Here is a 72,089-nt window from a genome sequence, read left to right as displayed (position 1 = left end):
CATTTAATGAAGAAAATTTATAATTTTATTGTAGAAATGCTTTAGTTAATCATTAAACATATGAATACCAAAGTAGGTACCTACCTATTAATAACTAGTATTAATGATACCATATTATATAAAATATATCTCTACTATTATAATACATTGGATGCATTGTACCTACCTACTTACTAAATTTATTTATTTTTATTTAAATGTAAATACAATTGATAAATATTTCAAATAATCGTATTCTGTGTTTTGTTAAAATCTTTTCACATGTCTTGAATCTACAATACAATAGTATTCCTATATCGATTGTGCCAATACATAATTAAATACAGCTGATATGAACTGATTACTTTTAGAACTAAAACAAAATAAGTATCTCTGAATAAGTGTGTGTATAATTTATATTATATTATGTTACTGTGTTCTACACTCTGTTAGATATAATTGATAAGATTCATTTTTGTTTATTATTTATTAACAGTACTTTCAAAGATACATTTTCTTTGGGTCTTTTTATTTTCGAACATAATTTTAATTAGCTATGTATATATAATGATAAATTGGTTAAAACCCTTTTGAAAAAACCCAATGATTAATATTTTTTAAATAACTATAAAAAAAATTAGGTACTAAAATGATTAGAAACAAAAAAGTAATTTTAAGACTTAACCTATCTAAGTGAACTTGAATTCATCGCTATCTATTTTAAATACTGTTGTTCATTTATTGGTGTAAAATCCAAACGGTTATCGCTTAAATCGTTATGATATCAATGACCAAACGTATATTACGATTAACGACTTTATTTTAGACTTAAGTAAGTTGTTTATATGCAGCAGTACAACACAATACAACATGGATATAACTATATAAGTACTGGATTGAGCCACAAAGACTATTTTGAACAACTTAATATACCCACCCATATTATTTTATTTAAAATTTAATTTAATTTTTTCATTTCATATTAGGTAATTATTAGTTTTAACCAAACCAAAAAATCATTTTTGGAGGATAGTGATAGTCGCCTTCTTTGTTTTCCTCTGGTAATGGTAAACTCCTATCATAAAAAAAATATATCTGGGGGCAATTTACTACATAGACCGGCAATGTATTGAGTGTAATTTACTATTAATATGTATAAATTTGTACCTGGAATGTATTGGGTACAATTTTTTCCTTTCGTTGGGTGCAATTTATGTCTGTCCAAAAAAATGGGTAGACAAAAAAAAATTGTGTCCAGCACAAAAACATTGTATGTATGTTAAAAAGTAATTTTAATTCACAATATATTGTAAGATTATTCTATAATAATAACATTAAAAAAAAATTATACCCCTTTTTGAAAAATATTCAAATATTTATTTATTTATATTTTAAAATTAACTAAATGGACAAAATATAATAACTCTTAGCTTTAAGTAAATATTTAATTTTTTACTAAACCAAAGGTGTGTAACTGTGTAAGTTCTACCTATACTTACATATTTTGTGTTAATAAGAGTAAATATACGCTATATAACGTGTACAATGTACATAATACTATTACGGTGGCAATTCTTTAAACAGTTAACACTTATTATCTAGAAAATTATTAACGTATTTAATAATACTTTACATTTAAACATAAATATTTGAAAAATAATGATATTTTTACTATTATTATTATTGTTTTTATTTTTGAGTTCTAACTTTTTTTAATAAATTGATAACATGCATTCTTAATTTTATATTCCTAAACAGAATAATTAACTATCCGATCAAAATTTGATTTTTCTTCATTAACATTTTCAGAAAAATATTCTGGTTCAGAATATGAAATACAATACGGTCTCCATTCAAAACATTTTTATTTTATTTGTTGTACATAAACAGGTTTGCACCCAAGTAAATATGGTACATAATAAAATATAGATCATAACATAATATACAATTTAACAATTAACAATATAACCGTATTCAAACAACAAGTAAGAGCTAAAAGGAATTTATATAGTAAGAAAAGGTGGGTTCTCATTTGCTAGTTTAAATAATCGATCAATTTTTTCATTGAACATATAATTGGAGATAGGGTAGGAGTGAATAAGAAACCTAAGTCATGTATACTGTCAACTGATAAGATTCCAAATTAATTTACTACGTAGGTGATAGCTATTTGAGACAGACTGAATGGTGCGAAGGGCATTGAACGACATATATAAATATTGAGTACCAACCCAACCACAAGTGTTTCACTCCACCTGACAAATTTATCAAGATCGCTTTGAAGAAGAATGCAGTCTTCTAATCCCTGAGGAGTTAATTTTTATGAACTATTTAATGTCATCTGCAAAACATATAGTAGGCGACTGCGTTGGAGCACAGACTTTGCACCATTAACAAAAAAGGAAAAAAAGCAAAGGTGAAAGATTATTTTTTTGTGTAACTCAAAAACTAATAATATATTTTTTTTTCTAAAATTCTCTTATAAACTTGCTTCGAGTTATATTTAAAATTATATTTTTAATAATTTATAACATGTAGATAATGACTAATGAGTGTTACTATTAAAAAGCCCCTTGTTCCTATGTAGTTGAATGTAGTAGGTAGGACGTATTAGTACTGTAATATTGTATACACGTTTTAGTGTATTTTTTTTCTACAAATAATAAACAAGTGTAATTAATAATCAAGGAAAACGCATTTTATTTAGTTATCCATTCTATAAGTGACATTTTTTGTTATATAATTTTCACATTCAATAATCACATTTCTTACATGCTATTTAGGTGAGGTTAACTAGGTCTACTGACAGTTAATGTTTCAGGCTTGTACGCCTACTTTGTAACTTTTTAATGTACTTTATTGATTGAAAAAAAAATTGAAAAGATAATTAAAGCAATACTTCAATTTTTGACGGGAAAACGTATTTTTTTTTTAATGACTGAGATTAGCTGATACTGGATATAACATTTAATATAATATTATTTTACTTTCTCGCTCAATTAATACATTTATTACAAATGCATAGCCTTATTACACGTATATATTACACATTAGCTTATTCAAAGTTGCATATACAATCACTAAACATTAAAATTTAATTTACCCAGGGGGTCGATATAGACCACTTTGGGAACCTCTGCGTTAAATCAATCAATAGTGAGCTCATTTAACTGAATCGATATCTGTATACAACTTGACATTTTTATATTGTAATTATTTTAATTAATTTTATTTATTTAAATAATATATACCTAATATATATTTTATAATATGATTTAAAAAAGAGAAAAATTATAAAATATTATTTACCATTATCAGAGCTTTACATAGGAATTATGTGACTAATTTTTTGGTGGGGCCTCTTAACTTAAAATATAAATTCATTTTTTTCTTCTATTCCTTTTCTGAGCGGAGCGAAATAATATGTATTGGTTTTACAATGATGTGTGTTTTTTTTTCTGTCTGTCAGCAACATTTTGGATTTTGAGATAAGCATAATTTCTGATAGAAAAGTGAACATAGTTGGTACTTTTTGTAGGTCAAAATTGAAAATTCCAAGTAGTTTTAGAAAGCGTCGAGAAAAACTACCGACAAATTACAAAAACCCGCTCAAATAGAATTTTAATTTCTAACGATTTGTCGATCACCATTATAGCAGCCAATAAAAAATAATAATATTTTAAGGACTACACTAACCGATCAGAATCGTTTTTCGTATACAATGGTTTATCAATGTATTCAAATATAACACATCCATTACAACTACTGTACAGCAGAGCGGTAGCCACTTATCCACCTTTTTTTTTATTCAATTTATATTGTAAGATTATTAATAAATTATACCATAAGTGATAAGTCTATAAAATATAAATAAAAGTATTTTAATGTTGATTGATATAAAGAAATCATATATGACTGTATTACAGTAATATGTACATATAGGGACCCTAATTATAATGGGGCTTGGAGGTTGCAGCCCCTTAGCCACCCCTTCTAAGTAGGACTTTCACCTTTATATTTTTTTTGTATTTATATTATGTACAGCACTGACAGTAAAGAAAAATACAATTCCGTTGTTTATTTAATTTTACTGAGAATGTTGAGATTATTGACTTACATTGTATAATATAACATTGCTAATAACCAAGTAAATAAGATTATAGGTAATAGACTGTCATATTATAATCACTTCTCATTACTATGAATTTCCTAATAACTATCATAGACTCAAGGGCGAATATTGCGCAGTTATATCGCATTATATAATTAACATGATTATTTAATCCAAATGTTTAGTTATTAGTTATTACTTATTAGTAATAACTTATTACTATTGGTCTGATCCTAATGTTCATATTTTGAAAGTAGCCGGAAACAAGCTTTTTCTAAATATCCCTGTAAAATACAATATTTTAACATTGAAAATTAAAATAAATGATTTAGCATTGGAACACTATGTATTATTATATATCTGCAATGTTGTTATTGTATAGTGCCTACTGAAATTAGTGGAATTAGTTTCTCGATTGCTTCCCCGCAAGTAGGTATTATCAAGCCCCGGATTAAGGGGGTGCAAGGGGGCATGGTCCCGGGGCCCATTGGATTCGGAGGCCCATCTTTATCTCTAAAATATATTTTTTAACGCGTCCAATACAGTATTCAAAAAAAAAAAATAATTCAAGTAGGTAGGTAGGTACCTATAGTAGGTAAATTATTATTAATAATTATAAAATTAAATTGTTCTCAATTTTATATCACGAAAAAATAATATAAATAATGAACTATAATTGCCAACAATTTTGTTTGTTTTTTTTTTTTTTTTGAGCATTTCAGATTACCGATTTAACTATTTAAGTATAACAAGTAGTTATAAGAAAAAATAATTTAGCTCTTGTAAATTAGATATTTTAGTTAAAAGTATTAATGCATATTATACTAAACTTTAGATAACCATAGTTAATAACCTAGTGAACCAAAATTGATCATTTGACTGTCATAAAGTTGATTTTATTATTGGTACAACTACGTGTTTAAAAATGTTATAGAAAAATTGTCTGTTAAAAATAAAGAAACACGTCTTTTTTGTTTTAATAAAAACCCATACAATCGTTCCATAATTGTTAAAAAAAACACCCTTGTACAGTGATATAAGATACACCCTGTATATTTTTTGTATTGTAAAAAATTATACAATAATGTAAAGTCATTAATATGTAATTATACAATTATTTTAAAGTTTTAGTTGAAAGGGGGCCCACTAAGTGTATGGTGTCCTGTGGCCCAATTCATCCTTAATCCGGGCTTGGTATTATACGTCTTACTGTCTTCGCAACTGTGATACCCGCATGCGTTGTCTCCGTCTTACAGGTGTGTAACATAGAAAATTCAGCATTCATCAGCACAACACGTGTAGCTCTTTTAGTTTAAAAATTAGACTGAATTGACTTCTAATACAACCTAAAGGTAAGAATATTATCTAGGCAACCTTAAGGGCTTTTTATTATGTTTTAATTTTAAATCAAGTTATGAGTATTTTAAAATTGTAAATTGTTTGTACAGATTAGAATACTCATAACTCACTTTAAAATTAAAATATAATAAAAATCACATTAGATTGCCTATAGATAATAATCTTACCTTTAGAGTTTATAAGAGGTCAATTCACTCTATTTTTTTAAATTAACGGAGCTACACGTGTTCTGCTGACCGTACAGTTTTCTATGTTACGCACTTGTAAGACGGAGACGTGTTCGAGTATCACGTCCTCTTTAGCCAGCCATTAATTGGCACCAAGCGAGAAAAAAAAATATTATATTATAATTAACTCTATAATTAAGATTTGATATCTTGTATGTACAGCTAAATACAGATTAAAATTATGAGGTAATACAATATGTCCATATGCACAAAAACATATCATATATATTGTATCTTACATGTTATAAATGCATATTATTAATACATGATAATAATTACTAGACATCAGCACCTACGTGTTTAAAAGTGTACAATATTCTACAATTTATGTTATGAAATAATGTTGGATGTGTTAGAACTCATTACTCCGTAATTATATTGGCATATTTTCTTGATCGTTATGCAATACATTAATAGGCAGGTACACAGAACCGTTCCAAAGTTTTTTGGGGTCAGGGAAAAATTAATGCGGGGGCCCCCCTCAATCATCATAATACGATGTGATAATAAAAAAATAGTCATTGAGATTTGCAAAATATTGGCATATTTTTCCAAAAAAGGTCATTAAAGTTTGATTTCTGTGTTAATGTAACTTAAAATCTTCGGTATTAAAGTAAATAAAACACTGGCAACTATAGATATTAGCCATAAAACACTAATTAGTTAACAGTAAAAAATGAAACATGCAAGCAGTAATGAAAATATTGAACATTAAATTATGGTCGATGGGTTAGAAGTACTAATAACCATGACAAAACTGATAGGTATCATCACAATAACGATAGTTTTTTTCAGTATGCGCACCACCTTCGTCTAATGTTGTAGTTCTCCACTTCTGATTGGTTGATTTTTTTCTATTTTCTATATGTATGTTATCCGTATATGATTAACAGCCAATAAGAAGTGGTGAACTACGATATAGGTGAAGTTAGGGGCGGAGGACGCTTATCAATGAACTGTGATGATACTTATTTATTTTGTCATGCTAATTAATAATAAAAAATATAACCAGTAAAATAATATAATCATCAACCAACATCGATATTTGCATTAACGGAATTCTACAAAGTAAATTGGATATTTTTATTGTTATTATTAGAGCACTTCGGAATGGCCAAATAATAAAACAAAACAAATTCATTATTATAGTTTAAGACAACCAAAAAAGTAGCCTATTTATAATATAATTAACATAATAATTACAATCCACACGAGACTATTTGTGTGTAAATATTATTAAAATTAAATTTAAAAAGTTAATTTTTTTAGAAATAATAGATAGGCCCTAATGAGTAATAGGTAGGTCGCCAAGTAATACTAATCATATGTACCTATAATTAATTGAGCGACATTAAATATAAAAAATAAGTGGATGTCGCTCTGCTATACAGTAGGTTAAGAGTGGGTCAATGTATAATGGATTGTATTAAACTTGAATTCAATGATATAATATCATTGTATAAGAAAAACGATTCTGAGTGGAGACGGTGTATCAGTCTGGATTTTTATATTGTTATTATTAATTATTATAGCCTGTTAGTTGAATTAATATTATAATATTACTATCATTTTTTATTCGTTGCTCTGGCGATAAACAAAGCATTAGAAATTAAAATCCATTTGAAAATTACAACATTTTAAATTTAGACTTCCCCAATGCACTAACTAAATTCACTTTCCCATCGGAATAAGATACTGACGTTGAAAATAGTCAAAACATTTGGAAAATATTATGGTGTATAGAAAATGCTAATATAAACATTCAGTCAAAATTTCATGTACCTGGTCATTTGTTTTAGAGTTGCACCAAAAACCAAAATCGATTTTCTTGAAAACAGATTTTGCGTAAAAATTCCCGTTTTTCCTTAATTTTTCTTTTGTTTTTTACGTCGCGTTTGAAAACTACTGAGAAATTTTTACTTTGGGTGCCCGAGCCTATTCTTTACAGTCTATAATATAGATAAATATTACTTCGATGCAGAGTCACCCGTCTCCTTAGCTCAGAATTGTTTTTCATAATAGTATAGGTATATTTTTATATAATTATCGAATTATCATCCATTACAGTGATCTACTAAAAATGACGAGGTACACTTGAAATCTAATAAACATTATAGTTGGAGGATAATAATAATATTATAAATCCTACCTATATTAATTATCAAAACATATTATTATTAGGCTCAAATTCTCAATAAGAGTAATTTTTGAACTGTAACAATTTTAATATAATAATTTTGTATTTTAAAGAAAATTAACATACTCGTACATACTAAATACACATGGTAATATATACCATGATCACCTTGAAGAAATACTTAAAAATAATTTAGGTACTGGGAATTGCGACAATTCATGAAATAAATATAGAACTTTTACCATACATACTTAAGCCATTTGAATACTTTGAATATATATTTGTTCTAAAGGGCTATTTGCTAGTCCCTACATTTAAGTAGGTTGGTACACAAAAAGTACATATTTTGAAGAAATATCAAATATCTTAACTAAGTTTAGTGGCTTATAATGCGTTCTTGGGTGACATAATTTGGTGTACTAACATTTCAAATTAAATTTGGCAACCGGAGATAATTAGAAACATATTATTTTACTATTTTATAAATTTAAATGCAAAACAATTTGTGATCGTATTTTTATATCTATTCTGGTGTATACTATTCACTGATTGATACTGCACAATCGAATAATTAATTACATATTTACTTAGCTTGTTTAATAATAATATAACACATTGTTATTACTATGTTTACTTTTAAAACCAACGTAATTACTAATTACAATAACTTATATATATTTACAAATAGACAAATTCAAAACAGAGACTTGTTGTTGAAGACTCACTTCAACTCAATATAGTGGCAAATTACTATTGTTATTATTAATTTAAAGCTTATAGAAAGTAGATCATTGCATTTGTAAAACTTTACTGAGCGGAATGCAACTGTTTTATACCAATGGTTGTAGTACTCGATGTGAAGTAATTACATTTTTAGGCATCAGATTTTATTTCCGTTTAGGGAAACTGTCGAGAAAAATGACCTCAACTAGACTCAATTTAAAAACCATTAGAATTTAAACCTATTGCTACATCCCATAGGTATGAAACTTTTTCCATTGCTATCAAATGTATCCACAGAATATGAAAAAAAAAATCATTGTAAAACCAGTGTATTATTCCTAAATTTGATTAAAATTGAAAATGGTGATTTTTTTTATTATAAACAAATTTATATATTTTACATTATTTTTATTATTGTATATTTCTTCATTGATACTTGAGAGACAGTCTGAGACAGACAGAAGAGATGAATAAATACATAATTATGTATTTAAATGTTGTAGAATTCATTTAAAATTCATATCAAGCCGAAAATAAATTATTGGACATGTTATAATTTTTACTGTATTAAAAATAATACTTAATAAATAAAAATAATATATTTTTGTATCTATTTTTGAAAATATTTATGTTTTTATTCCTTCCGTCATAATCATTTAAAACAATTTGGAATCGTAAAAACGTTAAGGCTTTCGAAATTGATAAACCACATTAAAAACTTGATGACATTGTTCGAACAGAAAATGTTGGTCACGTCTACGGTTTCGTAGACGCCTTTTGTCCTTCTGTTATCTATCAAATAAATAAATGAAAAAAACAACCAAAATCTTTATGTATTATAAACTAAAAACAATATAAGACACGTACAATACGGTTATTCTTTGAAAGCAAAAGAATTGACTTTGGTGAACAAACAAATGTTTGAAAATGCATGTCGACATCATAAGAAAAACTGTGCAAAACTTAATTGAATTTTAATTTAATATGGAAATTTATATGAGGTCATGCTTACTGCCAAATACATTATCTTCAAATAAAATATAAAATACTTATGTGGTATTTAATATCTTATACTATTATACACATAATGCACACACAGATTAACTATATTATGAGTAGGCCTCGTTTATTCAATTTTTTCAAATACAATATTAAGCATTATCTAAAATCTAAACAATTACCCAATGCATTGCATATGTGCCTAGCTATACCATATATTTAGAACTGTTTAGGTACATAGATACCTTTTACCAATAAACTACAACATAGTTTAGTGCTATAATTTGATAAATTAATATTTGATTTAATGCTGTTGACATAAATGTACCGTTCTTGTTTACTGTTATTATAATCGGTTTCGAGATTATCATTACGTCTCAAATTATTATATTATATCGCTTATATTAAAACAGTAACTGAACAGACAACAGTATAATAGTGCACTGATTGATAATGAACATAAACAAACTATTGTAGTATTTTCACGAATTTCCCACCGCACGCAAATTCGTAGATTCAAAAATAAGTTCAACCTAGTTATCCAAACAAGCAATAATATTGCCACATGACCATTTGATTTCGCGATACCTACGTTATGGTGTATATATCAGACCACCACTTTAAAAGTAAAAACAAGATTATCCACGAAATGAAGTGGCAATTCCAGTGAACAAATATTATAAAAAACAAACTCGGAGAAAAATACCAAACATCATTAGAGTGCTTGGTGTTTTCGAAATAAAAGCAACCAGCAAACAATATTCGGCAAACGAGACAGCAATCAACAATCTATACGCGTACCTATATCTATGTATATGGAACATACGCGTGCGCCTTAGATCGTTGGCATCTCAAAAACAACAGAAAATGTTCGGTACTTGGCACTTGCGGCGTAACAGCAATATTCTTTCGAAATGCTGATAATGCTCCGAATCAAGACAAAGATGTCGACTTGCCAACACATACGAGAGTTACAACACGATTGTCACAACATCGAATACGGCCGGTAAGTATAAAAGAAAAAAATTCCGCGGCAATTACATTGATTAGTGTTGCCACCAAATTTTTGTGTGAAATCTATAGAATATAAACCCACTGATTAGTTTGCCTCGTTAATAATTTATACAGTTAAAATAAACCAACAAAATATTCTAATACATATATTATATTATTATTTTTAGTTTAATTTGAGATAGGTACCAATATGTGAATAAATATTCAAAAATCTCTTAAAATATTTTAATTGCATTTAATTGTTTGGTTTTTTTAAAATGATACAAATAAGTATACTAAGTATAGGTACAATAAAAATCACCACACCCTTACTTATACGACGTGTTATGATCGATAAAAATCATATTTTTGCTGGATTATGTGTGTGCGTGTGTGCGTGAATGTGTGATACATTAAACTAGTACCTATGTAAATTACATCCTTATATATTATTGTACGTGTACATTATAGTTTGCAAAAACATTAAGTTAAATATATTTCACACCGGTAATTATGACTCAAAGTCATAAATAAAAATATACGTATACAACATACATTATACATGTAATATGTGTTTATGTACAAGGCACGTATACGAGTTGGTATACGTTAATTTTCTTTAAAATATACAATTAATAGATTAAACATGTTTTGGTTAAAAACGAAGGGTAGATCATTCTAAGGATCGTATACCTATTGTAATTATAAAATTATTTATTCGGTAGTATCAACTAATTTTGTACAAAAATATCAAATAGATACTATAATATTATATTATTAAAATATTAACTATATAATGTATTGTTGTTATTAAGGGGATTCCATACCGTGATTTTCTGTTTTTGTCTAACACACGCGCGACATAGGATTTTTGACGGATTCTTTGCCAAACATATCAATTGATCTAATGAAGTGATGAGAATTCTGAAAAAAGATTTGAATTTGTTGTCAAGTCTACTTGAAATCGACTTTCTCACAATTTTGATTGTTTGATTTTAGCTTCTCCAAAAATTGAAATACAAAAATGTTTAAATACTCTTTTTTAATATGACGTTTTCTGGAATTTGGGGTATAATATCAAAAATGTGGGAAAGTCGATTTCAAGTAGACTTGACGACGAATTCAAATCTGTTTTCAGAATTCTTATCGCTTCAATAGATCAGTTGGAATGTTTGGCAAAAAACACGTCTAAAATACTATGTCGCGCGTGTGTTAGACAAAAACAGAAAATCACGGTATCGAATCCCCTTAACTTGTAAGTTAATATACCGTATATGAATATACCGAAACCAAAATGCCATAGGATGGTGTGATTAGGTTCGTAGAATGAATAATTCAAATTGTTTTCTTTGTAATTATTCTAAGCAGTATTTTAACTTTAAATGCCAACAATAATGTTTTATTGTTTTGTATGTATCTACTTAAAATATTTTAGGATTGATAAAAGAATAATTTACAGGGAACTCGTATTAACTCACTTGTAGTACATTTTCAAGCTTAAAGTATTACAATTTAAGATTGAATAGATTTCTTACAACAAAATGCTAAAATTTCAAACATTTACAAAACTAATTTTTCCCATATATTTTATTTTTATTTTTTAGGCATCAACTGCATGGTTAATAGCTGGTTTTTACTGTGGAAGAGGGGGGTATGGTTGGTTTGGAACACATATTGTGTAAGGGGCGAAGATTTGTCACTAAAAACGCGGGTGGTCACCCATCCGAAAGCTAGCAACGCCGGCTGACGCTTGACCTTAGAAGACGTCAGTGACTGCAGCCAACCACCATGCTACACCAGCCCTCCCAAATATTTTAAACCTGTCATGAGGATCCTCGTATTATATTTTCAATATTTTTAACAGAAATCAAACATTTTATGAACATATTACATCAAAAAAAAAAAACGTAAAATATGACAATTTCATTATCAAGATATAAAAATACGTTTAGAATGAAGCAATAATTAATATTTTATTCGAGACCAGAAAATTATAATATTTTAATTTAGTGAACATTTCAGGTAGGTTAATATTATTCACAATTATTTGTTCTTCATCATTATTCTTCTCAAAAATTGGTGTAGTATGAATATTCCCGTATTTCTGCTATTTATTGTTAGCTTTTTCCAATTATTAAGAAAAGTACTGAGAACTTTACTCCCCCCTCCCCTAAATTAAGGTTAAGCATTAAACTTATAATTTTGTTAGAGACTGTAAAAAATGATTATTAAATGTTATTACTAATAAGCACTTTTTAATAACAGCATTTTTTGAACTATTATTTTGGTATCCATAAATAGAAAACAATTTATCCTACATTCTTATATAATACAATATACGCCTTAAAATATAATAATAAATACAATTATTTAAAATATATTGCATCCAATAACTAGTTATTTTAAAACCAATAGATTCATGTTATATAACACTGCCTAGATAGTTTAATAGTCAATAGATTGTGTAATTTTTGAATGTCAATGAAAGTCCCATTGAAGGATTACATGTTAGTCAAAATTTAATGAATAACTTATATAGGTACCTAGTAGATACTTATAGGCGTACTATTATAGGCCTACTATAGGTTATACTATTATAGTAGTAAAATATATAATTATGTTTAGATAGTGGATAGATTAGTTATGTATTTCGTAATGTTTATTATTTTTAAATAATTATCTTACTAGGTTACAATTAAATATAATAGATAAGGTCATGATTGTGTACTAAAATAAAATGTAATATTGTTATAATAATTAATATAATAATATATTATATGTTTAAAAACAAAATAGTATCAACAATTTGGTGGAAAAAATAATAATGTCATTGAGATATTACATTCCTAAAATTAATATATATTCCTATCAACTATCAAGTTCATATAAATATAACGATGTGCAGCTTGCAGCTGTTGAGTGTTGAGCATATTATTGTACGTATTATTTAAATTATACAAACAATTATAATACAATTATTGATATCACTATTAAAATTTGATATTTGAATATAGACCTGTAATGAACGAAGCATACTGGCATACACTGCAGATCAAAATTGTACAGCATGTACGCAGTAGTAAAATAAGTGAGAGTACCAAATCACTAATCAGTAATACACATAAACAATTATAAAAGATCAATTTATAAATTATTGTTACGTTGTTTCAATAATTAAATTTATTAAAACACAAAACTAATAAATAACGTTTGATTAACAAATAGTTTCACGCCAATTTTACTTGCTAACCGTTTGCTAAATTTCAAACACCAAATAAACACATAGGTACTAATGTGCATTTTACTATCATTCAAAATATATTATTAGCTAATCATTATAGCATAATATTAATATACCTTCGCTAATAGGTACAATAATCATAGTAGATTAAATAAATTACTTAATTCACACTTAATTAAGCTAAATTATTTCAATTATGAATTTATTAAATTGTTGTTATACTAACACAGTAAATTTGAATAAAAAAGGTATATGTATGTATAAATTATATTAATATAATGACCCAATTTAATACAAAACGAAATGATGAAACCCCCAATAAAATACACTATTATATAATACTATTACTAATACTATTTGAATGTGTAGGTACAATATATTATATACCAGTGAAAATCAATACTAATAATGTTATGTTATTCCACTAAAATTTCAAAATAAAATATACAGGTTGGTATATTGTATTTGCAGGAAAATAGTTCAAAAAGGTTGTTAGTAATTTTAACAAGATCAATTTACATTTTTTCTGTATAACATTTTGAACATATCGATTGAAATATAGCTTATAGGTATATACTATATAGTACCTACTACCTATATACTTCTGTAATTTGAAGAAAACGTAATAAGGATATAGTGTAAAATGATACTAATACGAATTCGATTTGCGCATTCTTTCTGCACACGCGTAACATTGACACGGGTTAGAATACTTTTTATAAGTATTTAGATTATTAATGTTTGTAATTCAATCCTGTTTCATAGAAATTGGTGTATAGGTACTATACAATCTGATATCCGTCATATAACGTTCATTTGGTGTGTAAAGCGTTTATACAATGAAACCATAATGTACGGTAAATATATATATATATATATAAATATATTTTCGTGGATAAATCGCCTTGTGTCGATATCACTACCCCCGACACTCCCAACCACAGCAAAACCTTTATAATTCGGCTGGGTGGCGGTGTCTTCAATAAAGTTTCCGGTCGGGACGAAATTTCGACCTAGCGCAAAATTATTAGCTTCGTTAAATGCGTTTGGTTCAGATCCAGCGCGTACAAAGTGTTCAATTCCCGAGCGAGAGAAAGGAAAAAGGTTCACCGTGGAACACCATTAATAAATGGCCAAAGGAAACCGAAGGAAATGAAACAGTTCGAGTGTTGCATCGATATGTTTTTGTTACGTTTCATAGATACTTGTTACTGTAAGAAGAATAAATTGGTTACTACTTTAGTGATAAACAACAATGGTCACACGTCAACAACGTATACTTGTATAATAAATCCAAGCACGTGAGCTGTTACGTCAGTTTAAGATTGTTTTAAGTGGATATTGTTGTACAGGTATATTGAGTACCTATTCAGGTATCAGTAATATTTCAAAATAAAATAACAAAAATATATAAAAACTTCATCAAAGTTACTAAGCATATAAATTGTTAACTTATTCAATTAATCTTTATCTCATACGAAATACAAATTTTTGATAAAACCATTTACCGTAAAGATGTTGTTTACGTATAAGTTATTGTATTAACTAAAATTAATCTATTTAAAAAAAAAAAGGAAAACATTTGTATGTTTATTACATATAATTTGTATTTGGGATATTTGTTTGTAGGTACCAAAAAAAAAATAAAAAAAATTTGGAAAATATTTTTTTACAATGATTTTTACCCAAAACTCTTCTGTTTCAAACACAAACATTAAATTAAATACTATACCTGTTATGTATGTTCATTATTTTAGTTACCTACTGTTAGAGATAACTAAAAATCAATTATATAAAAAAATTGATTGGTTACTTATACTAGGTGCGCATACATATATAATATTGATATTATGCTTTATCGATCGAACAGAATTAAGTTTATCACGTGCGTTCACACGAGGGCATGGTGCATGAAGATGTTAATAAAATATTCTCTACAATATTTAATTGACTTATAAATTTACAGAGGTCATCAAATTCGGACCACAAACAACTTCTTCGGGCCCAAATGATCGTTTAAGTAAAAACATTTTAACAAATGATTGTGTTAGATATAAATAGAATAAGATTAGAAGAAAATTCATAAAAATTTAGTTTTTTTAAATGTTCATTTGCACCCAGAATTCATACACACGCCGACATGTTAGAATCTTTAACTCAAGCAGAAACTTTAGTCGATAATGACCTTTTATTGTTTCCTCTTTATTTATAAGATGATAAAAAAAAACCTACATTTACGACAATAGTAGTATCGTTTTGGATGACCGCTTCTTACATGTCAGCGCATGTATACATGTAAACATTCAACTATAATGGTAGGTTGCAAAATCGTGAACTTTAAAAATTATATTTTATAAATATATATGAACTAAAAACAATAGTTATTGGTTCAAACCTCTTCCCTAAATAATTTTATGTCGGTAGTCAATGTAATTTAAAGATTATATTTTTTAACTTATTACAGCTAGGTATGAAGAAAAAAATTACTTACTTGATTGCCGATACATATTATTATATTTTTTATGATATCTATTGGAGTAATCAAAAATTGTAATAATGGATTTAAAGTGTTATTATAATTAAGTATAGTTGGGTAGGTACTAGGTAATTGTATATTTTCTATAGGTATAGATGACATTTTAATACATAATTTTAAATTGATTTTCCAAATTGTATTTAATAATTTAAATAAGTTTATAAATATGAGTTTAAAACATTCTGTCATTTTAAAATAAATAAAATATAAGTTTATTTGTTTATCATGCAGATTTGAATTGTAAAATGTTTATGAGTACTACCTATTAACCATTTTACGAAGTTCAACTAGAAGACAATTTCAGTAACTAATATTTAATATAATATTAACAACGCTAGTTCATGCTCATTCTCATAATTGTATTCATTCAAGTACAAATAATAGTAATTTTTTTAAGTAAAAAATAAAGTCTTAATAAAAATAAGAATATTAAATTAAAAATGTGTAAAACATGTATTTTTATTATACAGTGCAACAAAAAGAACTGACAAAAAAAAAAAATTGATTTTATACTTAAACGTATGACAAAAATTGATAAAATTATATGATTAGTAAATAGTTTAAAAAATATACCCATGTCAGCAAATTTCCTAAAATAATATTTTTAAAAAAGTTATTGTGTTCCAAATTAATTAAATAAAAAAAAAATTGATATTTAAAAAAATTCTAAAAAATAAACTACTTGACTTAGATAAATGTTTTTACCATCGAAATCGTTCTTACAATCAGATTCGCAAATTGGATATTTTTAATTTATTCAAAAAAATTTAAATTAAATTTAAAATTTCAATATTACAAAATAAAAATAATGTTTTTTTATTACACGTGTAACGCAAGTAGCTATAAAATAATATACATAAAAAAAAAAATTAAAAAAATATTGATTTGAACAAAAGTTATTCTAAAAGTCAGTTCTATCTGTTACACCCTGTATATGTATGGCGTTTGAAAAGCTTTAGGAATAAAATTGTATGCCAGAAAATTGTATTTTTACTTTCTAACAACTATAACAGAAGTTTCAGTGTAAATATATTTTATGTTATACATATATTGATATAACAACTGACAAGTGAGTTATTCAATTAATAAACTTTATATTAGATCATTTTTCTTCATTACCAATTCATTTTATAAGTTGATAACAAACGTTCAATTAAACAATATTTGAGAACATCATAAAATTGGTAGGTAGGTACGCCATAATGCTTATGAAAGTTTTTTGTAAAAAGCTCTTATAGTAATTTATTTATTACTTAATTAATTTATATCTCTTATATTAATATATTCTTAAATATTCAATCCATTAATGATTTATTAAGGTTTATAATAACATGCACGGTACTATAATATTATATGATACATAGTATAATATTACCCATAATTATAATAAATCGGTTACCAACTGAAAATTAAACATTGTGGTAGTTTGGTACCTAATGTAATTTAAATAACAAATGTTCAGACAGTTGCTTAAACTTCTATACATATTATACACATATTACAGTGTTATAAATTATAAATATAATTGATAATTTTAATAACTATTAATTTCTATAGTTAGGTGTATTACATATTGTTATTTAATGGGTGATCAATTGATTATTATGACATCAGATATTTACTAGTTAGCTAATAATATTTAGGTGTGTCTTATTAAAACTGAAAAATTACAAATAATATACTAAATTACCTAGTCGATTAAATTATATAAATTATATTTTCTAGATCATTATTATGGTAGGTATCTTAATTGTAAAAGAATTTCTCGATCATAACTTACTTCAGGTAATTGCATAAAATATTATTTTATTATGTATATTTTTTATTATTACTATTAAAGCGTTGACAGTAAGGGTCAATGGAATAACATATACCGGCTATGTATAGTTAATAAGATTCTATAAAATGCATACATTTATATTCTAGTTAATAATATAATGTACCATTCAACATGATAAAGAGATATCGATTTCTGTGGGTTTATCACATTACTGGGTTAGGTTATAATAATATTTATGGGAAAATAAACATTATGCACGAGTCTTATTAATTACGATACTATGTGTGATATTATTAATCTTTATATACCTATTATTTTTAACTTCATAATCGACCTAAGTATATTATATTATCATTAATACAATTTAATAGGTAGGTACCAACAATAATATCGGAACGAATTAACATTTATGATTGTAACATAACCTTAAAAGCTTGTTTTACACGATCATATAGTATATACCTACATAAAACGACTACATAAAGTAGAAACATATTTCATAACACATAATACGTTACCAATTTTAATTTACATGTTTTGAGTAAGTCTTACAATAGTCTAAAAATTCTAAAATGTTATCACGATAAAATAATAAAATTAAGAGAAAATTATTAAAGCCTAGGTATTATCAAAAGTCGCTTTTTTCATCGATTGGAGCCCCCTAAATGGTATAGGTGCAAATAGGAATCATATTTTTACGTAGAAAAGGTGGTGGGAAAAATATATTTTTAATATCACCATATAATTTTACGTCATTTATCTAATATATTTTTTGGGCTAAACGTTTTTTTAAGGTTTTATACCCCTCCCCACCCCTTATTTGTGCCCAAGTGGTAATGCAGGGTATAAATGCATCATAAGTAATTGTTTTGTTTTTATTTAAATTTGGCTATGCGATTGTTTCTACAAATTTCCATATACAACAAATGTTCAACATAAAATCCATACAAAATTAATTTATAGGTTTAAGTAATTGTTTTATTGTAGCTATAGTAAAATATAAAAGTTTAATATTAAAATTCGTTGATTAATAAAATAATTAAACTAAATTAAATGTTTAATAATAATAAAACATTAAATATATTTTAAAATCCAAAAACAAATAAAGAGTAAAATGAATTATTAGTTAAGAGTGAATTTTGTTTTCGATATTATCTTTCATCGTACAAATATTTTCCTTTACTTAATGCATTACAAACCATGCTTGTCCAAGCATAATATATTGATGAAGTTGTCACGGAATATATCTCGTATATCTATTATTTATTTTATCAAAAGGATCTCATTATAGACGCATTAATTAAAATCAAGTTCTTAAATGAAAAGAGCCAAGGCAAATGTACGATTTATAAATAATAAATTAATATGAATCTTTACAATGCGATCAAACACTACAAAACATAGTAATAATAATATAATATATAATACACATTGTACACAGTTTCATATTATATACTGATTTATTTTAAAATCTAATAATAGCTACCAAGATACATGTCATCTAAGTTTAATTATGTATTAGCAAGATTGAGTATAATATATTGACATATTGTTATATTAAAAAAATACAAGCAACAGCACGTGGAATGTTTTTAATAAAACAACTCGATTTTCTTAAATAGGTAATGAATTGATTTTATTTTTATTTACATGAAACTAAAAAAATAGTAGTTCTCATATTATAATAAAAATATATTTCAAGTATATTATTATTTATAAATATAATTAAAAAATAATCAGGTATATTTATTTAAGTTATTATAAATTTAATAATTATATCTTCACTGTAAAAAATTTTTGTAAATAAACGAAAATAATATCAAAACATGAATAAAATATCGGCTAAGTGGATGTCACTCTGTTGTGCAGTAGGTTACAAAGGGATCAATGTAATGGATGGTATTAAATTAGAATTCAATGATATAATATCAATGTATACGAAAAACGTTTCTGAAATGAGACGGTTTGTCAGTCTAGGATGTTTTATATTATATTTATATTGTTATTACTTTATATTATTAATACGGTATCCGGTAAGTTGAATTAATATTATAAAATTACAAAAAGATAAGTAAAATCGTTATTCTTGGTTATTTAATATGTAATTTCGTCCAAATTTTGACATAAAATAACTATAAAATACTGTGTTTACTTTTTAGATTTTTTGGTTACAGAATAACCTACTTACGTGAAACCTTCTTTAAATTTTTAACCCTTAGCTATAAAAGTTGAACATTTTATAAATATTTATCTACTAAATAGTTTGTAAATTTCCAATTTGATAAATTTCGTCAACATTTAAACTTTAAACGTTTATAAAAAAAAATTACGTGCCTATGTTTTTTTAATATTTTTCAACTGTTGTTGTAGCAACATATTATCAGGAGCCTTGTATTAGATTTTTGAGCTTTTTGACCCAAGGAATAAATTTGTTAACATTTATAGAATTTTTGTTTTTTTTTTTTTTATATGCTTTTTAGAGCAGTATAAATGCTTCAAAGTTAGAATTTAGACAAGATTCGTCCAAATCATGAAAATTTGGAAATTATTTTGAGTAAGATATTCATAAACATTTTTCTTTTTATACCTAAGATAAAAATGAAATTTTAAATTTCCCTTAAGTTTTTCTATCTTTATTTTAACATATCCACTACAGTGACCCATACAACACCTAATATACAGCAAAGTGGTACCCACTTGCCCACCATTTAACATATTTTAATATTTAATCGAATTATAATCAATTTTAGTTATACTGTTGTAATTTAAAACGTATTAATTCGTGGAAATTTAAATTTTTCCGTTTCTGTTTAATATTTTTTTCTATACACAATGAAATTTCTAAAGTATTTATATTCATTGTATGCTATTTTTACTACGATCCTATTAACACAGTATTGCACTACTGTACTTCGACAGTATTGATTTATAGGTTAAGTAACATTACGATATATGATATAATATTATAAATTATAATAATATAATATATGTTACCTATGTAGGTATTTGCTAAAAACTATTCTAATATCCTGAATTAATGAGATACCAATAGGCAATAATAATGTAATATATTATACATTTGAATATATTTCAAATATTCAATTAGGTACTTAATATTATCCATTATAGTGACTCAATGACGATATACACTCAAAACTTTCTATACAGCACAGTGAGTTTCCGGGTTTTTAAAATATACTTTTAGTTTGCCAATTTAAGAACCATCAAACCACGCTATTTCCCACAATTCACTGAAATGAGTACATTATAATAATGTATAACGAGGACACGAGGTTTATGAGTTATAATTTTATTAAGATTATCAGATCCCTTATATTTAAAAATGTATACATTAAAATGTTCAACTATGGTTATTTGAGTTATAGGCAGCACATATTGTAATCGACTTAGGATCACAAGGGGAAAATGGTTATTCTACATTTAGGTAGGTACATGTAAATATTAGTATTAAGACGTTGGAAAATTCTCTAAATCCTATACATGAACTTACAATGCACACATTTTTTTTTTTTTTTTTTTATTGAACTTAAGCCCGGCGACTATGGCCATTAGCTGTTGTAGGGATAATGAACTGTGGTAGGGGTAAGGTTGGTACGGTAGGTTGATTTTACGATTGTTTTAACGGTTGTTACGGTAGGTAGCAAACACGTGTATGTGTGGCAAGGTTTTTAACTACTATGAACCCGGGTGGTCACCCATCCGGGAGCTAGTAGCTGTGGCCGTTACTTACTTCCAGTCACATTCCGCGACTGGTAGCAGCCAACACGCCATGCCAAGCCATGTACACATTTTTATTTTTATGGAAAACCTTATTATTAAACGACCATGAAATTGTTATGTGAAAACTAGTTCTTCTATTACCCATATAATATTTTCGCTGACTTACAGCTTTTATATTTTATTATATTTTATTTACCACAAAAACGTACTAGTTTTATTTTCTTATATTTTTCAAACATTTTCTACATTCATACTTGTATTTTCCACTGTATAATTATTTATATTCATATGCATTTTAAACCGTTGTCGGTATCATTTTATAGCATTTTAAAGAAACTGTTGGGCACTGGTGGGTATTGGATACTTTTTCAACTGTTCACCTTATTTATGATCTTAAGAGTAAAATATGTATTCAATTTTCAACCCTGTATAAAGTAAAGGTTTTTCAGTTTTTTAACTACATGCATAAATAAGTGGTTCCTGGTAAAATAAAATTTACATCGTATAACCAATATTTTCATTGATATTGTATAAGAATCTAACATTTGAATAGTTTGTTAATTACAACTTAATTGGGAATATACAATTGTTTATCTTATCAGAATATTATTCGTAAAACAGTACGAACATTTCTAATGTAAATATAGTACATAATGATCAATTGCAAAACATAAATACAAATACAATGATTCAGACTAGTCAAATTGTGGGAAAAACAGTTTCATATATTTAATACCTATGGCCAAAACTATTTGACTACCATATCAACATTTAGTAAATATTGAGAGTCGTAGGTATATGATTCATATTGTGGTCGCATATCATATTTTGATAAATGTTTCTATTGAATGCGGTTACAGATACATTTAGTTTGGTGACTGAATTGTTAATCAATTTTATCTAGACCATGTACTGCAGTGCGTCGTTTGCACTCGTCGACTGAACCTCATTGAAGAAAACATATGGTTAGGAAAAAATTGCTGGCTAAAAAGCAATAACATCAAAATGATTAACAAATGTGAATAAAATAAAGAATAAAACAATCCTATTGCAATACAATTGCAGTATAATACTTCAATAGATACCTAAAACTTAGAAAAAGTTCACCATTTTTTATTGAATGTTTTGTCGTTTTGAAGAAAACGATTTTTAAAGATTATTATTATGTCTTAAAATTAAGTAATCAATTATGGGCAACTCATCAATCAGACAACTTTTTATATTGATATTTGTTATGAGAAAACGTTCAATCGGGCTGGTAATAGAAACCTAAATTGTGTTCATTAATAAAGTGTACAAAAATAAATTGGACAAATAATAAATAATGGTAAAAAACAAATACATTTTAATACGAATAAATAGTTAACTATTTTGCTAAATTAAATGATATAATTCTGACATTTTCAAAAAATGTATTAAATACTTTGTCGTTCACTTTTTGCCAGGTCCCAGGATGTCGGATAGTTTATTACCAAATTGTGTTGAGTTTATTATATCAAATGTATTTATTTTTTTATTTTATTTAATATCGGTAAAGATTACTAGGCCTCACTGAGTAAAACTCGTGTGGAGGCCTAGGAGTTATCTTATATACAACACATTTACATTTATCCTTTTCTCCTTAAATAGCTACTCAAATACACAGTAAAAAAGAAAAATAGTTTGTAAAAACGTTATATTACCTATCAACTGTTTATTATTTTTACTATCATAAAATATGATATAAGATACACCTAAAATGTGTGTGTTATCATGTTATGTGATACACAGATACACTGATTCAATTTGAAATCAATGCATTATTTATATATTGTTTTAGTGTTATGTCATACAAACTACAGTAAGGCGCATAAGTGAATAATTTAATTATTTATTTATGTATTTTGATATATTATCTTACAAAAAATTTAATTGTAATTTATAAGTCAGTTTTAAATTATAAATATTTTAGATTATTATTTTATTATTATATCTTAGTTATATCCATATACCATAGGCACAAACCTTGCTGGCCGGGACAGAATTTTCGGTTACACATATACACAATCCGTGGTAAATTATTATTGTATTTTTTTTTTTTATTAATCATAACTCAAGATAAGAGATTTCCTAATAATTTCAATATATATATTATATTTGGAGAGAAAAAATAACCCACATGAGGAGCAGCTGAGAGTACAACATGATGGTTATATCATAGGTAAGAGTAGTTAAATTTAAAAAAAATATGCTGAAACTAATAATTCCAAACTATTATATCTAAGTTGTATAAATTTACCATTAAGATAAGTTTTATAATCCTATATTTTTATGAATAATTGTAGGTACCTAACCTATGACTATTGTATATTAACTTTAAAATATATTTTGTACTAAAAACTTTTGACAAACTGTTAATTGATCAAAACAGGTATGTTACGAACAATCAATTTTACAATATAATTAATTAACTGCATAAACCAAACGGCAAACAGTATATACAAAAGCGAGAAAATTAACATAGATATATCTAAGAGTACTCATTTAATGTTTTAAATAGCGATATATTTTTTTTTTTATTCTTTTTTATTTTGATCTTAAGCTCGGCCATTAGCTGTATTGGTTTTGTACGTTTTAATGTCGATAGGGGGGGGGGGGGGGCACGTGTGTGTTGGGTTTGGCAGAGTTTTTGATTAGGCACCCGTAGGTATCTGCCATGCCCGGGTGGGGGAGGCGGCACTTGTTCTCCGGACACCGTGACTTTCCAGAAGAAAAATGCCACCCGTGACCAAGGAATCGAGCCGGCGTCGGCAAAAATAGCGATATTATGTCAGGTTTGTTATCAAAATAAATAAATATAATATAATATAATTCAGAATGAAAAAAAATAAACTGATTGTTGAACTCAGCCTTTCATTTATTTTATTTTATTTTATATAAGTTATTAAGAAAGTAAGATATAGCTACAACTTTTAAAGTTATCAATACAATAATATTTAGTGATTAATTATTATAAGTATTAGATATTGCGTAAATTGATGGTACCTAATAGACCATAGGTATGTAAATATTTAATGGAAATATTAATGGATATATTATATAAAGTTGGAATGTGAACTACAGAGCATCCAGAACAGGGGCAAATATAAATGTATATGCAAGTTCGCCCGCAGGATAAAATCCCACCCGGGGCAAGATAAAAATTATTTATAATCTAATATTGGTTATAGCGATATTGATATTAAAGTACATGCAGTTAAAAATTTCCAGGGGGGCAATGGCCCCCTTGGCCCCTCTTTACGGGTGCCCATGTGTATATGCCAAGATTTATATACGCCAAATAAGTATAATCGTAAAATATTATTAAAAAAATTATGCTACCTCCCTAATAAAAATAATCATTTGTTATGATGGCATAGTTTATTATCCGGAGCCCATAATAATATTTCCTACAAACCGGGCCTACCATATACTCCACAGCACCTCAGTCGCAGTCATAATATCAGTATTATTCACTCTAGATTTCTTCACGTTATTTTGAATATATGATTACTTTAAATGGGAGAACACCATACACTGGCTTTAAACAACAATGGTATTACAAAATTCTGATTTTCCATACACAAAACTGTAAATACACCATATATTAACAACGTTATTGTACGAAAAATAAACCCTATACTCCGCCCATCGCCCAAGTCAAGAAGCTAACAAGACGTGCATGACGTAGGAGGAGCCTATTTTAACACCATTGTATGCCTATATAATAAAAAAATGTTTATGTAGCTGTTTAAAAATGGTCAGCCATTAAAATGACTAATTTTATTACATAGGAGGCGGATCTGACTGAAGCGAATGCAAACACGTCGACAATTTTGTAAACTTGTTAACTTGGTCAGAGTACCTATATACTGTTGACATTTATATGTACCTGCAAGACAAACGCGGGTGACTGGTATATTGACGGTATTGTCGAACTCAACCGAAAAGAAACACAATACAACTACATTTGTATCAGAATCTGAACATTGCGAACGTTTATAAAATTAGCAATGTCATTTGTATTCAGAAAATGAGCGCAAGTAAGAGACCTTAGTCGTTTGACGTGTGTGACATGTCATTCACGGGCAGCTATTGTATGACAGAGTGTTCACTATCGGATGCACATGGACGTGAGACCGTATACCTATAATATGCTATGTATGCGACCAGAGGTTAACCGGTAATGACCAACTTACGATACAGTTTACACACATCGGAGAAGAAGAATCGTATCCGTGAGACATGGCATTCTCCCGAAGTGGCAGTCTGACACAGAAGGACGAAACTCGCGAACCGTAAGCCGACAATCATCTAAAAATTCCCGTATTTTCTCTATTTTTTTTTTTTTTGTTCATTGCTATTATTTTGACTTACCAAAATATCAACTAGATCCGATTTGCCACCACATTCCATCCCAAAGTTGAAGATCAGAATACTTTGATCTTCGTGTCTTCGTGAGCAAAAAATGAAAAAAAAGCCCGCCTGTCGTTGTAAATCGCTCCGTTCAAAATCTAAAAATATATCATAATAGACTAGGTCAAAATGTATTCAATTGAAAAATTCCAGTGATTCATTACTTTATGCTAATATTATGAGTAAATATTAGTCATATAATTATATTATTAAGAGTAAACTGTATAATATTATAATAAGGAAATATTTTAATATACAAATGTGAATATTTTTTGTACAATAAACTTCTCGACGTTTGACTTTTATATGTTTCCTATTGATAATATGTCTTTTCTTTTTGTTCTTTATTTTGTCAATACATGCTTTTTTGATAAAACGTAAGACGTTTTAAAAAGTTTCCACTACATATATCATATTACAGGCGCACGAAACATTTTCAATGTAAGTAGTTTTTAAGAAAATTACACAAAACAAAAAAAAAACAAATTTGCATAAATTTGCGAGCTATTTTATCTAAAAAAAAATATTAACTATTCTTTGGTAAGCCCGGGAGCATTCCGAATTATATTGCTTAATGGTACTCTTTGATAAAATACAATATTTTAATATACAGTTAGTTGGTATGACTAACCTTATTATTATTAATTATGAACATAAACCGATAATAAGAAATATTATACGTCCTGTTGTAACTCACCTGTTCATTTTTTCCCAAGAGAAATACCATAAATATTTATTAATCCCTTTTTCCATTTGTCACAAAGCAGCTGAGGTTAGAATAAAGCTCCAACCATACTATGTCGATCCTTTTAGTGTACTCTCTATTCACTTTTTTTACTTTTTCCATTTGTATTAACCAGAACGACTTAAAATAATATAACTCAATACCAATTTAATCTAATTTGAATAATTTTTTTCGTATAAAATCCCAGCTTAATTCTTCCTGTTTTTATTTATGTTGATTCTATATAGGTACCTGTAACTGCCATCAATTTAAATTATTTTTCATACATTTTCTTTTGAACTAAGACAATTGGAATTCAGATATAGTAATAATTTCTAAAATTACATATCAATAGATAATTAGATATTGGATACATAAGGTACATAGGGTACCTATATTGGGTCGATGCTTAACTCTTTTATACATTATAAAATCCAACCTTTATAATATAAATAAAAAAAAAACTTTTCGTATTAATGACATTTCCTCTTGACAATATTGTCGGTAACTATAAAGCAAACTTGCGTGATATAATATAATAATATCATAAAACTAAAATATATAAAAGGAACGATTTAATTTCTTAATAGTTGCATAGGCCTTAATATAGATATCTAACAATATCCCTATATTACATTTAAAACAATAAATAAATTATTAAGCAGCAACAATTAATATTCATATTTGACTATTTCATCACACTATTTTTACCGTGTTAATTTTGATACATTTTTAGGAAAATCTAAGTATAATTTAATAATTTACAAAGAAACTTATACAGAATGAAACTGATTTACATTTATTAATATTGTATATTATAAATAATAATACTTAATTTTCAATAAATTCAGTATACTGTCTATGACTCTATAAATAACTAAATAATTCCTTTATAAATAAAAATAAATATATTATATAGGTCATTTCAATCAACTACATAAAGAAATACGTAAACGCTGGTATGTATTATTTAATCTACATAAATGTAGACATATTGGAACGATTATCTATAATACATGATTATTGTGTAAATGTTTATGTTCTTATTTCGCGTCAAAGCCACTGCAATAAAATTCCATTTTTTTTATTAAAAGAAAAAATGTAGAAAAATTAAAAGGGAAACCAATATTTTTCAAAGTTGTTCGTTGATATTGTTTATTTAATATTATTCCATAACTTTTTTTTCTGCTTTAGAGTGGAATTAATAGTTTGTTGACTATAGGAACTCTTTTTTTATGTGACTCACGCTGTGTTTAGTATGGTATTATGTTTAAAATACCTAATAAAAATTATCGATTGGCAATTAACAATAGACAGAAGGTAGGTACTGTTAGTTTTATTGAATTCTTACCAGTTGGCAATTACAATTCTTCATTTCTCTCTTAATCATCCATATAGATTTATATTTACTTTAAAGATACGTTGTAACTACACCACAACACACATCTTACACTATCCAAACTTTGTATTCCAAATATAAATTAACCAACACTCATTGTGCGAAAGTATACTTTATTCGCTAATTAGTAATTGCAATTACTTATGAATTTATGACACATAAATCAACAAACAGTCGTAAATATCATATTATTATAGTTTATCCTGCAGTAAACATACTACGATGTATTTAATTTAATTACGTACACAGTTATGCTAAAATATAAATTTATTTTAAATTGTAGATACATTTTGTGTAAAATTTTTAAACATATTTTGTCTTTGATGATAAAGAACACGATAAAAGTGGACTTATTGATAAAAAAATGTAACCTTTTTATATTATACATAGATAATTGCTTGATAGAATGATATATTTTATAACTAAAAATAAATATTTTGGATTATTGATAACTAAATCTCAATATAAACACTTGGATCATATATTATGGATGGGAGCCACAGCGTATTAAATCAATAGGAAAAAAATTTTGCCGATATATCAGCGACGGCCGACGAGTCTCCGAATGAGATGATCGATATGTGCATGCGCGACGCAACTTCTCACATATTTATCCACAGGGTACAGATAATTTGTTATCAAATCCCCATATTATGTTTTGAATATAATATAATATTATATTATATTGAAAAAATAGTGAAATACCTATTATAATAATATAATTAACCATATGAACTAAGATTTAGAATAATTTGATGATAGTTATCTATCGATAATTATGCGAGTAGTTGCATCGCGTATTATGCTATGGACTCTATCCCATCAACTGATTTAAAGACTCGTCGCTAATATCGGCTACAAAATATCACATTGTAGCTTCATCTGTAGTATAATATGATCTAAGCACAAACGTCATAAACCTGCATTTTATTATCAAGAACCCCAGATTTAATTTCCATGTTTATTTTTCTATTGCACAATAATATGTAATAATAATATCTAATATTAACGTTTGGCAATGAAATACAATTATGCTTAGGAACGAGGTAGTAATGATACCTACGTACTAATTTGACCTGCATTATTTTTTTATGTTACAAGACTGCAAAATACCTTTCTATTATTCAACCATGATATTATTTCACCACTTGCGCATTTTTCAGATATTAAGTTGTTATTGATAATAACAAATGATAAACCTAATTGTTTAATTGAATAACTAAACAAATGTAACGATATTATGTTGAATGAACAAATTGCATTTCAGTTAAAAAAATTATAAAATTATTAATAACTTGATGAATTATTAAATGGTTATACCAGTTATTGTATTAATTGATTTTTTGTTGACCGTAATTTTTTTTTAATTAATTTTTTTTGTAAAATGAATAATTTAAAAATGTATAATTTGCCACATTCAACATAGTAAATAAGTTTTACTACACCAATGCGTTAGAAGAATAACAAACAGTTTCCTTACTTTTTTTGATCAATGGTTTAATTTTTATTATTTAGGATTTTATTGCACTAATGTACGGAATACTCATTCATTTATTTTATAATAAAGAATAGTGCAATTAAAAAACAAACTAAATATAATATATAAACTAAGCACATTAAGTATGTTTATTTTGTTTCGTAGAGTATCTTCTAAACCTCGTTTAACATTCCATGTGGAGCAATGGATGTATTGGTTTTATGATGATGTGTTTCTTTTATATCTGAAGTTACCTTAAGGAGCCGTATAAATGTCACATTATTTTGAGGTTGGAATTAGATCAAGTTGGTACTTAGGATGATCATCAGTAAAAATTGTCCAGTGCTTTTCATTATAGGGGGCACACAAAAAAGAATTATCTTAATGTCAGTTTGAGCCAACTGACATTAAACTTAATATTTATTTAAATATTGAACACAATTTTGTTGCTCTTTAAAAAAGCTTCATACATAGTTCCTCATATGCTGATATAACTGAATTAAAAAATATGCTAGCAATTTTTTTTATAAAACAAACAAGTTAAGATTTTGATTAAATTGAATATTAATAAGCAGTATAATGGTTTTTATTAATTTCATATAGCCCAAAGAATATTGGTCGTAGTAACTATTCACCATGTTATTATTACCTATACAGTATACACATAACATTTTCAAAATATTTACATTAACTTTAAGCAACGTATAACCATTCCACACCATTTAACGGTCTATTTGTATTGATTTGTAAGTATTATATCATGCGGTTTTTGCAAGAACATGTGTACTACTATTACTACCTATTGAAATATCGAATTAAGATAAAAGTTATAGGTAATAATATAACATAAACTAATCTTATTTCTTAGATATAGATTCCGATCCACCCGTATCCTTCACTCAGAATTGTTTTTCGTATACAATGATTTATGATTGGCTTTAAATTGAACACATCCATTACATAGTGAACAACTAAAAGGCGAGTTATATTCGAATAAATGTATATGCAGTGCGGATCGAATTATATTCTACGGTTTATTCTTATTTATTATAATTTTAGCATACGGTTGCATTTATTAGTTATGCATATTATTTAGTATAGTATATATTAATTATTCTGAGATGTAAGTGCTTTGTTATGTGTATTTAAATACTTCCAGAAAAAAAAGTATTATGAATACGTATATCGTTTAATTTATTAAAACAAACATTTTAACTAAAAAGTATTTAAATATAAATGTAAATATTTTTATAAATACCTATATCAAATTTTCAAAATATACTTTCATTTTCATATACAAAATGTGTACAATTTTTAAGTTGAATACGCTTTAATAGGTTTTATTATGTAATAGGTACATAATACGAACAAATATTCTAAACAATACTAAATCCTACTCTTAACAACACATTTACTATATTTAACATTTTCTTCCAAATATTAACAATAATAAATACCTGAAATAATATTAAAAATCTTGGATAAGTTACTGAAAACAGCAAGTAGAAGACTTAATCAAATGAAAATGTATTATTTATGATAAAAATTAATGTTGGTATATATAGGTAGCCTGAAGGTAAATGACTGGATTTGTTCTTGATAATTTTGAATTTTTGAACATAAATGAAATAAAAGTTTCTATACTTACATAAAGTATTTAAAATACTTAAATATACTCGAATACTTAACGATACAGCTGTTTGATAAAAATATGTCTAGTAAACTCTTTTGACGTTGTCATTTTCAGTTTTTGTTGCTAATGGGATTTAGAAAAAAAAATTTTAATCTCCTTTGCAACTTTCATTCTGAAGATTTCAGTGATTACAATATAACATACATATTATACAAATCTAAAAATGTCTATTCGTAACGTATATTTGAAGTTTTTTCTTTAGATTAATAGGTATATTACAATATCTAATGTGCCATTACGACGCGCGGACGTGCCGTATGGATACATTTTAATATGATTTAAAAAATACGTATATAGCTTAAAAAAGACGTTTTTATTTTAATAGGTGGATATATAAAACAATTCAAATAAACTTAGACTACATACCTCTTGTTTTTTTTTTTTATCGAACACAGCCACACATGCGTTCTTCGTTATTTAACATTAAATACGTCTTATTCAGTATAGGCGTGAATCTACCTACTATAATTTATATTAATTTATATGATAACATTTTGTTCATTTAATTTGTATGTTGAATGAATATAATATTCCTACCTAATACTATATAAGTATACAACTATTCTTACACACGAATAAAGAATTTATTTTCTAATTGCCGTAATGAACTAATACTATCATAGAGTGTAAGTCATATTATCAAATGTCTTGTTATGTTTGTATAATAGCGTCGTATAATAATGTTTGTAAGCGACTATATAATATTATTATAATAATATGAATACTTAATGTACTTACTAGTTCATACATTTAAGACTTGTTTTGTTTTCTGTTATTTTTTTTATTTAAACTTTTATTGAAGACTTAGTTCCTAATTTCTAAGTCGTTGGTAAACCACAGTCAGTTATCGGTCAATAACAAAAAAATATTTGTTATTATCGTTCTATATTGTTTAGTATAGGTACTTAACGTTGGTACCCTACGAAAACCATTTTTTTTAAATATTAAAATAATTATATTAAGTACATTAATTGATGTTAATTCGAGTAACATAATATAAATTATAATAATAATAATATTGAAAGTACAAAAATGTGTGGTTTTAAATAATTATTTCTGCATTTCTGCGATATTTATTGACATTGACGGTGATCATTATTACGTATAACCACTGACCAGGTTCCCACTTTCTCTGAAAATTTTATAGGCTTATAAATTAACGGCCGACGACACGTAGCTGGTCATTCGATTATTCTCCTTCGATATCGTTAACGAGGAATAGCCATGTCGCTCCATAACGTGATAATCTGTGAGTAAATTACGAGTAACTCAATCGTACATTTAAATTCAAAAAATGTATGCACCCATATTACTCATGCGTTAACTCATTATATTTCTTTTTTTTTGTATTTTTAGTGGTTTCGTGTTTGTTAGCCTCAGCCACGGCTTTACAAAAACTCACAGAGTTATACAAATGGTCTTCGTTAGATTACACATTTGCTAGTGAAGAACACAAAAATTATGCTTTAGAACGAGGAGAATTCGTGCCGGAAAACAATTTACCAGTGGGAATCGAAGTATGGAAAAATAAATTGTTCGTTACTGTTCCAAGATGGAGTAATGGTAATATTTTTAAATGTTTATTTTAATTAAGAGCAGTTAAATTAAAAATACAATTCAAATAACTTAAGTACATATTATTATTATACACGTATACTGTCGGTGGCATCGATTTATCGTATTACAATGATATCCTTTGAATTATAGGAGTGTTCCAAAAATGTAATTAAGTTTAAAGTTTTATTTTTTCTTTATAACGTTTTAACTTACTTGATAGTTGATAATGAAATTACACATGTAATTTTCAACTATAATTTCATCTCCACGTATTATTATTCTGCGTAAATTGTTATTATATTTAAATGTCGTGTTTTACGGTCTTTATTTTAATAAAAAGGTAGGTACATTTCGTCAGATATTTCTAAAAAAAACTCGAAAACTTCTTTACAAGTTCTACTTTAAAGTACAACTGCTTTATTAAGTTATTTGACATTTATTAGCTGTCAATTATACCGACAAATATTAGTTATGATTATAGTTAATAAATTCTTTAAATGTTTAAATTACTTCTTTTAAAGAAATTTAAAATAAATTAAAAACATCGTTAATGTCTTAAATAGCTACAAATTATTCAACTATAATACACAGGAGGTGTTGATGATAAATAATCAATCATGTTGTCAGTACCTTTCATGTACATACCAGTATTGTATGATTTAATATGAAACATAAACAGTGTCGTTTCTTATAAAACGATTAACATTGATATATAAACATTAAAATATAATATAAATCAAAAATTGAATAAATCATAGGCGTCCGTTACTGGCTACTTCTTATGTCTGTCATTTGATTTTTATAGTTTCATATACGCCGCCGATTGTAAATTTATTCTTACATATTTTATGCTCGTATTATAGTCGTATATTTAAATAAGAAATAATTACATCTACACACTTAACTTTATTTAAAATTTTCTACTTGTTCAATAAAAAAAATTAAAAGCTATTTTCAATTAAATGTATTTTAAATAAAATTTTAAAAAAAAATGGAAAGAAATGGCACATTACTTGGTGGTTATGGTTTTGGGTTACAGAATCAACTATGGCCAAATGATATTTACTACTAAGTGAATTACTAGTATTGTGTTACATTTTAAAAAATTCTTTAAAAAACCAATTTTATAAAGTTAAAGATATTTGATCATAATCCTAAAATTGTGTTATGATTACCTAATATTTTTATTTTATTTTTTATAAAATATATTTTTTACATATTAAACAAAATTCTAAAATCGAAAATGTCTCAAAGTTGGTTGTAAAACACGTCTTCTTTATAGTTCACAAAACAGTGAAAAATATAATTTCAAGGAACCGTTTTGCGTAAAGGCGAAAAGAGTTGATCGGTGTGTGTATGCTTCGACTATTGTTATTTTATTACCGCCTGTGCGAATTTCCCAAGAGTAAAATGTAAATGTATACGCTAGAGAAAATGTCCTTTTACCCTGCCTTATCCTTAAAAACCGTACTACAGGTCTCCCTGGAGCCATTGGAATAAAAAGAGCGTTTAAAAATTTTGTTCTTGCACATCACTACCACACTTCTTGTGCAACTCTTCCCAATAAAATGTCGATGGTTTGAAACGGAATGCATAATGTGATAAAATAGGTACATAATATTATTATACAAATGTGTAAAGCATTATATTTATATTCCAAATCAGTAAAATATTTTTTTTAAGACAAAATGATGGCTTGTGTTTATCATTAAGTATAATCTAGATTTGGGCAATATTTAAAACTACAGAAATTGGAATTTGGTGTTGGTATATTGCAATGATTTTGACAAAACTAACAATCGGTAACTGAATTACTTATATAATTTTTTAAAAAATATTGTGAGTTATAATAAAAATATTAAATAGAAAAAATATTTAATTTACAATGATATTTATAATTTACTATTTATTGACATCTAAAAACAATTTAAATTTTAAACGCACAGCTATCTTAAAATAAAAATATAATATCTGAATTTATATTTGTCATCATTAATATATTTTTCTACCAATGTTTTAGTTTTATAAAATCAATAGGAACACGTAATAACAAAATAAATTAGTAGTCAATTTGTATGCCTATTTCTCATAATTTGCGCCATTACAATACTTGCCAATATTAATGTTAAAATGGAAATATGTTTGGAAATAATTTACTAAACTAAATTAATAAATTGTCTGAATTTCTTCATTTTGTACATGTGATTTATATAATATTTATATTTTAAACTTTTAAACAATACATTATGCCGTGCAAAAATAGAATTTATTATAATTATTTTTTTTTATGGTATTCTACCAATGTTGGCAAATGTATTCATTGGATAAATAAAAGATTAAGTTACACATAAAAACCATTAGGAATCAGTCAGGAATACGAGAAAAAAAATTAAAAAATATAATATATGAACCCCTATTATAGCTCCGTTACCGATTTTTCAGGACGTGTTAATGGTACAATCAATCGTGTGATATCCTATGGGTTTTAAATCGAGTTATCCATTATTTTACGAACTTTTTAGTTTCCACATGTTTCGAATTATTTAAAAAAAAGTAATAGTACTACACAATTATTTCATGTATAAAATGTAATATTTTGATATCAAGATAAATACCTAATATAAATGTAATGTTCATTACATTTTGTAATTATTGTCAAAAAGTGTTAGTTAAAGAAACGATTTAAATTCTTAATTGTTTGATTAAAAACTGAAATAAAATTGTATATTTCTATAGATTATCAAAAATATGATCACACTTATTAATAATTTGTTTACCATGATAATTTTTTTTATATTATTATTATGATTTATTTATTTACAAGATACAAGAATATTACATAAATAACATATTACAAGGGGCCTCACTGAGCAAGTTCGTGTGGTGGTCCATAATACATTTCGTGTTTATTTGAAGTCAGCATTTTTTAACCTAATACGGTAAAAATTATTTTTAAATTCCCCTGGAAAAATAAATTGTATAGTTTGCTAATTCTAAATACCAAATTACCAATTTATATATTATAATATTTAGTGTTCAGCTCTACATCGATGAAATATAGTAAAATATCAATTTTGAGGTTAATAATATTATAGTCATAGAGAATGACATGGTATAAATGAGAAACTGTTTTAACCGAAACTCACTTATCTTTTTTTACCAAAGAACTTTACATCACATATTTAAATTATACTATTGTATATTACTACTATAATAATGCTCGTATAATACCAACAATTATACACATATAGCCAAGACTCACTTAGTTGTATTATATTTTTTATGTTTTATACAATGAAATCAATGCAGTAAAAAAAAATATTAATAAGTCTCTTATTACTTATTAGTATGCTCGAGGCAAGTATATCTGTATATCCATGGAAAAACAGGTACAATTCCACATACTACAAGCAGACGACCAAAAACTAATTTTGCATCAGTATATTATAATAACACAAACTACCTACGTGAAAAAAACATGAACTCAATGACCTCGTAGCCCTTAGATCAATTATTTTCTTAAATTGTAATTTTACAACCTTGGTTTACTTTTGATATTATGATAAAAATGACGATGGATAATAATATTATTAAAAAAAATAAATCACGAACCTACCAAATGAAAGGGTTTAATCTTCGATGGCATAGAATTTATACCAATAAATACCAAAATTCTGTAATTCCATAGTAAGTACATAATTTGTGGGTAATTTGAGTTCGGAGGTATAATGCCGTCATTACTTCAGGCCTAGTAGTTTTAATTGACCTTCGACCAAAAGTGGTTAATATGACGTGCCTATGTTGGAATTAGTTTTCGGGTAACTCGGTATAAGATTACAATTTTCACATTTTATCATTGCATAAGCAATTCTGTACAGATTATGTACCACCTCAATCCTAATCAGGATGCATTTAATGAAACTCATTTCCCCATAACAACTATCTAATAGGCAGAGTAATGGCTTATACAATTATAATTAAATAATTGGAAATTATCCAACATTATTATGTTGAGGAGGTACATCGAATATAATAACACTTTACTTTTTATTTAAATATACCCAAGATTCGATTTTTGTAATTTGCTAATTTTCTTACGACATAAGAAAGAGTGGTTATTTATCATTATAGTATAATATAGTGTAAGGTGTAATGAAATTTTGCATTTAACTTGAATTAATTTTACTAAAAACAAATAAAATTTAGAAATATCAGGTTTTTAATTATTGTGTTTTAAAGATAATTGATAATCAATCAACATTTTTTAATTAGTTTTATAATTTTTTATTAATTTAGTTTAAATTTATTCTTTTCTATTGTTAAATTCTCATTTAACATTATTCATATATTCGTTCATTAAAATTTTTATATCTTACTCTTTTTATTAATGAGCACAAATTTTACTTCAAAGTTGAATGCATCATAGAAACTCAAGGGAAAAACATTTATCTGTAAAAAAAACCTATTCGATTTACGATTATTGGTACATGCAAGTTGAATGCTCTGATAAATATTTTATAACTTTTAATGCAGTTGAATTTAGATGATTCGTAACCTAAAGAATAAAAAAAGAGTTCAAACGATCTTTATTTTACTTTAAAAACGTGTTTTATTCAACCGTCACTAACAAATTGTTCTATGGATATCCATAAGATTTGTTATCCCTCCATGGTGCAGTTATTGTCATTATTTTTACATAGTTTACATTTTTACATGGCCATGCAATAATTTGTGTATACCTGCACTAATTACTTCTCTTTTTTTATATACTTAATAAAAATCCAAAAAGTGTATGTTAAATAAAACATTGTTTTAATTGTTTTAACATATGACATATGTACATGTATTTCAAGTTGTTAGCACATATTCTGCAATAGTATAACATTATCATTTAAACATTTTGACTTTTTATTACCTACATAAAAATCTACGCCCTATTGATAACAGATATCTAAACAAATTATATTATATACTATTTGTATATTATAGTTTATAATGGAGGCACATCAGTTTTAATTTGTATCATTATTATCGTTATTATCACGAGTAGATATAGATCACATAATATTATATTCATGTATAATACAATACCTATATAGTATAATAGCATATATAATTATTGTAGATATATATGTATTTATGCGAGTCAATATTGTTTTTGAACTAATTTCTTTCAATTGATAAAAGTATAAAACGATATAATATTAATACGTAATAAAATGTTTATAAATAATTTTGCCATGAAATGCTATACTGATTATAACATTGTTATTGAATAAATAATAACCTTACTCCCAAGGGCATAATTATTTTTAATAAGTATTCAAGTCAGACTTTCGTTATGTAATACATCAAAAATGCTGAAATTTCCAAAAATCTGACATAGTGTTATTTACGAGAAAGAGGTCATAGTTTTCAAAAGAATTCCAATTACAAAATATCAAAATTTGGTAACAGTGTCAAAACTATAGAAGAGGTGTGCGTGATGTTTTTGGCGTTTACGAAGAAACAATAATCTAAAAAGTAAAATAAGAAACGAGTAGAAACGAGTGGAAACGTCGCCCAAGCTAAAAGCGCTGATAACTGTTTGATGCTCAGACGGAAAAAATAATACACAGTGTTTATTAAAATAAATTATTTACTAATGAAAAAAATCATTAATAATAATAGTAACATGTTTAAAATATTTTATTGGTACAGTTTTTTTAAGTGAATAAATAATGTTTTAATTAAAACATTTTTGAATATAGTTAATTAACTGTTACAATCCAAAAGTACATGTTTGACTTTAACTGAATCATTAAAATTACTACCAATGAAATGTCTAAACGAAGGTATTACTGATATCATTATATAGATTATCGTATTACCTATGTCTTAAGTTTTTAACTTGTAATTTTAAATCTTATTTTAATTTCTTTCTAATTACTTCTGACTATGAAACACTTAAATAATGCATTTGTATAATTTTAATTTTGTCATAAATAACTAAAAGGTGTAATTTATTTATTTATTTTTATTTGGTTGATTTTGTTTAGGGGCGTAATAGTTTAAGTTACATTTATTAACAAAATTACAATTGATACAAATTGATATTTAATTAATTTGTATGTTATATCCCAAACAAATTATTGGCAGAGACATTTTTTTTTATTGTTGTCAAGACTGTATAATTAACGTAACAAAGCGGCTGCCATTCTCGGCTTTCTCCCATTCAGAAACACCAAAACTTTTGGCAGAGGCGCTAAAAATTATGAGCTGTCATTGTTTGCCGTTCAAGTTTTTACTTCCGAGATAATTATTTTTGCATCCCATGCTTTTTACGCAAACCAATACCCCTCTAGCAATTGAAAAACTTGCTTTTTGCAAACAATATTCTTATCCGCTTAAACTTAGGTGTTTTTTTCGGTGACCTCTCATTTTTTTCTCCTCATCGACTTTATAATATATGCATTATTTTTTCATTTTTATTACTTATAACTTTTAAGACGGTAAAGTAAAATTTGACACCTTTTTGTTTACTCGTAGTGTGTATTACGCACCTACTTATTATTTACCTACCTATAATAACCTTCATTACTAAATTACCAAAAATCATTAAATTAACTATATACCCATTATGATATTAAGAATTAAGATGTTTCGAAATCTCATTAATAGTTTATTTCGAATTAATACATTTTTTAATGAATAATTCAGAGCGAATATTTTTAGTTTTATATATTTTTTTATCATTATTATTATTATTTTATTTAATTAGTAGCTATAATTTCATAAAATATATAACAAATAATCTTCCATATTCTTCAAAATGTAATAATTAATACATTCATTATCATATGGATATTGTAAATGTTTGAAAAATTAGTAATTTAAGCTAAAATTATAGACATTCATATTACATTTTTTCATCGGAATAGAAATAATGAACCTGTTAAAATCATAAATTATTTTTTAAATTAAAGTATAAGGTAGTTTGTGTTGAAATAGGTACATTTTAACTTCTTTATAAAATATATTTACCATTTTTTAATTATCAAATTATTTGATGAAAATTGATTAGACAAAAATATTTTATAAATAAGCATCCAAAGGCTAAAATAGTAAAATAGAAGTAACATATTTTCAGTACACGTAGATGATTCTGAAATGACAATATGGTATGCATGAGTTTTCCCCTTTTACAGTCAACATACGTGATTCCCAAAATCGCAACATACCCAAAATCTACTAAAGCACATGATTTGAATACACAATTCCGATGAATATTTAAATGATTTATATTATTGTAAAGTACAAATATATATTTGTATATGATAATTTCAACATTAGCCAATAAAAATAAACGTACCTATGTGTTTATCAAAACATATTAATTATAAAATATTAATAATAATATTTTTTTATAGGTATCAATTGAAAGAATATAATATTATATAAATAAGTACCTACCATTTTAATAATTTAACGAATCTTGCATCAATAAATGTTTATCGATAGCTGTTTTTCTATCAATGATTAATCTTATTAATTAATCCCGATTTTCTTAAAAAAACTATTTTAATGTAAAAATATTTTTATTATTATTACAAATATATTTATATTATTTATATTATTTTAAACTATTTAAATTTCTCATTTAAGAAAAAATTAAAGTGCATGGAATGTCCGCTTAATATTTGTGTTTATATCATTACTCAAACAAGCATATTAAATTATCATAAAAACCAAAATGTGAACTATGTGTGAACCTATTATCTCAAAGCGCTCTCGAAATTCTTATTCAGCAAAACTATTTAAAAGCGAAAACAAATTATACTGTGAACTCGATCTTTAAGCAAATATATGATATGCTCATTTTTAAAAAATATTCTCCGGAGTTTATCAAGCGCATTTCATATAAATGTTCGGCCATTAAGTAATTGAAACATTTATTCATTATCTACAGATCAAACAAGATATTTCATATCCTATGAATAGATTTATTTTGTACGCGAATAGATGGCGAGCTAACCGTGTATGAAAAGCACTTAGAGAAAAGCAAAATATTGAATAAATTACTAAAAGGTTGCACAGTATTGTTCTCTTTAGTATCGCCAACATATTACAGTACAACCCGTTTAGTTTAACATCTAATTGTTTCCTCGATAAACAATATTCTATTTTGTGCGTTGTCACTTCGTGGTGAATTGAAAACAAGGTTTGGATCAATGAAACCTTTAAAACAGTTTAAAAACATTTTAACCTTTCCAAGGAACACAAACAATTCGATGCATGGAAAAACACGTACATCCGTTTCCTGGTCGCAGTAAAATGTATTTATTCGCCGTATGAACGGGAGCCGGTTCAGAAAATACTATAGCTTGAATAGGTTTACAGTATTTACACGCGACCCGCACTAATTGGTCGATTTAGTGGGTCTATTTTCGATGGTTCCTAATTTGTTCAGAGACCGGACAACAGATCAAAATCTTCGTGACTATCGTGGTTGATGTTTATACCTACCACAAACCAAATAACCACCGACAATAATATATTTGTATAATGTGTTCATGATCTAATGTGTTTGATTTGATTAACTGCAAGATTTTAAATTTAGATAAAATTACAACATACACATTTAATATTTCGTGCATTTTAGAAATATAAAAAATAAATAATACTAATTGGTTCAAAATAATCAAATTAAAGTTGGTAATTTCTCAAGTATAAGGGCTAAGGCGAATTTAATCATATCAGTTGCTAAGCAATAAACGCAGACAAATATAAAATAACTTTTATTTCATATTATTCTATTAGTTTTGTCTTTTATTGAAATTTCTCTTAATACAGGTTTAATATCATACATTGGCGTCTTCTGAAAAAATCAACTAAAACACGAATTTCTATTTAATTATTAAAAGTTTGTTTTGTTTAAAAATATAGTAAAAGAGAATTTCCATTTATAATATCGATAATCCATTTTACAAATACGTATCGCTTATTTAAATGCAAATAAAAATCAAGATATGAGTGTATAATATAATTACTTAAACATTAACGTAAATCATAATAATATAATATGGAGGTAGGTACATATATTAATAATATTTTAACAATATAATTATTATGATTAAATAATTCCTTCAATATAAATTGGTTTTTTGTTCCATGGTTGAATAATATGTTTATAATAGAATCACCATTTTTTATGAACATAAATAACGCAATTTGCATATTTATTTTTGGTATTATACAAATTACATCAATATTAATCATACGGTTATAATATAAGATTAGGTTAAATGCAATGATGATTTTAAAATAAGTGTTTAGATCATAAGGTAATGTTTGAGAAAGAAGACGCCGATTAATCATGAACATATACTTTCCGGGAAATAAAAATTACTATTTATTTGTATTGTTAATTAATTTTTATTTATTTTAGTTTTATTATTTTAACTGAACAAGTAATTGATGTTTTTTTTTTATCGTGGTGATTTTTTTGTTTTAGGAGTTCCTTCTACGTTAAATTACATACCGTTGGATGTGAGTTCGACTCAATCCCCAAAATTGACACCATACCCAAATTGGGCATACAACAGAGAAGGTAACTGTGATGGTTTAACAACTACATACAGAGTAAAAGCAGATAGCTGTAACAGACTTTGGGTTTTGGATTCTGGAACTGTTGGAATTGGTAAGATTAATTTTAATTAATTTAACTCAACTAGAGAGAGAGAGTAATATTCATATTGATAAATTAACCAAACAAATGTATTTTCTCAAATATCCTATCGATATTGAAATACAATACATGCGTAATATTTACGCATATTTTTAGAAAAATTAAGTATTTAAATGTCAATTAGTATAGACTATAAAGTATACATTTAGTTATCAAAAATCCTATGTCATGCTATTAAAAAAAAAAAAAAACTACCGTGATATTCTAGTCAACAAACTTGTCTTTAATATATTCTTAAAGAACTATATAACTTACAACAAGTGTTTACATTTCTAGTAGTTTTATTTCTTAAAGTGTTTACTTCAGAATATGATTGCCTTTTTTATTTAGTGTCAAACTATTTTCAACACAAGTTTTAATCACTGTTTTTGCTCATATTTTCAAGCATCTTTTTTCTTATTCATATTTTTTTTTTTGGCATTATTTCGGTAAACATACAATTTGTATAATATTCCAATGTCAATTCACACTACTATATTTAATCGGTGTTGGTCGTTTGTTAGTCAGCGGTTTTCCACATCGAGAAAGCGAGATATTGAGGTTGCATCACCACTGCTGGTCTCATTCAGTCAGTTCTCCCTTATACACGTATCTCTTAGTTACATATGTGAAGAATTAATAGAAAGAAAACCAGGGGACTGTAAAGTAGTAGCCAAGTAACCATCCATGAACAATCATCCCTCATCTTGTTGGGAAACGAAATCGATGGCTGTTAATTAATCAGGAGGTTCGGTTTTACACCAAATAATTGGATTGTACAATTGCTTAACGGGTAGAAAATGTATTTTCTCACTACGAGGGAGTAAATTTTCGAATAAGTTTTTGCGATAGGGTCTGCATTCTGCCTGTATCTTTCGTGAACTACGTTTCATTAGTAAAACCTATTGCAGCTTAATATATAATAAACTTGGCATTTGATACTTAAATATGATTTGTTTTTATCAAAAACTAGTTAAATAATAGAATTATAAATCTATTACAATAAATGTATAGTAAATTGTTTACAATTGGTCAAGAAATTATATTTTTAACATAATTTATACCGTAATTGTATTTTAAATAATATTTTGTATTGAATTGTTTTTAAATAGGTAATACAACAAAACAAGTATGCCCATACGCTATACATGTGTTTGATTTGACCACGGACAAAGTTTTAAGGAAATACACTTTAAGACCAGAAGATACTAATGACCGAACATTTATTGCTAATATCGCCATTGATATTGGATCAAAAGGGTGCGAAGACACGTTTTTGTACGCATCTGATGAGCTTGGCTATGGTTTAATATCTTACAGCTGGGAATCAAACAAATCGTGGAGACACACACATAGTTTTTTGATGCCCGACCCATTAGCAGGAGATTATAATATCGGAGGTAAATACTAAATATGTTTTTTCGAATTCCTTAAAATTTTAGTTTAAGTTAAACATGTATTGAACCAATTATTTTTATATTCTTACATTTGAACAAATTTATATTAAAAGTTTATTTTCGATTTAAATTATTTAAGTTTCACTTCACACACCGTATTTTCTAAAAAACCCTGTAGCTTCACCACTCTAAAATAAAATAACAGTTCATTAAAACATGTTAAAAGTTTCTTTGTCAAAATACTAAACATTTCAAAGCAAAATGTGTAATCATTAATTTGTTAATTTCCGGTCAGAATCTGTGACAAAATAAAATTATATTCAATAAATACATGTGACTATTTATAAAATGAAAATAATATTTTATTTACCATCGATTTTCCATTTTTTTTTTATTAATTCATATCAAAAAGTCTAAAACGTTTTACTTTAATATAAATATTAAAACATTAGATTTGGAAAATATTTTACTTATTTCCATAATTGAATACATTTGTTTTTATTTGCATATTTTAAATTTCTAGGTATCAACTTCCAATGGGGAGAGGAAGGAATATTTGGTATCACGTTGTCACCAATAACTGAAAGTGGTTTCCGATTATTATTCTTCCACCCACTAGCCAGCAACCGTGAGTTTGCCGTTTCTACAGAAATTTTACGTAATCCCAAACTCACCTCAGAAGAAATATATCACGACTTCATTGTATTGCCATCCAGAGGACCTGGTGGTCACGTTACTGCACATTACATGCACGACGATGGAATTCTTTTCTTCAATTTAATCGACCGAAACGCTGTAGGTTGTTGGAATTCTAGACTTCCTTATGAACCTAAAAATTTGGGAATTATAGATGTTGATGACGAAGCTTTGATCTTCCCAAGTGACGTCAAAGTAGATTCGTTAAACAACGTTTGGGTTATTTCTGATAGAATGCCCAATCATTTATTGTCCAAACTTAACTTCAACGATATTAACTTCCGTATTTTCTTCGCACCTCTTGATGCGGCTTTGGCTGGTACAGTTTGTGCAGGCAATATTCCTTATATTCCACAGGAACAATCAAATTATATCACCTCCAAAGTTTATTAAAAAAAAAAATTAATTTCAATATTTCAATATTCATTTTGTATAGCACACATCATAGCATTAACAGTTTAATTTTAAAAAGTTAGTAGACGATAACCTGCAAGAAATGATATAATTTCTTTCAGTCAACTGTTAATATCAACTTTTCCTCAAATTTTAGGAAACCAAAATTGTACTTTAGACATTTTATCATATTTTTTATTTTTATCAAAACCTTATTAATAATTGCATCCAAAGTTAAGTTAAAACCTCAAAAATACTTAAGCCTAGTATTTCACAACATTTTAATCATATTATTTTGTAAATATTATATTGCTATAGTGTAATCACAAATTACATTTTAAATTTATTTAGTTGATAAGAACATTTTAAGTTGTACATGATTCATATTGCTATAGCTAACAACTAACACAAACCTTTGTACAAAAAATTTGTAATTTAATTATTTATTTTGAATAAAAAAATATACTGCTCTTATAAAATAATTGTCGTTTAATTTGTTTGGTAATAATAACAATAAATAGACATCTTTAAAAAAAAAATATTTGATAAAATTCGTGTGATATTTCATATCGTATGGCACCTATGTGATTTGATTAAGATTGCATCGAAATACAAATATGATTTTCATAGGACATAGTTTAACAAAAGAATTTTTCATTTATTTTTTTTTTTTAAGGTATAACTCAAAGCGTTGACATTTGGCCGGAATTTCATTATGCCTTCTCGTCAAATAATACTCTGTATGTAGATTGTAGACACCCTCTCCACATTAGTAATTTTGAAAATTCAAGAATTAGCGTCAAATTACCTTGGGGTCCATCATAACATAAAAAATGATCAAGTGGTTCGGCTCATGTTCTCTTTCACTTTCTTGTTAAGCAGGTACTACTTCAAAATGAAACATAATAATATTTCAGTAGCTAACATTAACTTTACTATTGGTCTCAAAATATTGTTCTAATATTTTGATACTAAACTAATAATCAATGAATAGTTTCAAGTGTGGTATAAAAATACTTATATTTAAATTTAAAATTCAACATATTATTATAAAAAATAAAAAAAAAATAAGAAAAACGATAAGAGAATATTTTTATATTTTATATGAATATTTAAAATCAATAATTAAAACAAAAAATAAAATAAAGTATGACATAAAAAATTACATTGTATGGTAATTATAATGTTTTTAGTCTAAAATTAATTTTTTTCTACGTTGTCAGTATATTTCTAGATATATTGTACAGCTTTCAAAAATTTAAGTAAAAAAAAAAATTAAATTAAATACATTTTACAAAAATATATTATTGAATCGGTAGTAAACAAAACATAAATTGACATTTACTGGTTACAATATTATATTATAGAGAAAAAATTAACAGTACAACAGTATAATTTAAAGAAAAAATTCACTATCCGCTCAGAATCTAAAAAAAACTGGTAATTTTCCATCAAATGTGACAACATAATATTTAGTTTCTATGTGTTGTGTACTTGTTTATATACCTTGTGCATATATGAAATATACAATTTCCTTTATGGTTATGTCAAACCATCAATAGCAACCAACGCAATCATCTGTAAAAGTGAACATCGTGTGAGCGAAACTCAAGATATTCAATACCTTCACAGTGGTACTAGTTAATTGATTTATTTTATAATATCAGGTTAAAATTGCAAAAACTATCTGGCAAAATCAATGATCAAAGGGATTCTGATACTAGCTAGTGCACTGTGCATATTACGAAAATAAAAGTCAGACAGCCAAAATGCGTTTACAAAAGAAGTCACTTAGTTACGTAATGAAAAAATAAACATCATCGTAAAACCAATACACTTATCGCTTTGCTTAGTATATGTACGCATAAGATAAATATACTACGTATATAGGCACCATTCTACCCTTCTCGCTTTGATTATTTTTATAACTGAAGTTGAGACATGAAAAATTGTTGAGAGATTATTGTATGTTTTTTATAAGAGAAAAGAGGAATCTATTCATCTTTAATAATGATGCATTTTATATTAGTTATTATTTTATTTTTTTCTATGAATACTTTGGAAATACTTCCATGATGAATAATAATATAATTAGTAGGTTATTACCTATTTAAATAAATGGTTTTTAAAATGTTAAGCCTTTATAATAAATTAGAATAAATTTAATATGAATGTATAATATTTTAAACTTAGGAATTTAATGTAATGGGTGATTCGCCAAGTATGCTCATCCTCATTTCTCCTTTATTAAAGAATTTATTCAAATTCCGATTTATAGATTTTTTAAATAATATACTCAAAATATTTTCTATTTGTTGTTGTACAACAGTTGTTTTCAGTTTGGATCATTTGAAAATACAAAAATAGAATATCTTGTATTTACCTATTTTACCTCTATTATACTATGTGGTAATAATGACATTTTGTTATTAATAAATATTTTCTCCTATGGATGTTATAAATTATAATACATAATAACGTGCAATACATGTTATTAACTTTTATCAAACATGTAATCATAAATGATAATCTAACAACAATACCTAATATAGTTTTGTCCGGACGGGTCCCCCACGTGTCTGAAGTCACCACCTGAATTTTGCGCTAATTTCAAAATGATCATTCTAATTTCCTACTGTATTTATTTTTCAATTTTTATATGAACCTTAAAAATGTAATGTATTGCACTTTTTTAACAATAAAAATATATGAGCACGTCATTGTACAACCTAAGTTCACTTACTCCGATAAAAGTCATTAAAATTATAAAAGTGAAAACTAAATATTCAACGCATCTTTAATATAGCCACGCGATTTAATTTTTTTAAATATTAACATCATGTAATAACATTATTATGTTTATTTGGTATGATAATACAAATAACTTTATGTTTTTATATACTCTATATAGGTACATATGTTCTACATGCAATAAAATGATTGATATATAATTATTAATGGTCTTTATTTCGTTTTAAAAAATACCATTTGTATAATACGTATATGTATTTATTTGTATTGCGTGCGTCAACTAATGTTGACAGGTTTTACATTCAAAAGTAATGATGTAATTTGTTTGAGGGGAGCAAATTAATTTTACTACCATAAAGGGGATTCGTAATATTATTGGTATGCAATATTTCTATAACATGAACTTAAATATTATTACAAAGTTTACTAAAAAGCCATACTAAAATACATCACATGACTCAAATCATTTAGGTACCTACTTACCAACGTTTCGTGTTTTTGTGAAAGAACTTACTATTATCATCAAATACAATTCAAATTACATGATCCACGGGTATGCATGAAACTCAATAATTTTGTATTCGTTAAATGTCGAAAAACTAAGTAAACAAACAAAGTAACTTAGTGAATGGTTGAAGAACCACGCTTAGATGTCACGCTAAACTCAAATAAAATGTGTTTTTCACTTAAAAACTATTTGAGTAACTTAAAAATACAATCAAATAACTATAATAATAATAATAACCTATCAGTTAATAATAATACATAAAATAGTAGTATTTTATAATATTACCTACATTATATATTTATTGGTTTTAATGTTGTAAAAATACTTCCATGTGTGGATTTATTTTTTGTACTCACCCATACAACTCTTAAAGTGCCTAACGCAAAGTTTAAATAATTTAAAAATAGCCATGGGAAAGTCTTGTAAACACTTTAATAATATTACAATCATCTAAAATTACGATGCATATAGAGATATTTATGAGGGATTAAAACTAAAAGGGGTGGTCAGGTTTTCCAAAACAAATTATAACGTCAGATCGAGTGAGCTTGGTATGATACATTTTAACAATAATTAAGACTTATCGTCCCTAACCTTTATGGAAGGGAAGTTATAGAAGCGGGGAGAAGCAAATTTGCAATTCAAAACTACCACCGGTGGCTCTGTGTGGAGAGGGACCCGAATATTTGAGTCCACCTCATCGTCACAACAACACCATCAGCGCCTTCATCATCATAACCACCACAGCTATCCGTATTATTATATAAGTTCAAGCGCGCGAGCGTGTGTGTGTGTGTGTGTGTGTGTGTGTGTTTGTATGTGTATGTTTAGGGTCCGGTTGAAATTGTCTTGTACCTCTACCCTTCCCGCCAACAAATCGACGACAGTCTAATTCCTAGGGAGCTTCTGTTTTTGCTTGACTGTCCTCGAACGCCGACCTTTCGTATTTCTGTGTCCTTTGTCCATAAGGATTACCGATGACACTTTCCAAATCCCATAATCGTTAGGTTAGGAAAAATCATTGGATGAACAGCATAGCGCTATAACTCTGCAAGAGCACAATTATATTTGTATGAATATTAATTTTTAAAGTTCAATAAATAACATTTATATTTAAAATTTTGTATAACGACGAATAGAACAAAAATCAAATTGAAAATAATTGTATATTTTATAACGTACATTTGTTATTAAATAATCAATATAGACTGGGTGTAATGCATGGGAACTACAAGTAAATTTATATTTAATTCAAAACAATACGTTTAGATTATTTTGAATTTATGTTAAAATAAATAAGTTTATTACAATGTTGTGGAACAAGGGCAGGTACCCCGTAAAATTTTGGTCCACTACTCCACTCATCTAAAATTTAAATACTTATTATAACTAATAATTAACTACTCATTTGAAATTTATTATATTGAAATTCTCAGAAAACTATCTTTGGAAAATTAAATTAAAAACATATTCTGTCATTTGAAAAATTAAAAATGATAACAATAATAAATAGTTGCAATATAATATTTTATATTAAGAAATATTTTTTGTATAATAAATTCATATGAGGAAAAAAAATGTTTAAAAACATTTATACGTTTCGAGGAAATGAGAAAATTCAAAATAATCACCTGGTATATAAATAAAACGTGATAAATCTCATTAAAACCAAAAAAGGTGAGTTAATGTAGAAGTGCCTATTGCTGGTAATTAAATGTTATAATATGCAATGCAGAGAAATTAACAAACTAGTGACGATGTAGTTATTATGTTAATTATTATACTTTATAGTTTATAGTGGATTCATAACTACATAATAGTACGCGCAGTTAAAATAATGTACCGAATTCAAACAGTTAAAGACTAGATTGTTCTTAAAAAAAAATGTTGATATACTTTACCACTTTGGTACACTATAAATTATAATATACATACATAATATAATGTACTAATATCTCTTTACTCCGTTGTATAATAAAAAGTTTGATGCGGCCTGGTGTGCCACGCTGCATTTTTATTTTCAATATTTTTCAACTTTTCTTATACAACTGTCGCAAACTATAATGGTCTGATTACAGGTAACATGCTCAAAGGCAACGTTGTGCGCAGGTATCAGATTAGAAACCTCGTCATTTATTATGAGAGAATCTGTCTAGAAAGAACAGTAGGTACCTAACATTTTACCAGTGTATCTTTATTACGTGCATTATAATAATAGGATTAAGTTAGCTGGAAATAATTTATTCTTTTGAATCAATGAGACACAGTACGTTTAAAGATGTGAAACTATATTTTAGCCGCGGCGATATATGTGTTATACACTGACACCTTATGTATAGTAGACCGTCACGAAAATAGATATTAGAGAAAATGTACAAGGCAATGTATCTATCCATTAATTAAACCACAATGGATAGCATGAAAGAGACACATGGTGAACTACTAAAGGCAATCCGAATACAACAATAGCGCAATATTAAATGAGTATATATAGATATATGTGTGCGTGCGTGTGTCACTTACCATACATGTGTATATATTATATATATATATAAATAAATATATATACCACTATAGTACTATAATATATTATAATATGTACATGGTACTATAGTAATATATATTGTATGTGTATAATATTATCCATCTCCATGTACGCATAGCGATCGCTGTTAATAATCAACACAATATTATAGAACAACTGTAACAACAATTATATATATTATATATTATATCATAAATGCATACCATATTTATTGTTTTAGCAGTACTGTTGTGTTACATAAATTATTAATAGCGGTCTATATTTCTAAAAACATAAATTAAAGAATCTATATAATAATTTATGTGCAGGAAGCGATGAAAAAAACGGTAGGTCAACCTAATAATTACTAAAATCCTTACATAGGTATATAATATTTTTTTTTATTGTTATTGATTCTTATAAGTCAATATTCCGACGTGTCGTATAATGATATGAATAGATATTATGGAATAAATAGCTTAAAATCAAACTATATAGTTGGAATATCGTGTAGAGAAAATAATAATACAGATAATGGCTAAAAATTTCAAATAGGTAATTACCTATAGTTAATATAGTTGCATTATAGCCTACCAATAGGTATAGATACAACGAAATATCTAAAATCTTTTCGTTTAAATATTCAATTTTGTCAACAATTTAACTTCAAACAAGAACAGATTATATATACCTTGTTTTGCATTTATAAGCTTCTTCGGTATAAAATAAATAATCAAATATTATATATCTATTTATCAAGTTTAGATATCGATATAAGATAAAAAAAAAAATTGTATTTTTCAAAGAGCTTGGACATGTAAAATAAAAAGTTGCGTGCATATTCCCGTTTCCCCGCTGTTATTGTTATTCGTCTCAATCATTAATAAATGTACTGGGAATTTTTTTTACTTTTGAACCCTCTAAAGTAGGTACTAACTAGATACAGTTTACTAACAGATACCATTCACAATAATCACGATTAAAGTATTTTTACTACAAAACGTGATGAATGGAAAAAACACACATTATTGTAAAACTATAATTCATTCATCGCACTACATTCACTAATTGAATCTACAACACAATTACTATACTAGTACCTATTCCTACATAAGAATGTAATAATTACTGTTGGTTAGACTGAACTGTGAGAAGTTATATTAATTTCCCTGAGGATATTCCAATTAATTATTTTAACATTTTGACGAAGGCCATAATAAATCATTATTTATTACCTAGTTGTTAAGTAAAACTAGGTCGATGAGTAAACCTAAGTAAAAAAAATGTACAGTAGAATTTGTATAAAACCCAATAAAGGTAAACTTTAAAAAAAAGTTGATACAAGATTTAGTTGAGCCATTGCAGTGGTGTCTTTACATGTAAAAGCAATGATAAATTAGTATACACATATTATAACACTTACATTAAAAATATTTCTTTTTGTGTTTATTTTATGGTTTTGGGTCGCGTAAAAGCTTAAAAATATTATACCTCCACCAATAATAGATTTAAGATTACTTAAGACTTTTAAGACTGACGAAGCATTAAAATGTAAACGAATTTTTTTCATAATGATTAAGCGTTTACAAAATATTCTATGAATATCTTCCATAAAAATCACTCTTCTGTCGTTGTCCCTGCAAGTTTCACCTCCAATGGTTATACCAGTTCAACTTGACTGAAAACTGTTTATTTTTTTGCATCTTATTTCAGATCTGTGTTTTCACCATTAACAAATTTTATTGATAATTCTTTAATACATATACATACGTCCATTGACGTATAATGTATTTTGGCTGTTTCTGGTGCACCAATTCCCTCCATGATTTGTCAACTGCTGGTCGGTGGTCCAGAGGGTATTCCAGGTGACTTTCCTTTCCTCTATGGTCCAACATATCTAATTATTATAGATCAATTCCGGTCCGTTATCACATATTAAAGTTGTCACATCACTTTTGTTAGAGTGTATAAGTTAGACTATATTATTTGGTATTCAACCCAGTTTAACACTTATCTTGGAATTCAAAATTGTAAATGCTTATAAAGCTATAGGCACCGTTTATTATTATTATTTATATTTATTATCTTAAAATGTGTATTTTTTACTACATGAAAATTCAAAATTGTTTTATTTTATCCTACTATTATACTCATTTGACGTAAACTTACCAATGACGTTTTATACGAACACATTAGGTACGTGAGCAGAATTGCACTTATTAATAATCATTGTTTCTTTTTTTCCCAATCTGCTGGCGTTGTCCATATAAAGTGCATCAAAAACACGCCCACATGTTTACTTGTGTAAATTAAACGTAAACAAAATATCTGCGGCGTTGCACATTACCTTAACACGTTTTAGAATTAGCCGACAAAGGATACACATTAAGGGTTGTATGTTTTTATTTTTATTATTAACTATTCGCATAATTAAACTACCATAACCATGTTCATATGTACATGATTAAGTTGATAATACGAGTACGTATATGTAAATATAGTTTCGTGTAAATGTGTAGGTAGGTACTAAAATGATAATAATTTATTCACCTAAATCATATGCCATATAATATATAATGTTATACTTTCAGACAATAAATCAATATAGCTTAATTGTGCAGTTAACAAGATACGATTTTTATTTATTTTTGAAATATATTCAAAAATAATATTGTATTGAGTTATATTTTATTTTAAGTATTTATACCACTTATATAAGTTTAATTAGTACTTATTCTGACCATGTGTAATTATCTCCTCTTTTATCGAGATAAATTGGTACCTACCAATCTATCCTTTTATATATGATTCAAAATTCTAATACAGATAAATACTTTTGTCAAATGTCTGTAAATATTGTAAATAAGATATACTAATAACCATTCTACGTCTAGGGTACAAATTACAAGAGTTGAAGAAGTACCTACAATTTAATATCGTAAGTACACAATGTGTATAAAATATCGTTTCTTTTTCTGCACTTTTTCTAAGATTTAAAAATATTTTTTTTTGTTCATTAAAAGTTCTAGGTAGATAAATTCTAAAATTAGATATGCATTTGTCAACAGCTTTAACCATTGCGTCAGAGTTTAATATTAAATATAAAATACACAAAGGGTTAGTCTACATAAAAGTAAAAATAAAAATAATAATTATATGATGGTTATTACATTGGTTACCGAAATTCTAAATTCATTCTAAATAGATATTGAGTTATTTATTAAAAATTGTTAATAACGAAAATGAATTATATATATAAATATACATTTTATTTTAGCGAGTATACACAAACATGTATAATCATAAAGTATTAAGAATAAATTATGTTTAGGTTTATAGGTACATTAGTGATTACCTGTATAATTACTAGTCAATAATTAGTCGTATAATAATTTTATATGAGTAGATTTCCTTTACTTCACTAATATTAATATCTAAAAACCAAATTGTTACAATTTACAACTAAATAAATCGATTATAATTGACTTTTTGGAACATTGTGTCGTCATAGGAGATAACTTTAAAATTAAAACTGTTTATAAATATTTTATAATTGTAATTTATCATTAAAACCATATAAACAGAATAGTGATACGTCCCTATGTGCATTTTATACTAGTATAATATTATAGGTGTATATTATTTTGTATGGATCTGCCGGCCATGAATAATATTTTCTTTTCCTACACAGGAGAGACGAGACCAACGATATTCTATATCTATTATCCATAACTAATCGTTACTCGTTAGTATACAACTAAATTTAAAATAACATATGAAATGAAATAAAATTACATATACATATATAAAGGCTGCAGCAGAATAAACTCTTTTTAATAGCATTTTTAAATGGGTTAACAATGATTGGGACGATAGAAAATATACAATCGACATTTTACACTTTATACCGTCTGTTGATATATTTGATCCATACTTAAAAACCTAATTTAGCACACATCTCAAAATTTATGACTCACTGATATTTAAGTTCTGAATTCTTAAATTTATCATTCAAGTTTAATAACGTTTTCAAATTGAAACTGGAAATGGGTACCAAATTAAAACTCAAAAATATAAATACTATCAATACAAATATAAGTTAGGTGCTCGTTTAATATTAAGACATCTACAGATTTTTTACTTATAAATAAAATTCTTATAAAAGTTATAAAATTAATCGTTAAAAAAATATAAATATTTATTAAAGTTATGTTTTTTTACATCGATGAATTTCTATAAAATATAATTGTAATTAAAGCGAAAATATAAATATTGTTTACATCGATTTAACGGTATTTGTAATTGTTTACTTTCAAATGTAATAATTATTATTTATTAAATATGATTCACAATACTTAGTATAACATAATATACATAGTACATACCTACTGGGACTCCTAATACGAAACATTTCTTGTATAATATCAAAAACAGTGGTAGAGTGTTTCGACGGAGTGGAGTTAAATTATTAAAGAATGTAGCACTTGGTCGTCACGTCGTTGGGTACAGTGAAATAGATAGCTGGTAATCAACAAAATTTTACACTTTTTAAAGCTTATTCGTACATTTTTAGTCTATAACAGTATATTATTGTGTTTCGGTTTAGAAAATATTAATAAATCATACGCTGTATAATATGTAAATATTATACATACCTACTGAGTAATCAAGTAAGTGACGGGAATAACCGATGTAGTTATTTTGTTTTATAATATTAAATATTTTGATACGTTTCGATGAATAGATGAAATATTTAAATTCAATTTGATAATACAAGATATAGAATAACACATAATACTCAATCTAAAATAATGTTCCATACTCGGTTACGATTAAGCGTTTTGTTATAGGCATCATATGATTCTAAGAACCACAACAAACGTTCCACGCTTCCGACCCCATTCTAAAACACCCACACTAATATACGTTTGGTATAGATTAAACGTTCCGTATAACCGATACACATCAAAAGTATAGGAGAATGGAGATACTGCTAATCAAAAGCAACATTGTCTCATAATCTAGCCAATTAAAATTAAACACAAATCTTCCATGCTACAACTTTTTACTGTGTAAAGGAGTGTTCTCTGTGCGTCCTTATATCAAATTCGTCAGGTTGTTCGAATATCGGGTAGGTACAGTTAAAAGATTAACTATTTTAACTCTTAAATTTACTTGTTTCATTGTTTCACTGTCGAACCCATTCTATCCATACTTGTAACTTATAAGCATTCATTAGGATCACATAATCTAGATCTAATAGTCAGTATTTATTATACAGAATTATTATGGTTAATTAAGTGAATTTGAATTACATAAGTAGGATAATCTCCATAGCGCTTGTAGATTAAGTTAAGTTACAACAGCATTAGCATTTATAATAATAAGGGAATAAGTTACATCCATACAAGCATTAACTCAGTATCTACTATTAAGTAATATTATCAATATAGGTACCTACATGAATATGTGGATACTTTCAAATTGAAATCGGTCCTTAATTAGTTACGTGGTAGTGTCCAATATTGTGCCAAAATCCAGAAAATATTCTTAATACTTAAGTGTTTTTGAATTTCATACAGCCCCTGCCGGGTTACGCGGTAGTGTCAGAGATATTGCGTATTAAAAAATATAATTTAACAAGTAGCGTATGAATATCTGGTCACATTCGAATTTCAAGGTCCTTAATAAATTGGTTATGCAGTAACGTCTAAAGTACCTACTAATATCTCAAGCATATTGTCAACCGTGGGGAAATTTTGAATTTCAATCATTCGCTTAATGGGTTACGTGGTTGTGTCAAAGAATCTCATAGTTCGGATGTATAATTAAGCAACAATGTCGTCCAAAAGTCAGGATACTTTTGAATTTCAATTGGTCCCAAACAGTTTACGCGGTTGTGTCAGAGAACTTTGCTATTATAATATACAAGATTGAAATATATATAAATTAAGTATAATATTATATATTATATAATATAAGTTAAATTTATTTCCCAATATTAAAATTTAAGTCAACCTTACATAAAAATTAGTATTATATTAACATTGATTAACAACAGAATACTTGGGTACATAGAATAAATTTGATTGATGGATTTTAAATATGTAAATTATTATGATTGTTGATAGTTTGAAATTGAAGTCTGTAGGAAGGGCGTTTTTAACGAACCGAGAAGCAACATATAGAGTACTTAAGGCCGTAGAATTCGTTTGTAAAGAAGTAGGGAACATTTTCCACTTAAAGAGGTTTGTTGATTAATTAAAGGATACAGAATTTTAAGTCGTTGATAGGCTTGTTGTAATGTACCTACATTATACACATAATTATGAACAGTAGTTGAATAATAATACGTACTGTACACGCCAAGAATAAAGAAAAAGAAACCACAACGACCCCAAGCAATTAAACATACTTGCATACCCATAGTACATTATACACCTACCTTGTTGTGTCCTAAACCTACATTATAATATTATATCTCATCGATTAACACTCGCTATACAGTACACACCAGCTGTGGCACTCTACGACATCTTACAAAAGGATCACAACCTAAGTTATCGAACGCGTTGTCCTTTCATTCGTGTATGACATAGATCATTGACACTCATGCACTCGTCGCGTTTAATGTAATTTTCTACTTATTTTAGTAAGCAGCTCCATGGGCAATCTTATTCACTCTAACTCTGTGTAATTGTATTCTGCTACAATAAGCCACAACAAACATGGATCGATAATGGGAGATCAGTTAATCTGCATGTGATATTATTGATTCTATACGAACATTATTTCTATATATTTTATTATATTTTGTGCACACAATAAAATTCGATTAAGAAGAGGTGTACTAGTATTTTTTTCTAGTAGTTCCATTCGAGAGTAATTTATAGACATCATTGTCTAAGTTACTGCTTACTAACCTTTCCATGTGCATATTATTATTTATTTCGTTTGCTGAAATGAAAATAAATATATTTTATGTATTACGTGTTTAACCACTAAAAGAAATCGCGATTTATTCAAATACATGCGAATGTTAAGTTGGTGTACATTTGATTGCAAACTTCTAATGAAAGCGAAAATTGAGAAGACGTTAAATAACTTTTCACATAATGTATGCTTTTCTTATGTGCCTCAATTTACCCTTTTAATTTACTCACTTAATGTAGTCTAAAGTTTTAACATAGTATTTATACACTTAAGTTTACTTTTTCTGTCTCTTTCATTTGTATGCATTTGAGACTATAATTTTATCATTTAACTTAAGAAACCTCTTGTTAAATTATCAAAACTATGTTCATTTTAATAATATTAATGCTCATTTACTTTTCAGAATTAAGGTATCAAAATACAATTACGGCCTCATTATAATGAATCAAAATTAAAATCTGCTTAATTTTAGTCCAATATAGTATTATTATAGATAATTTATTATTTGCTTATTTCAAAGATTATTCTTAAATTTGAAAATTATGTTCTCTCGATCTCCTCCTGTCACTATTTATACAAATATACAATGATAACAATCACAAATATACAAGCATGCTTTTCCAACTTGCTCAACAGAATATAAACAGCCCTAACTTAGTTCCTGTTGTAATAATATTATCTTAATGTATTAAACGCAATCATATATTTACACATCTTTCATTTTGTATAATTTCATTATATTTTTCTAGATCTTTGTATATCTGCTTATAATGGCTTCACATTAGTGAAGAGTTTCTGATAAATAAAACAATCAAAAAATAATATTTCTGACAATTGCTCGATTAATTAATTAAAATTAAAATATGCCTTTTACATTTGATTGTAATAACAGTTTTAGAAACTGTATTTATTAATTTAGAATTAAATAATATGCTCATAATAAATTTTACACAACTTCTATTCATCATATAAAATTATAAAATTTATGATTTGTATATTATTGTAGGTATACTCTTTTATGTACTAACAATAATAAAAAAAACATAGATTGTTACTACAAATGGAAATAGAGTTTTATATTTTACATTAGAAGTTTTATTTTCTTAGAAATCTAGACTCCAGAGTGGCAGAGTAGTTTTAGCATTATTAAATCTCAAATGCTCAATTTATAGCAACTACTACTATTATAATATCTGTACTACTATAGTACTATAATATTAACCAACTTATTTTGTGTTCAAATTAATACATCCCCTAAGTTTATTTAACTTATCAAATTATAATCAACATAGAAAAATAATTGATAATATATTGTTTTAATTAATTCAACGTCAAAACCTTCTCAGTATTAAAATTAAAAAGTATATATGTATGTATAGTAATATTTATTTTTTTTTTTATTAAAAATTAATATTCATTGATTTTTATGTTAGGTAGGTAAAATATTTTTGTGTTTGTTTTTCTGATGGTACTGTGTACATAATATATCTTTATAACTAATTTAAATGAATTATAATATATATATACACGATCCTATGTATATTATGTTTAATAATACAAAGGATCCCGTGAGACAACATTCTACACCATCGGTTTACTTTACAAACATATCATTAAGCAAAATTAAAATTATAAATTAAAAGTCAATAAAATACGACGATTATGTGATGTAGGTAGGTAGTCACGTTTCACATCGCTCACCTTTCTATAGAATAGTGTTGTACAAATAATTTTGATTGGAAAAACCTATTCTGTAAGATTCGTATTACATTAGTATTTATATTTTTCAAATGTTCATTGACTTGGTACCTAAAAAAAAATGTATAAGTACGAATAGATTTTCAAATCGTAATATCAAATATTAATGAAATAAAATTGGTATTACAAAATATTGTTATAATACCGATTTTATTATTAACACAGATCTAGTAATACTTCTGTAAAACTAGATTTGGCATTTAAATATCCAAATTAAATTTAAAGAAGCATGGAGATATTACAGCTATAATAAAATAATACAGTATTCATAAAATAAACATTACATTTTAATGTTTTTCGCAGATATTTGATAAAACAATTGAAATATTTGATTTTAGTACATATTTAGTTCGTTATAATATAACGTTCTATTATATCATTATGGTACCTACAATATAAAATTAATATACATAGAAGATACCTAGAAGACTTGAAATAAAGAAAATAATTGATATAAATACAAAAATAATATAATTTATTCCATCTTTATAATAAATTATGTAATTATCAATTTTTTGAAAAAATTCAAAATAAAATTTAAGAACATTTATTGATTTAAAATAGAAAAGAGACACGTTTGGAAATATTTCTTTTATTATTATTTTTTCTTAATTATTTTCTCATTAGTTAGTACTGTAAGATGAATGAAAACCGAAATTATTATTTTGTTTTAAAGGGTGTATTGCCTAATGATTTTTGTGGTTAAAGTATTGGGTTTTCTCAACTCAAGTTTAAATTAAATTTTTAAACTATCAATCTATAACGTATATATAAGTATAATAGAATAAAATGGTTTTAGTATTAAACAAACAACTATGAAAAACAAATTGATATTGAATAGGTAATTAAACTCTTATAATTTATAATAAAAAATACCGGTGTACATTAAAGTTATTTCATTTATCATATTACTAAGCATTGATAATTTATTTTGAATTGCATGTTTTTCATCAAATTCTGTAGGCTTTGTATATTATAATGGATATGTCAATTTTAATTATGTACGCAATAATTAGTAATTACTTCGAATATTCGACAAAACTAAATGCCTATATGTATATTTATATTATTATGCCTACTAGTATACAACTAGTAAACTGGCATTTAAATTATTGTTGATTTGATTTACTGTCTATTAAACATTAATTGTATTTTCAACATATTCGATGATTATTATTACCTGGATGTAAAATGTATGTAATATATAATTTAATATAAATGCATGTACCTATACGTAAATGATAAATCCATAGATACAATAAATTATTAGTTGAAACCCAATTTCTAAAACTCAAAACCCGTAGGTAGGTACAGATTATGACGTTTTGACTTTACGAGTATCAATTTGGAACAATATATGAAGATCTTTAAAAAATAAAAATTATGCAGGACCTATCACGAATCAAATTAAGAATACTTTATTTATACAGACTATCCATTACGCTCATAACCACGTAGGTTATTTTATATTTAGTGAAACAAAAGTAAATTAGTTTCAAATTAATAATAAACTAATAATTAGGTAGTTATTTTAAAGTAAACTTAGATATTTTATTTATTTTTGTCATATTATTATAATATTAACATACTATGTTATTTGTTTTTTTTACAGTATCGATTAAAAATATATTGTGCGTTTACTTTGATATATAATCGTAGTATATTACCATAAATTACTGATCATATAATTTATATCTCTAAATGACACCCAGTGATCGTCTGTATATTTTTAAAAATTATACTAGGTATAATAATAACAACCCGACTCACATTCCGGTTACTATAGATAAAACGCGATTTAAAAAAAAAAAAAGTGGCCACCGATTCAGCTGTAAACCCAACCAAGTAATAAATTGTCCGTTAGCGTTTTATTTATTCACGTACAAAAATATAAACTAATGGTATGGGTTTTCAATGTTTTCATTATTGAACAGCCCCAGGGCAAAAACGGTTATGAATTTTGTTTTTCATCACGTCCGGCCGTGTCTTATCGAAGTGGCCTTCCTAGGTGATAGACGACGACCCCCAGCCGTAAATAATTAATCATACAGGATAGGTCAAAAACCATTCAGTTTCCCATACCTCTATCCTTGTTACAGACCATTATATCCACGAATGACTAAGGGGAGGAAGTAGCACCCGAGGCCATTTGTGCCACACGCAATCGAGTCCTTTCAAAAACCTTGCACTGGGTGAGGGTTTTCTCATCGGTAACGGAGTCAGTACAAATATAAGTGTGTATAATAAAAATAAATCGGTACCAGCAGCTTGTTCCGGTTAACCGGATTCTCTTCATCCGGTCTCCCCGCATCTCTCACCTTGTTTCACCGGCATATCCTGTAGTTATTTTCTCACATGTTATGTTTCTCAAGAGGACATTGTTATCTTATCAGCTAAACATGTTTGTAGTTTTTCATTTTCTGTCAAGGCCAGACTAATAGTACATTTTTCCTTTTTTAACTGTTTAACATCGGCATTATTGAATGACTTCATAAGCTTTTATTGCGATTCGTCTAAACACATTTTGTTATGTCTGTGCTCCTTGAAAACTACGTTTATTCGCATCTATCTAGTATTATTTTAATTTATCAAATAATCATTCAATTTTTCGTATAGAAATTTAAAAAAAAAATTCGATTTTAAAGATGCTTTTGAGATTAAAATTAATTAAAAGGTATAAAAATAAAAATATTAAAAGTTCATTTTTAAATAACGAGATCGATTTAATTATTATTAATATATTTTTTTTTACAAGTGAATTTCATTTGTATTTTGCTCGTGCGAATAGTAATATAACAACAACGTGAATAGGGACTATTAGAATGAAAAATTACCGCGAGTATTATTAAATATAAAAATGATTATCATGTTTCTGAATTGTAATAAATCTATTGTAATATTTAAAAATTACATACTACCTACTTCATTTTATAAGTTATAATTTTTTCACACAATCAAAAAGGTGTAATGTAGTGAAAAGTTGAAAAGAAGAGAAAATAAAAAAAAAATAACCAATTTATTACCTTTTTAGTTTTGCTATTATTTTTTTTTTCTATCATAAAGGAAAAAATGTCTACAGACCAAACATATATTACAGAAGGATAATATAGCTTTGCCCATCGTCATAACAAATGTAAATTAATTCCGGTTTAGCAGTGATTGAAGATCGGTCTGCATGGTGTTCTAGCTGGTACTGTGCAGTCCCCAAGGAGCCATATGGACGGTCCATCTTGTTTGCAGGTAAAAACTCGCACATCGTGGTTACTGCTCGTATATGTTCTGCTTTAATGCCAAAGCTCATTATTTTTCCCAGTCAGTTATTATCATCACACGTATTGTTTTTGAAGCTCATATAGTAGTTAACTAGTGTAGTAAGGGTGTAGTGTATATGTAAGACGAAGAAAGAAATATACGAAATAAATATATATATTATTTATACAATACACCACCCATCACTAGGTATATATTATATGAAACGACTAAGGCTTGATCTTGGTAATGAGATAGGTCAGTTTTTTATTATTATTATTATATTCAATGGTTTTCCTATGTATGTTTCTGATCTGGTGAGCAAATTTTATACCATATATTATTGTTTGTTATTATATTATAAAAGTTTCATGTACCACGCACTGCAGCTCTATGGTTTACAACTTAACCAGTAAGTAATAATTATATGACTAACATTGAATAAAAAAAATTCTAAATTACATTTACTATTTGTGGTTCGTCAGTGTGCTACGAAATGAATGAAACTATTTAGAAATGATTGCTACACAAAAAAAAATACCACATTTTGTAAAGCATATAGGTAGCTATTTTCTATAAACCTGAAAATTACACACAGGATTCACACTCCTTAACTCACACAAACCATAGTTGCAGTATATTATATTTTATAACTATTTATTCGACTATTGGATTAACGATTGTCTTGATGGATATCAACATTTCTAAAATATAATGTATATTTTTCACTATAGGTACTAGAAGAATGAATATGATACAATTACAATAACCTCGGAATATTTGGATTAATATATCAAGTTAAAATTGCTCAAGCTACGATTAATTTAGCATTAAATATAAGTACCTAATTGTAAATAATTATTACTTTAGAATACATTTTTATGACATACAAAACCACTTGATTTAATAATAAATTACCAAAAGGAATTTTCACTATGAACAGTTATTTTGTTATATTATGTTAGGAGAGTAGGTACTAGGTATAAACATTGTATAATACTATTGTTTGTAAATTAGGTGTTATAAAAGGTTGTACTTTTTATCGTGTAAAACAATAGTGTTTTATAAATCCGTTTGTACCTATTAAGTACCTATTACAAAGTACACTACATTTTTCTGAAATTTAAAGAGCACACTTAGCATGGTAGCTGCAGGTTATGTTACTTTTATGTATCTCTGAACGTAGTTTTTATACCGTAACAAAAAAAAAAACAAAAAAACTACATTAATATTTATAGCGATGGACAATAATTGACAATACTACCTACGTGGCTATTGGTTGAATAATAGAATAATTATTTTGATAATGTTTGTGCACTTTAAGCATTAGTTAATAAAAAAAAAACATTCAACGTAAAAATATAATAGATAATATAGGTTCCTATTACAAAAGAAATATGCAAATATACATTAAAGTAAAATAATCATTATTCCTCAAAAAATTATTGTTAATTTAAGAATACATTTTCATTAAAATTCATATGATTGCATCTCAAATTACGCCGAAATATCGTGTGCTAAAAGTACTCCATCACCCAAAGGACATATCTTTAAACTATAATTTTCAGATTTTTTGTCTATCTGTACATAATATTATTATATTATATTATGAAATTTAAATATATTTATATATTATGTGAGATCAGTGGCGTAATTGGGAATTAATTGGGGAGGGATATAAAATTATATGGGCTTTACCCCCGCACTCCCATACATATATTTTTTTTAACTCTGAATTCATCATATACCAATCAATATATATCTTTATTACATATAAAAGTTAACTAAATTTAATATTAAGAAAAGTACCTACCGTTGCGTGTTAAGTGACAGTGTGATAGTTTTTTTTTTTTTTTTTGGGTAACCCGCGGCAACATAGGCCATTGGTTGTGGGGGAGGGCACTGTAGGTTTTTTTTTTTTAAATTGGGTAGGTTGGTACACGTGTGTGTTGTGTTTTTGGCAGACTTTCTAATGGGGCACCCGTAGGTTTCTGCCGTGCCCCGGGTGGGGGGATGGCGGCACTTGTTCTCCGGACACCGTGACTTGCCCGAAGAAAAATGCCACCCACGGCCAAGGTATCGAACTCGGGTCTTAGTCCGCTCGGCCACTCCGTCCCACCAGTGTGATAGTTTGTATACGAAGTTGCAAAAAATAAAGGACTGTGCAACGGTGTGCGTTCGTAATATCGTACGATGTAAAAACCAAATATTATTATACAACATAATATAAAAATAAATAATAGTCTCCAAGTTAAATTTTTATTATAACATTATATTTTATGTTTTTATATTTTAGCTGTCTCGCCCAGCGTTTCCAGTGATAAAGATTTGATTTTTTTATAAATATATATTTGTAAAAATGTACATACCATATATCTACTAATTGTAAATATTTATATAATAGTGTTATAATATGTAACCAAATAATGTTAACTCTTATATTTGTAAAAAAAATATATTCTACATATATACAATTATAATACATATTACCTAGTAATATAATATGTAAACAATGGCAACTCTATACCTAAATAGACTAAAAAAAATATTATTTTTTCATAAGCTAAAAAAAATTCATACGTGAGCTATCTTTTATTATACCTGGTTAAATAATTAAAAAAATTATCTTTAGATAGAGAGTGTTAAAGTCTCAAGGAATCTACTGGTATAACTTTTATTGAAAACAGCCCAGTAGTTTTTATTAACTTCAGATAAACCAACGCAGAAACGCGGTTAATACTAAATATCAAAATTATAAGTTTAAATTATTATATCCGATCAATTATATTCTGCAACCAATGGCAACCATTTATACCTATACAAAAATCCCATTGAAGAAAGGTCTTTCAGAGTTTTTTTCAAATTCGTCTAACAAAAAATAGACCTATTACTAGTGTAGATCTCGATTGTATGGTACTTAACTGTATTTTATAGCATAGTATAATGTCATGAAATAACAAGACATTTTATTACTTCAACAAAATATTTATTTTTATGACTGTTGTTTGAAATCAAATTATTAGTTTAATAACAAATTATTTGAGAGAGTTAAAATATACAATTTGACTATCATAACATTATTCAATACCTATACAAAATATTACAAGAGTAACAAATATAATTTCCTATCTATCCTATCAATCATATTTCATTTTAATATAATCATAATAGGAATGGAAGGAAAACTAAAACTTATACATAGGTACCTAAGGCAACTAAATAATATCATTAAGCTATTTTTAAATGTAATATAATTCATTATATTTTATTAGTATTCTAATATTATAACTAGGTAAAAGTCTTAATTATTTAAGCAAATACGCAATAGTCTCTATACGGTATCATACGTTTGTAATATACAGTGGTATATACTATACTGATAGACAACAGCTAATGAATATCATAATATATTATATGATGTATGATAACATCAAGAAACTTTCTATTATTTTTTTTATATTTAAAAAAAAAATTAAAAATCAAATACTGTAAAATTGTGTAGTTACACAAATAATTATTTAAATCGCAATGGTTCTCAAAGAGACATATTTTAACTAATAATTGCAACATATCCAAACTATTTAACATTATGGATGTCATATCCACAGATACCGATAGATAATATCCTATAGCCTATGGGTATATCTGTTTATGGCCCTTTAAACGAGAGGCAGAAATACATCAGGAGCACAAATACGGTTAGTATCGCGCTGGTCGTTTACACGGAAAGGGAACTTTTGGAAATATACCAACGTGACCTTCCCTGGACTAAAACTAAACATAATAATATGAATAACCTATGTGACCCGATTCGCGATTACTTGCATCGTTATTTTATAATTATGTAAAATAATTCTGATTATTTTAGTGAAATAGTTTACTCAGCACTTAGTGGACAAGTGCACTATCAGCACTATGTCATACACAGCTGGTACTCTTACCATTTTCAATGATTAATATTAATATTATATGAATTAATTTAGATTCAATTATTATTATTGTAATACATCATATTATATGAAACGTAAATAAAACTAGTAAGATGAGTATTCGTAAAACATTATAAAAATACATAAAAAAAATACTCTTGGTTTGTGTTATTATAGTTATTACTGGTGCTTCTCGGTTTTTCACTAATGCAGTACTGTGCAAACATGTTTAAGTCATGACTGTCGACAAGCTCACAAATTACACTAGAACCGTTTTTATTCATAAATTATCTCCAAAACTAACCCTCAAATAAAAAAAAAATGTGATTTCCTTCTATATCCCCGATAACCCACGATGCCAACTCGAACGCAAATGGGAAACCGTGATTTACTAAAAATTGACTTGCCAATGAGCGATTTCCTCTTCACGTCAAACATGTCATGTAATAAAAAATTTGATATCCAAATAATTACTTATTGCACCAGAACTGTATTATGTGGGTGGGTAGACCTTTTATATTTTAATAAAAAAAGTGTAATCGATTACCTTTAGTATTATACATATTATTATTACATAATATAATATATTCGACGTTTAACAAAACTGTTATGCGATGCGAGCCAATAAGGACAGCCGATTCATGCGAACAACAAGATAAATGGTTTGCACGTGATATGGTTATTACTACATTTTAGATTTAACCGTTGACGCATTCGCATGGTATTCGGCAACACAAACTGCTTCCGTCATTAATTCGATCCACCTTTTGTACACATGCACACATATTTATTTTTTTGTGATTTAAATCTGTGCCTCCGCCATTCCGGATTTGGAGCCTGTAATCGTTTCCGTCAACGTTTCCTCTATTTCGGAACCTCGTTGTTTCATTTCCGAAATCGATTGGGATTTGGGGTCACGCTACAGTCGCAAATATATTAAAATGGATTTATGAATAACACAGTGGCGCTTACATACACGTCCACGAGCACTACGCGGTGCTCCGCCATATTTTACGTATATATTATTGTTATTTATTATAATATATAGACATTATGCGCATATTGCTGTTGGAGAGTGAGTTTAAATAAAACAATATTTATATAATCGCTAATCTTTTAACTGATGGTGAAAAATTTAATTTTCAAAATACCTCCACATTGTTTATTTGTATTGAATGAGTATTGTTGACGTTCTAAATTGAGTTGATAGTATAGATTTGTGGCAATAGCTACACTATGTTATATAATGTTAATATATTATATAGAATGCAATAATAACATAATAACATAATACGGATGGATATAAAATATATATTAAATAGGCAAAAAACTATCCACGTCTTAACTGACATAAACATAATTAGTTATTCAGTCATTTCCGACTAATTTGTGAAATGAAAACTGTGTGGAATACGCTTCGATCAATATACAAGGGAATAAACCACAATTAAACACGTTGTCGTGGAATGTCCTTTTTTCGCCGCAAACCTATTTTAATACGCGAATAGAATGCGTATTCCTAAGCCCTTAAAACTTGCATATTGACTTTCTTCAATACTATGTTTCGTTTGTACTTCGGTTAGATAATAGTTTTTAAAATATTATATCATACGCTGATGTTATTAATTTATAAGTCAACAACAATAACGTAGGTAGGTATACCATAGAACGATGTGAATAGGTTTTGTGGTATAAATAGTTTAAAATCAATCTTAATATTTTGAACATTTTATTGAGTATAGCAAATAATAATATATGTAATGGAAAAAAGTTTCAAGTCTATCTGGTCAATACTTTTTTTTAAATTGAAACAAAATAACTATATTTGTTACTGAGAAATTATTATTTTTCATTTAAATATTAAATTTTGTCAAAATTTGAAATTCAAATATCTAAAGAAAAAAACAATATAAGAGACATTGAATTACATTTTCAAGCTTTAGGAATTAAAATTAAAAATTACATGAATTTTGAACTAATTTGCAATATCTTGTGATATCGACAAATGTTGTCAACATTTTAACTTCAAACGCTAAAAATAAAATTAAAAATAATTTATTTTTAATTTTTGTAGTTATATTATGTAAGAGCGTTTATAACATTTTTCTAATATATTATTTTATCGGCGCTACATAGCATACAAAGTAAATTTGATTTGTAAAATTCATATAATTAAGATTTTTTACATCAGGACTCAGGAGATAGAAACATTAAACAAGTGGTTTTTATTTTATTTTAACATGTCTGGACAACATATTTTATAAACGATGGTATAATTATGATGGTTGGCTATCATACAGGTGCGTGATACGTTTAATAAATAATAATATAATATTTCAATTCAGTGCTGGACTTGGGAACTTTTCACAAATAGTACCATCGTATAATAACTACATACCACATAACATAACTCGGTACAAAATTACATTTCCTGTTATTGGCCGATGACTAATAATAAAATATTATAGTATCAACATAATGTCTATCGAGTATAGAACGATAATGAAATTAGTAACAAATTGTTAATATATTTTATAAACCGGTCTCACCTGCTTATTATCTGGCAACAAATTTATGCTAAATTATGATATTTACATTTATATTAGTAAGACCGATGTTAGAGCGATTCTCTCGTTATTATAACGGACAAAAATACCTAGGTAGTACCTAGTAGTAAGTAAATATAATTATTATATATTGTGTTAATAAATAAATAAACAATCTGCACGTATTTACATGGTTATTTATTATTATATAATATATTTTTAGAGAAAATATCATATTTGAAAACTTCTATATTCTTAGATTGTAATACTAATAATATACTATCTTATTAATTTATTATTACATTATATTTGTATACCTACCTAAAATAATGTGATATGCCCATACAATTAAATTAATATCTGTAATTCATTTTTATTATCAATACCACAAAAAAAAAACATTTAAAGTTATGCCTTAATTGCTTAATATATTATCACATTTAAAATTTATTTTTAGAGGATGCAAATGTGTCTAACAGTGGTATAGAACTAGAGTGTTGGGAACCATGAATAAATGGCTATAAGAAAGGGTCACTGATGATTTAAAATATATACCTACGCATAAATATATAAAGGTACCAACATAATATACGGTGTTTATACTTAAAAATGATTTGTTAACCACTCTGTTCGTAGAAAATATATATACTAGGTCCTAAATGGCTCATGATTGAGCTAACAATAAAATTAAAATAAAAACAATTTGTAATGATAATACAATTTTTCAATACTTACATTAAAATATACATTTTCAATATTGTACAACTAAAATATGACGACTCATTTCCATTCTCTGATTTAATTCTAACTATTGTAGTACCTACCTACATTGAAACTATAGCTGTATTGTGAAAACTGTCATTTTTTTATGAATATTGTTGTTTTATTAGAAGAATATATATATTTTTCAATCAGTATGAAATCATAGAGAATAAGAAATATTTAAATTTAGTATAATGAACATCTAGAAGTCACATAAAAAGTAGAAGTAATATATTCATCTCATAAAAGGGTGCATGTAAATTACATGTAAATAAAAACTGTTTGAATTTTTCTCTTGCCCTCGCATTTCACCATTACTGCGTATATATGCCCTAATGACTGGCAGTCGTATTCAATATATAATCAACACTCATTATTAAGAGGCAACTCGTATATGACACACTTAACGTGGCTATGATACGTCATCCGACGCGCTATAACGACGTTACAAAGAAAATGTTATAAAACAATTTTTTCACCACATGCCCACCATCGACCTACAAAATCAATAAATGTAATACAAGTCACTCAACATTTTGTTAAGTACCGTGTGTACAATATTATATAGGTATACAACATAATAATCGTATAGAACCTGACCGGATAGCAGCCACTGAATAACCGTATCGTCCCTATGTTCGCTTTCCGGTTTTTGTTTTAATCATTCTCTCAATCTCTCATTAGTTCCAAGTTCCAACCAATACTATTGAAAAACCATTTCCCCATCATGATACCAACGCAAGGTGAACCGTCAACCCAGCAGTATAAACTATTAAAACAGTATTGTATTTTGAATATTATTCAATGAACTTAATCAGGTAAACTTAATAACTTAATAATAATAATAAATTAAACAAATAACTTGGGTATCAATTTTAAATATTAAACTACACACGAAATAGAATGATAATGGACTATAGGGGCATAATAGATTATTTATCGCTTATAATATGTGCAGCCTATAATCGATTAAAATGTATTAGTAGGTACTAACAAATTGTAACGATAATATTTATTGTTATTGGTATAATTAAATCTATATAGTATACTAACATATTCAGTATACAATATATCCCAGCTTATACATAATAAGTAATTCATAAGTATCCACAATACAAGACACACATGGCATTAATTTAAATAATTTATTACAATGAATAAAGTTATAATGTTTGATGTAACAAATAATTTATATGTGTAACTTTACTTCAACTATATTAATTGTCTAGGGCTGTAAATATATAATGCAATAAAAAACATTTTTTTAAATTAATTAAAAATGACGAAAAATATTTATAAGAATACTTTAACATTTAAAAATAACAATTCTAAAAGATAGGATCACGAAAGTTATAATTTTAATCAAATTTTGATAGTTGCTTATATTATAGGTGTACAACTTTATTAAATATATTATAATCAATAGTTATCATTTTTTTTAGTACACAGACTAAAATTGTTTGAATAAAAACAAAAACTAAAGTTTACTTTAATATTAATTAGGTACCTATTAAACAAGTTATGTAATATATAAAATGTTAAAAATATAATAAAAGTTTTAAGTATGAATATTTCAAACTTCGGTACATGGTTTTAAATCATCACTCAAAAATCTACATCTTACAACAAGGGAGGACAAAATAAGTTGCACCAAACCAACAGCTCTAGACAGCAAATAGTATTTGTACATTATATTTATTAATATATTTGAAGCGCTATCTAGTTTTATATATATTAGTTATGTTCAACTCAGAGTGGTACCGTAGATGTTAGTCGTCAAAAATAAAATATATATTATTCCTGACAATAATTTTAGCCAATGCTATA

General features: G+C 26.6%; 1 protein-coding gene across 1 annotated transcript; it reads left to right on the top strand.

Annotated features, from left to right (window-relative positions):
- The first annotated feature begins 32,732 nt into the window (after positions 1–32,732).
- Positions 32,733–45,784, top strand: LOC132941735 (protein yellow). Its single transcript, XM_061009883.1, has 5 exons — positions 32,733–32,802; positions 32,910–33,116; positions 42,604–42,789; positions 43,929–44,216; positions 44,737–45,784. The coding sequence occupies exons 1-5, from the start codon at positions 32,778–32,780 to the stop codon at positions 45,300–45,302; spliced, it is 1,272 nt and encodes a 423-aa protein (XP_060865866.1). The 5' UTR covers positions 32,733–32,777; the 3' UTR covers positions 45,303–45,784.
- Positions 45,785–72,089: the final 26,305 nt, after the last annotated feature.

Source organism: Metopolophium dirhodum, chromosome 3 (assembly GCF_019925205.1).
Source record: "Metopolophium dirhodum isolate CAU chromosome 3, ASM1992520v1, whole genome shotgun sequence".
Taxonomy (NCBI): domain Eukaryota; kingdom Metazoa; phylum Arthropoda; class Insecta; order Hemiptera; family Aphididae; genus Metopolophium; species Metopolophium dirhodum.
This window is presented reverse-complemented; position numbering and strand designations above follow the sequence as displayed.

Coding starts and splice junctions, on each gene's coding strand:
- LOC132941735 (XM_061009883.1), top strand. CDS start 32,778: ATGTCGCTCCATAACGTGATAATCT. Junction 42,790..43,928: donor TTCTGGAACTGTTGGAATTG/GTAAGATTAATT, acceptor GTTTTTAAATAG/GTAATACAACAAAACAAGTA. Junction 44,217..44,736: donor AGGAGATTATAATATCGGAG/GTAAATACTAAA, acceptor TTAAATTTCTAG/GTATCAACTTCCAATGGGGA.